Here is a 72,089-nt window from a genome sequence, read left to right on the forward strand (position 1 = left end):
TCTGGGCCCACCCGAATGACAGTTACGACAACTCTCAATTATCTTACGTAGAAGAAACTTTAACCATTTTTGCATTAGATACAAAAGTATTTTTTAGGGTGAGCACATATATGTTAATAACATAAATTTTTTTAAATGTGATGGTTATAAAAAAAATTTCAGAGTGGACATTGTCTATAAAACAAATAATTAATCGATGAAAAGTCAGATTTTAAGGAGGATACAAAAAATTTTAGAGTAATCATCGTCAATAAAATAAATAATTAATTAAAAAAATTTCAGATTTAGAAGGAGCAAAATCCACCCTGACAAAATCTGTGGCTCCGGCACTGTTCTGCGCTATTTTTAACGAGGCATTCACTCCGGTTTTCGTCCAACTATATTCTTCACATTCTTTTACACCGACAATGGCTCCAAATTTGGACGATGCCAAATCTATTTTTGAATTCGTTGTGAAAGAAGGGAATGGTATAAAAGGATTGGTGGATTCAGGCATTGCGAAGGTGCCAGAGGTTTACGTCCACCCGCCAAACGAACGTATAGACAAGCAAAACGCCATCAAACTCCAGCTGCCGCCCATCGATTTGTCGAAGCTGGACGGCCATGGCCCTCACCTCGATGAAGTGACCAACCAAATCATTAGAGCCGCAGAGACTCTGGGATTCTTCCAAGTTGTTAATCATGGAGTCCCTCTTCATCTACTCGAATCCATTAAAGACACCGCACATAAATTCTTCAGCTTGCCCCTCGAAAGGAAAACCGTTTATCTTGCACCTGTGAGTCCAACTCCACTAGTGAAGTACGGCACCAGCTTTAGACCAGATAAAGAGAAAGCATTAGGATGGAAAGATTATCTCCTCATGCAATACACTGATGATAACGAAGCTCTTCAATATTGGCCTGAAGAGATGAAGTGAGATTTTGATAAATTAATTGCTAGTTTTTATGTTTTTTTCTTTTAAAAAAATATATTTGACCCTTTTTTATATATGTTTTTTTTCTAGGGACGTGCTACTTGAGTACTTGAGGTCTTCAATGAACTTGGTGAAAAAATTGCTTCATGTTTTGTTGCGAAATTTAGGGATGGAACCGGATGACTCGATGATTCATGTACTTACCGGCAACACGATGATCAATATGATCTTCTATCCACCATGTCCTAATCCAGATCTCACTGTCGGGATTGGTCGTCACTCTGATATAGGTATTCTTACTGTCTTGTCACAATACGAAACTGGTGGTTTATATGTAAAAATCGAAGAAGATTCGGATTACGGAAAGGAAGGACAGTGGATAGAGATCCCTCCTACTCCCGATGTACTGGTCATCAATGTTGGCGATATGTTACAAGTAATTTCGGGACCTTTTTAAGTTGAAAATTCGAACAACTTTGAACCTAGATAATAACAAGTTTATGATTTGTGTTGTATTAGCAGGTGCTAAGCAATGGAGAGTACAGAAGTGCAGAGCATGTAGTTCGTCCCTCAAGCACAAATTCAAGGGTGTCGGTACCCATTTTCGCTATGCCGATAGAAACAGCGAAGATTGCACCATTGCCTCAAGTGGTGGAGAAAGATGGAATTGCTCTTTATAGAGAGGTGGTGTTTGGTGATTATATGAACAACATTTTTGAAAATGCACTCGCCGGAAAGAAGCCACTTGAGTTTGCTAAGATCAACTCTACTCACACCGGTTCTTAATTTTGATTATATCAACATGCTTCATCCAACCTTTACATATCGGTCATGTATTTGTGGTTATTTAATAGAATCTATCTATTCTTACCGTCTCCAGCCCTCATCTATACTCTACAACTTTATGTCTACTCTAAAGATGAAACAGTAATTCATCTCCAGCACGATCTGTACATTACCACTAACTCTGCTTTTCTATGTTTGAGTTTTATTAGTATTTTTTATGTTTTTATGTTTGTTGTAGTTTTTATATTTCAAAAAATTAGTATGTTTATTTATCTAATTTCAATGTATTTTTATCTATCTTGCAATTTAATCTACTTGAATTTATTATATTATGTTTAATTTTTATTTTATTGTGTAGAAATTATAATAAAAAAACATAAAAGATAGAATAAGAGAAAATAATGTAACAAAGAAAAGGAAAAGAGAAAAAGAAAATAACAAAAGAAAGTAAAAAAAATAACAAAAATAAAAAATCAGAAAAATAACAAAACATATATATAATAATATGTAGTGCAGCTACAGTGCAACGCCAGTTGTAGCGTGCAACTGTAGCTGTCGCTATAATCCAGCATTAAAGTGACGATGAGCTGGAGTTGAAATTCTCTAAAGTGGAGATTACAGCCACTCCAGCAATACGTTAGAGTTGGTCTATAGGAGTTGGGAGTTTTGCAACTCATCCTCAAGTTGAGAATTTCACAATGGCAAGAAGCCACTTTTGATTTTGCAAGACAACAACAATATCATTTTTAAGGTATTTCCTTTGATATATTACATCCAATTACTTTTATTTAGGATAGATAAGTATTCATCCCAAAATTTAAATTTTCTTCAATTAATTATCTATTTTACTGATTATATTCACTTGAATTTTATTTGTGGTCACATCGTATAAAAAATTATAAGGATAGATACTTTTCTTAATCTTCTTTTAATTAATTTATGCCAAATTGAATTTAAGTTAAATTCTAGTAGTTAATATATATAAACTTACTCTTAAAAATATTTAATTACTTCCTTCATAGGTTGTCACTTGTCAAGCACGTGTTTAATTAGATATATAGCAGAGCTTAAGATAAGCCCTCTATAATATTTTAAATAATAATAAACAAATTGAATTTGTTTCTTTCTCTTATGGAGTAGTGGATGACACATTAATAGTATATTATTTCTTAACATCTAATCCCAATCATGCTTCACCAAGTGGGGATTTGTTTTTGTTTTATCTATTAATCATTTAATTTACATCAACTACGAGCTAATTTAGCAAGATAAAACAATAGCAGACGATCAATGAGTCAAATACTAATAATTATAAAATTATTAGTTATTTATTATTAATTATAAAATTATTAGTTATTTATTATTAATTTAGGCAAGTATAAGATAATACTTGTTCAAAGATGACTCTCAATAACTTGACATTAAATACTCACATTCTTAATATTTTTGGTGCTCGAACTCGAAACCTAAAAAAATAATAACAATTCATTCGTCACCAAAATCATTTGGCTAATAAAATTTATTAGTTAGGAATTTGTTTTGAAAGGCCCAATTAAGGTAAAAGAAGCAAACATTCCAAAATCCAATAAAATTATAATTGGGCCTGAAAACATTAATTTGCTATTTGAATGCCCATACCCTGCCAAAAGCCTACTGAAAAGTCCAAGGAAGTCAGCTTCAGCCATCGACTTTCATTTCTCAATTTCTTTGTTTTATCATTATAATCTAACTTTGCAATCTTACCAGGCTGCCCAATTGTATTCTCCAACCAAAAGGTAAAACAATTTGCTATATTTTCATTCATATTCTTCACTCACTCACTACTTTCTTCTTCTTTTTTTCTTCATGTTCTTCAAATACTTTTTCCTTTTTCTTTGGAACCGAAATTTCCCAGATTTCAAACTTGCCCATCAAAAGGTTTATAAGCTCCATTTGCTTGGTTTCTGATATTTTTCATTTCGCTAATCGTACTTTATCAATCAGATGATGATATATCGTTATTCTATAGCTTTGTTTCTGGTTTTCTCGTTTCTTGTTGGTGCTTTGGATGCCAGTGCTGGTGATGCTGATCCGCTTTACAGGTTTTTCGGGGTTTTTATTTTAATTTTTCCTTCATTACCCATATTTCTTTTTATCCCTTTTTATTCTGTTTATCGTGTTAATGTTCTAATTTTAGCTTATGCTTCATACAAGTTTGTTTATAGTAGGAAAAGGAATTAATTTTCCAATTATCTTGGAGAAGTTGCTATTACTTGGTGTTCGTTTCAATTAAAAAGTATGCTTAGTTATTGATTTTAGATAAGAATGCTGAAGGATCTTGAGAGTTTATCAAGTGTTGTAAAGTTTGGACCTTACGGTGTCTACTGCAAAGACATGCATATTACTTTAGATCTTAGTTTGGAAGTTGTTTCATTAGAAATAATTGTTATACCATTTATTTGGTTAACTAGTAAGGGCATGTCCTTCAATAAGAAATGCAATGGATGCTTTATTGTGATGGGTTTTTGTTTCTATCTAAATAGATAAACTAGGGATTCTCCACTGGCTGTTATACCATTCATTTGGTTAACTAGCAGGGGCATGTCCTTTATATTGATCATGTGTAAAATGAGGAATTTCGATGTTTCTTGTTAAAATTTGGGATGTAACTAGGAGCGGCTTTGAAAACACGTGGAAAATGTGCACTTGCAAATATAGTATGAAGTTTGACTGTAAGTTAAAGGCACTTCATGTTAATGAAGGAGCTCATTAAGGTTGATAATTGATTGCTTGGCATGACCCTTGGTTAGATCAAGAGTAATTTCCTCTCATGTCTCGGACAAACTTATGTTGGTCACAACAATTAAAGTTCTTTTTGATTGCAAATGTTTGTGTCAGCGAGTTAAGTCTCTAGTATTTCTTCTATTAGTCCTAATGATCTTAATGAGAGAAGAATTTGAAGTTATTTTACTCATCTTTGTGGTCAAAAAGCAAGCTTTCAGGTGATTGAAAGCTTATTTAGATTAGATTAGATATTATATTGAACGCCCTAAAGTCCTTAACACAAGCCAACTCAACAACACTCAAATCTTAGTTCACTATCTGAGGTGATAAGTTATCAAGATTAGCACCTCACTGAAACTAACAACTTTGTTATAGGGTATTTGTTTTTCTGGATAATTTCTTACAATTTAGTTGATTGATTCCTGGAATAATGAACGATTATAATGCCATTTTCTTGAAAAGGAGATTATAACAAGAAAAAAAATACTTGAGTTTGCTGCTGATACAGGAGTGACGTGGTATTTTTGGTCATTAACTTGTAGTGTGCTAAGATAAATGTGTTAGGTGATATAACCTCTTAGAATTGTAAGTATTGCTTGTCTAGGATTATTTATAAGCCTCCCTAGGTTTTAAGTCTTGATTTTACTGATTTTCTGGGCATTTGTGGAAGCCATCAGCAGTTTGTAGATTCTACCTAAAGTCAGCTGAAAGGTGTATATCATTGGGAAAGTTATATTTTGGAGAAGAAATACTCATATATTACTGATTTGGGTGTTACTCTACCGGCATTAAGCTTTTACAAAGCTGTCTAAAGAAAGAGAGAGAGAGGGAGAATGAAAGAAAGAAAGGAAATAAATGATGAATGAATAAAGTAGATTGATTCACACCTTAATTCTCAGTGTAATTTGAAATGAGGCTAGCATTTTACTTGTTATAAATTTCAATATGCCGCATTCTTTCACTGACTTGAAACTAATTTAATCCTGATTCCTATACCCCTTTTTTATGAATTGATTTAGACATTTAAGTAGTCTAAACATGGATTGCTTTTTACTTTAGGGCTTGTGTGGCAGAATGTGAGAAAACTGGATGTGTTGGGGGAAGATGCTTTCCACAGTGCAAGTTTCCTTCTGATGATGTTGCCAATGATAGTCCATGGTATATGCAAGAACCACTTTACTTGAAGTGGAAACAATGGGATTGCCAAAGTGATTGCCGTTACAATTGCATGGTTGACAGAGAGAAAGAACGGGAAGCAGTTGGTAATGGACCTGTCAAGTATCATGGTAAATGGCCCTTCAAGCGAGTTGTTGGAATTCAGGTTTGCTTCTTTACTGTTACCCTATTAACATATTTTTGGTTTTCATGGAATTTTATGGTTTTCTTTTTGCAGTATCCGTCTTGACCTCACTGTTAATTTGCTCAGGAACCAGCTTCCGTAGCTTTCTCTGCACTCAACCTAGCAATGCATTTTCATGGTTGGCTATCGTTCTCCATACTTATTTATTATAACTTGCCTTTAAGACAAGGTAAGAAGGCATACTATGAATTTGCAAGTTTGTGGAACATATATGGACTCTTGGCAATGAACTCATGGCTCTGGAGTGCTGTTTTCCATAGTCGGTAATCATTTTTCCATTCTTCACTTCTCCCACTATTTCCCATGAGGATAAGTTTGATTGGAACTTTGCATCAATATTGTGGGTGATTCTTTTGAGATAGAAATATTGGTCTGCTACATTAGAGTAGACGTTATTTGTTGCTTTGTTGATTAAAATCATAAACCGATGTTACAAGGGGAACTGCAAAAAATTAATCTAGCGAATAAATGCTTCTTGCTCCAGTACTGCCTTATCAAAATCAGATCCTGAAACTGGCATTCTAAATAGAACCTATTTTTGCTTCCCTCTCCTTACTCAAGTCTGTATTCTGTGTTGCAAGTGCTTGGATTCAATTGTCACGGTCAGATGTATTAGACATGGTATGTTTTTAACTTTTAGCGAGGTTTAGAAGATCGTATCCTCATTATGATGTCTAGCTTAAGGCATCCATTAATTAATGTAATTTGTCATTGTGCCTTGCAGCTGGATTTTTTTTTTTTTTTTTGATGAATGCATTCTCTCTGTTAATTGGCACACATTTGGTTATGTTGCATTTTCATTGATGTTTTATCTAGATTGCAAAATATTTGGCTTAGTTGTCCTAATCACAAATCACGCACATGCTTAGAAACTCTAAGCTCACCCTAATGATTGTTTCAATTATGACAGTGGCATGTTTTTTTGAACCACAGTGATGTGGAATTGACAGAAAAACTAGACTACTCATCCGCTGTGTCACTTCTTGGGTACTCTCTTATTCTAGCCATACTTAGATGTTTCAATGTGAGAGTTGAGGCGGCTAGAGTAATGGTTGCTGCTCCATTTCTTGCCTTTGTGACTACCCATATATTGTACCTCAACTTTTACGCGTTCGACTACGGTAAGATCTCTGTTCTTTGATAGTTTGTTTCTACTTCTAACATTTGGTTGGTTCAAGGTTTAAATGCTCGGTACATGATTTCCGTGCATTACCGGGCATAATTACATGGTACGAAACATTGTACAGGGTGGAACATGAAAGTTTGTGTAGTGATGGGGATTGCTCAACTTCTGATTTGGGCAATTTGGGCTGGTGTCACTCGCCATCCTAGTCGTTGGAAGTGTTGGGTAGTGGTCATTGGAGGAGGTCTCGCGATGCTTCTGGAGATCTACGATTTTCCTCCATATCAAGGATTCTTTGATGCCCATGCTATATGGCATGCCACAACTATCCCACTTACCTACCTGTGGTGGAGCTTCATCAGGGATGACGCCAGGTTTCAGACTTCCATCCTCCTTCGGAAGGCTGATTAGCCGCTCGCATAAAACTAACATCATTCGGTAGCATCTTTGCCTTTCACAAAGCCTTTTGTCGTCGTGCTTTTTACATATCATATTTCCCTGTTATTTATGATGCTGAAATGGAGGAGTTCTACTCACTACTGGGTTGCAATTTGAAAAAAAAAACATTTTTATTGGAATTGCTAAACAGAACATGGGTTCATTTGTAGATTCCAAACATTATATTTTGTTATGTCTGAACTTAACCGTGTTAGTTTTTACAGTTGTGTGTTTCGTTCCGTGATCTTCAAAATATGTTCTAATTTACGAGCATTCATGCCCTTGTGTGGTCCAACAAATGGTACTCTTATAGGAAAGTCTAAGAAGAAATTAGGCAAATTAAGGACTCGAAACCCAATTTTATCAAATTCACTTTATAACATTAAATTAAGGCTATATACAACTAAATAACCATTTATGGTTTATGCAGACCTATGGCAATACACAACTATATCAACATCTACATCTATAATAAATAATATACATCTATATTTTTAAAAAACAATAAATTAAACCTTCATTAAACAAAAGATAAAATACAATAAATATAATATAATTCTGATATAAAAATTCAAATAGCGAGAATAAAAATAAAATCAAAATATTTTTTAAATACATTTTATCCTTTAAAAAAATCTAGCAACTATTAATAACATCCACGTCTCTATTTAAAACTAAAAGTAATATTAACCTAGACGTGAAGATTAAAGACCAATATAACATATTGTTCCATAAACAATTTTAAAGCACCGATAAATTCTACAAAATAATTTAACCATACGTGACCGTTAATTTTTCTTAATCAAAAGATGTCATGTGACGATTGCAACATCAACTACCAAACTAAAACGCGTTGGCTAAAAATTCTTATTGAAAGTAGCATTTAATAATTGTTTAAATTTTAAATAAAACGTTAATTTGCACGTTAGAGTTTTAATTTAGTTTATAGAGTTGGATAGTGTTGAATTTTATATTAGGAATGCGGATTTTTAGAAAGTTATACTAATAATTTAGGAGTAAGAAATTATAAAAGTATTATAATTATCATAAGTAGAAAATATAAAAATATATATATCAAATGAAATTTTATTATTAATAACCTATTGTAAAATAATAATTATTATGATAAATAATTGTGGTGATAAAAAATTGTTTAAAGTAACAATTATTGTTAAAATTAATCATTTAAATATACGAATTAAATGACTTCAGTGGTTAAGTATAATTGTTATTCTTAGAGATAATGAATTTGAGCACGACGTTTGTAGAGATATTTAAAGGTTCATTATCAAATAGTTAGAGGTCTTTCGAATAGATATTATCATATAATCATTATAGACTAATAAAAAAATAGACACATTTAAACTAAATTTTAGTCCACAGTGTTTGGTTCCTCGTTATACAGGATTTTTTTAACAACGATATTTAAATTAAATGGATTTTTTGGACCAATTACATAATTTACCCTAATTACTAGTAGTTCCTCGAGATGACCACCCCGCCACCCTCCTTCCCATAAAACCCTCTGTCCATGCAACCCAATTGCTCTCTCACACCACACCTTATACAACAACCAATCCAAGAAAACTTCTCGAAAAAATGGGTTCCAAGGTTTCAGCATCAACTCTCTTCCTTGTTTCCCTCAACCTTGTTTTTTTAAGTTTGGTTAGCTCTCTAACTACTGATCCAAACTGCCCTCAGGATCTGGGTGTTTTCCAGTCAGCTCTGACATCGGCGTTCTTTGGGGCGGGACCAAACCCTAACAGCGAATGCCGTAAACGATTTCAGGGCCTGAGTGATGCCACTGGCGGATGCATGTTGAACCCAGGGTGGGCACCCTGGATACCGAATTTATTTACGTTAGTTGTTTATTTTATTAAAGGTGTCCATCCTGAAATTTTATTTGTGTTCACTCTAAAAATTTAATTTTTTTATATTAGTCGTTCATTTTACTAAAGGTAACTATCTTAAAATTAGTCGTTCATTTTACTAAAGGTAACTATCTTAAAATTTTATTTTTGTCCATTCCATACGATTTTTTATTATTATTAACATATATGTCTCGTAACAAATATTTTTGGATCTATCATATGCAGCCGCTTGCATGTGCCGAATCTTGGTAGCCAATAGGGACAGAATTCCTGTCGGTGTCGGCCTTAACACTGAAGAATATGTTCATGAAGTATTGCGGCAGGAACCCCAACGCCCACAATTGCCCTTGAAAACTGTTGGACTTAAAATAGTGAAGGCCCATCTACTGCTACTCTTACGCTTACATGACATGAATTATCTATAATGATTCCTGGAGTTTACGATACTTATACGTTTCTTTTGCATGAATGATAATAAAATGATGGGTTTGTTAAGATATTACTTCGTTCCATGTCTTCATGTTAATTCTCGAAATCTTTTAGGTTAAAATGATATAATATATATAATGTTAAACTATCCTTTTGTGTTTTTGTATTTGTATCTAAATCTAACTCCAATAATTATTATACGCAGCATCTAATTCTATAAAAAAATAAATCAAATATCTGCTCTAAAGTCAAAACTTGGCGGGCGAGAAATAAAAATTGTATATGTAGTTGTTATTTTTTTACTTTCTTTGGAATTTCTTTTTTTTCATTTTACTGTTTTTTATAAGACTATTTTAAGTTTGAGAAACAATACCAAGTAACGTGGAGGGCAAGCAACCAAGGGAGCAGAAACAAGCACAGATATGTCTTCTCATTCTTTCAGGTTCGCTCTTCCTTTTCCCTTTTCTCGGCATTTTTGAATTGTATTACTTATATACAGGGGAAGGTGGTGTTGATTACTACAATGGCCAAGCACCATCCTGATTTGATCATGTGCCGGAAACAACCTGGTATTGCCATTGGACGGCTTTGCGAGAAATGTGACAGTAAGTGTGTAATCTGCGACTCTTTGGTGCGACCTTGCACGCTTGTGCGGGTATGTGACGAATGTAACTATGGATCGTTGCAGGGTGGATGTGTCAGCTGTGGAGGACCAGGAATATCTGATGCATACTACTGCAAAGAGTGTGTTCAGCTTGAGAAGGACCGAGATGGCTGCCCCAAAATCATCAACCTTGGCAATGCCAGAACCGACTTGTTCTATGAACGTAATAAATATGGTTTTAAGAAGAGATGATTACCAAAAAAGCAATAACCATCTGAGGCTAAGGGGAAGGAGCTGTCGTTTTCTATGTATTTGGGACTTTGGTTTCTGAATTGTTCTCGTACTCTAGTATAACCTTTTAGGGTAATATGGTTCACGGAATGTAAGATTATCATTGGGAAAAATATTACTAGAATGTTACATTATTTAGCACATTACTCGGAATATTGTATTATCTTGTTTGATTTGTTTGATAAGAATATAAGATTATAATGTTTGAACGAATGAATATAAGATAAGAAAATTTTATATTTTACCAAATTGTCCTTGAGATAGATTTTCTTTTTAACAAATGAAAGTTCATACAAAACATATTTTTTATTATTTCTAATTTATATATTTTTAATAAAATTTTTACACAAATAACTTAATAGATTTTTTAATTATATTTATTTTTTTAAATATTAAAACATATTTACACCAATATAATTATGTGTTTAATTTTAGTTTCTAAAATATTGAGAGATATACATACTTATACTAGTGTAAGTATGTAACACCCTCAACCCGTACCCGACCCGGATACGAGTCTGAGGTGTCACATTGACTTTTCAAACTTTGACACTTGATGAAAATCAAGGAAATTTAAAACTTTCATTAAAATAACATTGTTACTTTACACAAGTTAACCAAAACAAGACAAAAAATGATCGGAGCATTTGTAACTAACACTTTTCTTACATGGCAACACACTATACACCATCAAAATACATACTTTATCAGTTACTTCTGATTTGATCTTCTAGCAGTGCTGCTGTTCTTGCCATTCCTATTTTTATTCTTCCCGATTCTTGGTACCTACGTGTAAATCACTTACACGCTAAGTCACAGACTTAGTGAGGCATCATAAAATATATAATACACTTATAACATGTAACAATATAGACATACTATATTATTATATCATATTATCTATACTCATTTCATTATCTCAAACAAAATCATCTCAAATTACATATAAATAAATAAATAAATATGCATAGATCATTATTAATCTCCTTCTTAATCCCTGTGCATACGTGATTCAATACAAGCAATGGTAACATGATAAAATACAATCATACAAACTCTTTTCATATCTTTTATAGGCTCATGTACATTACTGAGAACTTAAGGTATTTGAGTACATTGAGGTTGTGCACCACTATGTTGTCGTATAAATGTCTCGAATGACCTATCCAGAGGTCATAAAGAACCTCGACAACTGTCCATAGGTCCTGAAGAACCTAGGTAAACTATCCATATGTCTCATAGAATATAGGTAAAATGTCCATATGTCTCGAAAGACATAGGTAAACCCTCGACTCTTGGCATACCAACTATACCCTAGCTCTCAAATCACATAACATGTGCATTATCATTTATAACAGTTCACATATTAACATCACTTATTCATATCATTTCTCTTATAAACACATATCTCTTCTTTTCTGTCACGTATCCCATGTACGTGTAACCATTGATCTTATAATCACATATTTCTTTTCTTCTGTCACATACCACATGTATGTGTAAAACTCTATCTCATATCATATAACATGTAATACAAGTGCATGTAATCACGTATTAAATGTGATAACGTAGATCATATCACTCAGTCTTCTCTATATGCACATATCACATTCATATTTCATAGTCATATAAGTTCATAAATTTATATACACATCTATATCATGTAACATTCACTATAACATATAAACATATGTTGAAAACATTTTTGTATTTCGATATAACAAATTAAGTTAAATGAATTTTAAGATTTTACAAATGATTTTCTAAAAGTATATTCGATTTAATTACTCGAATATCAAATTATTACTCCAAGTCTTTTAAGATCAATTTCAAACCTTATTAAATGGGTAAAATTGTGTTTTATACTTAATATATTTTTTGAAACAATTTTCACAAAGTATTTTGAACCAAAAGCAAGCCTAAAATCAATTTTTCAGAGTGATGCACCGATGTACCAATCCATGCATCGATGCACCATGAATTAAATTGAACATCGAATGCATTTCATGCATCGATGCACATACTATGCACCGATGCACTGAGAATTTTATGAAAACATCGAATGCATTTGATGCATCGATGCACCAGCCATGCATCGATGCACTCTGGCTATTTTGAAACATCGAATGCACTTGATGCATCGATGCACTAAGGGTCCAACGGTCAAAATATTTGAATTTTACACGGATGCACCGATGCACCATGGGTATGCATCGATGCACTGATGCTCCCAACTATTTTTAATTAATTGTTTTCACACTTAAACGGCTATATTAACTCCACTAATCATCCCCAACGTTCAGAAGTGATTCAAGGTGTATTTAAGCAAGCTTAGAAGCCATTGATCAATAACAAGAAACATCAAGCAACTAGAATCAAGAGAGAATCAAAGAGAAAGCATCAAACCTCAAGTTTGAGCATTTCAAGCCTATTTTTCATTCAATATTTATTTTGCTTTCAAGAGCACTTATTGTGCTCAATTGTATTCATTCTTGAGTGTTCTTTTCTTTGTTCTAGAATTGTGCAAACAATCTACCTTGTGAGGATTTCCTTGTAAGTTTGCAAATTTGTATTGTTCTCTTTGGGAGAGAGTGTTCTCAAGAATTTGGGGTATAATTCTTGAGGGTTTGTAAGGTTACTCTTTGTCCTCAAAAGAAAGACAAATTAGTGAATTTGTGGAAAATCCTTAGTGTGGATAACTAAGGTAGTGGACGTAGACTTTGGTTGAGAAAGTCGAACCACTCTAAATCGCTGTGCAATTTCTTTCAATTTTCTGCAAAAGCTTCCACCAAAATTTTTATTGCCAATTCACCCCCCTCTTGGCCAATTCCGTCAATCGATTAACTCAACAACATATATGCATATAATCATCCATCTCATACTCTACCACACAAGCATTTGAGTACATTCATATGAGTCATATAAAATGTGGTGAATAATGTGGTGAATCATATGTAAACATATATAACTTACACACATTTAATCCAAACTATAATATATGCATGTTCATACTATTATACTATGACATTTATCTCGGAAATAGACTTATTGCAAATCTTATTTCCATTACCTTATACCTATATTATGCACTCACCTTAGCCTTGCTTGCTTTGATTTGATCCTAATCCCTCGATTATTCTGGAATAATATTACGCTCTAAATCTATATAGCAATACATTGATACATATCAGTATACTAATTGATATGTTTTAAACTATCACTTTTTACACTAAAAGAAAGGCTATTTCATCTCTTAATGAAAGGTATGTATCGATGCATCCCTTAACGAGTGCATCGATGCACTATCTATGCATCAGTACACAATTCACATTCAATGTTATCTTAAGAGGGTACATCGATGCACTAATTGCGTTTGATGTTTATTTGTTTGTGAGTGCATCAGTACTCGGTACACATTGAATGTGCATCGATGCACATCACACAACCCAGAAATTCCAGTTAGAGCACGAAATTCACTTTCTTTTTAGCTCAACTCTTCATATTTCATTCCCTTTTAATATTCTTAACTCACATACACATATTCAAACTCATTTCTATTCATTAATCACCTCTTTAACCTCAAAATCCTATCCTCCATATGTAATTCAAAAATTACACTAAATTTTCAACATGTTCCAAATTCAATTCTATTGCTTCTAACTTCTTAATTAGACCCTTGACAAGTTAAATTTGGTCTGGAAATCTAATAAATATCTTTCAACCAAGATTTCATTTATTCACTTCATTCATTTAATCCTTTATATACATTTCCTCTTACTGTTTTATGACAATTTAAGCTTTCCATAAGCTTAAGAGTCACTTGATAATCAAAACCAAACTTAAAATTCAACTAAAAAATCAACTAATAAGAACTTTCACCTTTGCCTTGAGCTCCCACGTATGAAAAAGAAAGGAGAAAAAGAGGACTCTGGAAGATGGGATATTTCTTCCTTTCATCCACGTGGGTTACTCCCTTAAAAAGGAAAAAAATAAAAATCTTTCCTTGCCAAATTACCATTTGTTAGGATTTTCGGAAGCTCGAAACGACAACCGGAACGATTTACAAAGAGGGGTCGGAACGGTTTTGTGTTTAGGGAGTAAGGAGATTGAAAGATAGAGAATTGCACAGCGATTTATAGTGGTTCGACTTTCTCAAACAAAGTCTACGTCCACTACCTTAGCTCCTCACCAAGGATTTTCCAACAAATTCACTAATTTGTTCTTTCTTTTGAGGATAAAGAGTAACCTTACAAACTCCCTAGTTTTTCCGGGCTAAACTAGAACCTTTCCCTAGCTTTTACACGGGATAAGCTAGAACCTTTCCCCTTTACAAAAGGATAAAATAAGTAAACAAGAAAACCTCTCTAAGGTAGGTGTTTACAAGATTGAGCTCACAAGAACAAAATATTTACAAGAGAAAGATGAAATAAGATTGAAAAACTCTTCTCTTGTGTTTGATTGCTTGGATAGTTGTTCTCTACCTTCTTCAAGTGTCCTCAGCTTGTATTTATAGCTTGGAATGAGTTTGAAGTCGTATATAGCCGTTGGGGATGTTTTGGAGCCGTTTGGGAATGATTTTTCTACTCAAAAAGGCTGCCCAGAATGGGGGGAATCGGTACCCCTTCATAGGGAATCGATACCCCTTCATAATATTCAAATATTATGACCGTTGGGCTGATGAACAGTGAGGGAATCGGTACCCCCTTGGGGGGAATCGGTTCCCCTTTTACAAACTGGAATTTTTGAGCCTCGGGTTACTGTTCAAACAGTGATTTACTGTTCAAATAGTAATTTACTGTTCAAATAGTAAATTACTATTCATAAAAACATTTTTGTGCTCAATTTTAAATTAAAAGAACTTTGAATTATTTTTGTAAATTTTGAATAAATTCAATTAAGTCCAAAAACATTTTGTAAATTCAATTCAAGTCCAAAAACCATTTTGTAAATTCAATTCAAGTCCAAAAACCATTTTGCCTTAAATTGTTATATCGAAACATAGTTCAACAATCTCCCCCTTTTTGATATAACAAAACATTTGAAAAATTGTTTTTGGCAAAACTCCCCCTTAATAAAATGTTTAATGAAAAAGATACTAATTGTTGGAAAACATATGAAAATGTTAAGCTCCCCCTTTTTCATTAAGAAATTGAATTTTTCAAACCAAACTTCTCCCCCTTTTTGTTATATCAAAAATAATTCAATCTTTGAAGTTCTAAAATAACATTGGAGAATAAGTGATAAAATTGACATTTAAAAAATAATTTGAAAAATTAAAGCTCCCCCTTAATAATAGCATTCCAAAAAAAAATTAAGCTTTTAAGTACTTGACACTTAAACAAAATTGAATTTCAACAAAGAATAACAAACATGTTAGTAGCACATGAAATTCAATATATCCAAGACTAAAACACTTTATGCAATACCAATTGTTGAAATTTGATATTAATACCAATTGTTAAAATTAAGTGCATTTGCATAAAGTTTTCCAAAAATGCTATGCATTTTTAAAAATTTGATATCAATTGCTAGAGAGATATCATTTTCATTTAGACCACATGCATAAACATTCAAATTTAGGTCAAAAATTAAAATTTATAAAATCAAAGCATTTTAAAATCTGATATCAATTGTTAGAGAGATATCACTTGCATTAAAACCAATTTTGACCAAAATTCATTATGATGAACTAAAAATTATGAAAAATCATTAAAACTTTAAAATGTTCATCATAAAACCTTTTTAACATACATGAGATTAAAACAATGATGCATAATCATTTAAAACCAAAACTCATGCATGCTTAAAATCAAATGAGCAACCAAATAATCAAATTCAAAAACATTAAGCTTAGAGGTTACCCATTCCTTTTTCATGTGTGGCTAGAGCATCTTGAATATCATCATCTTCATCACCATTGCTCACACACACCTACAAGAGACATTCATTTCGATTTTGGTATCCAAATTACTTTGGATCCTTGGACGTTAGTTTCAATGCCCCTTGTTCCTTTCTGAACCCATACTTGTCTAATTTTAAAATGTTTTCCTTTCTTCAAAGGACAAGTATGTTCCAAATGACCATGAAAATGGCAATGTGAGCATTTTGCCATTTTTACACATAATAGGTTATTTTTAGAAATTAATTCTTTTTCTTTTGTTAAGCCTTCAAGCTTAACTTCTAACTCAAAATTTTTCTTTTCTAAATCTTTTATTTTGATTTTTGAAAGCTCTAAATCATTTTTCAAAATTTGATTTTGATTTTCAAAATCAACTTTTGCTTTCAAAATCAAATTATCTTTAATTTTGAGTTTTGAAATTAATTTCGTATATTTGGAATTCATGGTCTCAAATCCCAAATACAATCTATTATAAGCATCTTGTAACTCATCAAAAGTAAATGAATTAAATTCATTTGAGTTAGAAGATACCTCAACTTCTTCATGAGTGGCTATGAGGCATAGGTTGACTACTTCATCTTCATCATTGGAATCATCTTCATCACTCCAAGATGCAACAAATGTCTTCTTCCCCTTTTTCTTTAGAAGAGGACATTCATACATGACATGCCCCTTTCTTTGACAATCGAAACATACCGGGGGACTCTTCTTCTTGGTTGATTCATGTTTCACTTCCTTGGAAATCATGAATCTCTTGAGTTCCTTCAAGAGCTTGACCATTTCTTCTTTTTGTTCATCATCGTCTTCATCAACCTCATCACTTGAATCTTGATAGCTTTCATTGATGCCTACGTCCTCATTCTTCTTCTTCTTGTTTTTCTTCTCTTCCCTTTCTTCATCTTCCTTCACCATCATCTCATGAGTGAGAAGGGAACCAATCAGCTCGTCGAGAGTGAGAGACTTTAGGTTTCTTGCTTCGATAATGGCCGTCTTCTTTGATTGCCACTCCTTTGGAAGAGAGTAAATCATCTTCCTCACAAGCTTCTCATTTGGGATTACTTCTCCATATCCATTGAGACCGTTGACAATCATAGAGAATCTATCCGTCATAGCTTTGATGTCTTCATCGGGTTTCATCTTGAAGTTCTCGTAGCTATGGTTGAGAAGACTTTTCTTTGATTCCCTCACTTCGTCGGTTCCTTCATGAGTGACTTGGAGCTTATCCCAAATCTCTTTGGCATTGGAACAAGATGAGACTCTTCCATATTCATTTGGGCCTAAAGCACAAAATAGAATATGTATAGCCTTAGAATTAAGCTGAAAATTTTTCTGCTCTTCTCTACTCCAATCGTTGTACTTGCCGGGTGGAAAGGAGTAACCGTCCATGATTGAGTACCAAGCTCCTAGATTGTATGATTGAATGAAGTACATCATCTTATTCTTCCAATGTGCATAATTTGCTCCATTGAAGAAGGGTGGCTTGTTGACCGGTTGTGAATCCATAATAGGATATTCTTCAAGATAATAAGCACCGGAGGAAAAAGTCATTTCTTTGTCGGTTGCGTCGGGAATTGATAGAGCTTCTTCTAGGATCGTCTCAAGGTGGTTAAACCTTCTTAACGAGTTAGGCTCTGATGCCAATTGTTAGGATTTTCGGAAGCTCGAAACGACAACCGGAACGATTTACAAAGAGGGGTCGGAACGGTTTTGTGTTTAGGGAGTAAGGAGATTGAAAGATAGAGAATTGCACAGCGATTTATAGTGGTTCGACTTTCTCAAACAAAGTCTACGTCCACTACCTTAGCTCCTCACCAAGGATTTTCCAACAAATTCACTAATTTGTTCTTTCTTTTGAGGATAAAGAGTAACCTTACAAACTCCCTAGTTTTTCCGGGCTAAACTAGAACCTTTCCCTAGCTTTTACACGGGATAAGCTAGAACCTTTCCCCTTTACAAAAGGATAAAATAAGTAAACAAGAAAACATTTTGTAAATTCAATTCAAGTCCAAAAACCATTTTGTAAATTCAATTCAAGTCCAAAAACCATTTTGCCTTAAATTGTTATATCGAAACATAGTTCAACACCATTTTACCCTTTACTTAATTTAATAATTACCAACAATCATCCTCTAAATGTTCTAATTTAGTTCTTGAACTTTTAAATATTTCAAAATCAAACCCCAAAGTTTCAAAATTTATATTTTAGTCATTAGCCCAGATTTTGGGATATTACAAAGTATGTATTAATTACTACATTTTTTTATTTTTACTACACGTATGAGTTGAAAAATAAAACATCATATCAAATTATATGACAAACTTAATAGAAAATATTAAAAAATATAATATGAAAACATTTTAAAAATTAATCCTAAACAATACATGTAATAAAATTTATACAACAAAATAAAAAATAAAATTTGAATTGAAGACATACTTAAAAATAATCAAAATAAAATAAATAAAATAAAATGATATATTTTTATTTTATATGCATCATATTATTTTATAATAAGTATTAAAAAATTTATAAATCATTAAAAAATAAATAAAATATATTTATACTCGTGTAATTATATACAAAAAGGAAAGATTGTTTTGAAATAATTATATTATTTAGGGATATTATTGTTCAAATGGGAGGGAATTGTCTAATATCTAAAAAAAGGGGATGAGATTCCCATGAATTCAAGGTGAAAAAAGCATCGTTGGTGATATTTCATTACCTCCTAATGGGAATGCTTTTGAGCCAAACGTAGGTATACGATTCTGGAAAAAAATTATTCCTTTGGAAATAATCTTTTCCTTGATTCAAACGCTCTGTTGTGTTTAAGGATTAGTTAGATTAATATTGTTACTGATGTAATATTAAAAAAACGTAATTTGAAGTAATATAAACATAATTTTCTCTTATTTTTAAGATTGAAGTAATGGGAAGTTTAGCCTTTATACTTAAAATTTATCAAAAAAATGAGAGTAAGGGGCTGTTTGTTTACTACTGAATGGAACCATTCAACGCTGAACCGTTCAACATTCAGCGTGTTTGATTCTCACCTCTGAATGAAGACTATGCTGAATGAAACAATAAAACACTGCTGAATGATTCAGCATTAAAGTACATTTTGAATCATTAAGCACCTGGTATTTTACCATAATACCTATTTTTTCACATGTTGTCTTATTAAACAATCATATCTTATAATATAATAAATCATTATGAAGGTAAAAAAGAAAATATTCATAATTTAGATTGTACATTCAGAACCATTATTAAACAACATGTCACATTCAGAGCCAATTCATACAGAGCCTTTGAATCATTCAGGCCATTGAATCATTCAGCGCTTAATCATTTTATTTTATCAAACAACCCCTAAATAAATTTTTACAACATGATGTCTATACTCTTTTTATCCACATTAATCTTTAAATTTGAATAATGTTTTGATGACATGGCATTTGATTGTATCACATGACATAATTTTCAAGTAAAAATCCTTAAAAAAATAAAAGAGAGGAATTATCAAACTTAAGATTAATGCAGACAAAAAAAAGTAAAGATTAAATTGAGAATAACGGTAAGTTTAAGGACTAAACGTTATTTTATCCCCTTTCAAAAGTCAAAGATATGTTTTAGATGCTGTGTACCACTAACGTATACCAGCATTAAAAAGCCCACGAAACCAAAGCCCAAAACCGAAAAAGAGATAAACCCTAGCCGAGCCGAGCATATATCTTTCGCTTACACTCATTCCCCTCATTTTGAGAGAGTCTGTGTATCAATAACTTCCTCTTTCTATCTATTGCCGCCTCTCTCTGAGGTTCTCTCTTTTCTTCTTTCACATGTAATTAAGATCTATTTACGTTTAGGTCCATGTGTTATCATTTCTTTTTGTTCTGATCTTAGATCCTGATTTTGATTTTGATTTCTTCGATGTTAGATGGAATATGATTCTGTTTACTAAGTAAATCATGTAGTTACGTAGCTCTAAAATATGTAGCTGAGAATTTTTTTTATCATCTATAGATAGGCATTATGATTTCAGATCTCAGAATATTCTACTTTTTTTATGGATGGAGTTGTGTATTGAGATTAAGCTTCTTTTGTTTGCACTTTGAATGTATTTGGATTAGGAGAACTTATGTGCTTTGTTCGCTGCGCAGGTTTTGATTCTTTATTTTCTAAAAACAAGCCAAGATGGTAAGTTGACTGAGGAGTTTTTTTGGTGATTTTTATGTTTGGTTTCCTTTCTATTTTTTTGTGTGAGTTCCATTTGATTTGAGATGATGTTGGATTTGTTACAGGTGAAGTTTACAGCTGAGGAGCTTCGGGTCATTATGGACCGAAAGCACAACATCCGTAACATGTCTGTTATTGCCCATGTGGACCACGGTAAGCTATTTCCATTCCTGTTTGCACGACTTCAAAATTATTATAGCTCGTTTGACTATTTTGTACTTCAATTTATTGGTGTTTATGGGTTTGTTTTATAATGTTTAATCCGTGTTGGATTTAATTGGTAATCTATTTGTAATATGAAAATGAAACCTGTATGAAACTTATGCTAGCTAGGTTAGTCTCAGATTGAAAATCATTTCACTGCAATAACTCTTCAGGTGTTGATGATCGTTCAGTTTCACAAATTATTTGGCCCTCTTTAAAGTGTTGGCATTGGTTCTCATCTAGTTTTTGATGTACAGGGAAATCAACTCTTACTGATTCTCTTGTTGCTGCTGCTGGAATTATTGCACAAGAAGTTGCTGGTGATGTTCGTATGACAGATACCCGTGCTGATGAGGCTGAGCGTGGTATTACAATCAAATCTACTGGTATCTCTCTGTATTATGAAATGACCGAGGACTCTTTGAAGAGCTACAAAGGAGAGAGACAAGGGAATGAGTATCTCATCAATCTTATAGATTCCCCCGGTCACGTTGACTTTTCATCTGAGGTCACAGCTGCTCTTCGTATCACCGATGGTGCCCTTGTTGTTGTTGACTGTATTGAAGGTGTCTGTGTGCAAACAGAGACTGTCCTCAGACAGGCTCTTGGTGAAAGAATCAGGCCTGTCTTGACTGTTAACAAGATGGACAGGTGCTTCCTTGAGCTCCAGGTTGATGGTGAGGAAGCTTACCAAACATTCCAAAGGGTGATTGAAAATGCTAATGTCATCATGGCTACCTATGAAGATCCTCTTCTTGGTGATGTTCAAGTCTACCCTGAGAAGGGAACTGTTGCTTTCTCTGCTGGTTTGCATGGTTGGGCTTTTACCTTGACCAATTTTGCCAAAATGTATGCCTCAAAGTTTGGAGTTGATGAGTCAAAAATGATGGAAAGACTTTGGGGCGAGAACTTTTTTGACCCAGCTACCAAGAAGTGGACCACCAAAAACACTGGCACTGCTACCTGCAAACGGGGGTTTGTTCAATTCTGTTATGAGCCCATCAAGCAGATAATCAACACCTGTATGAATGACCAGAAGGATAAGCTCTGGCCCATGTTGCAAAAACTTAATGTTACCATGAAGTCTGATGAGAAGGACTTGATGGGGAAGGCCCTAATGAAGCGTGTAATGCAGACTTGGCTTCCGGCAAGCAGTGCTCTACTGGAAATGATGATCTTTCACCTTCCCTCTCCAAGCAAGGCTCAGAGATATCGCGTTGAGAACTTATATGAGGGTCCACTTGATGATGTCTATGCCAATGCTATCAGGAACTGTGATCCTGAGGGTCCTCTTATGCTCTATGTTTCTAAGATGATTCCTGCTTCTGATAAAGGTAGGTTCTTTGCCTTTGGCCGTGTCTTCTCTGGCAAAGTTTCAACTGGTTTGAAGGTCAGGATTATGGGTCCAAACTATGTACCTGGTGAGAAGAAAGATTTGTATGTCAAGAGTGTACAGAGGACTGTTATTTGGATGGGAAAGAAACAGGAAACTGTTGAGGATGTGCCTTGTGGTAACACAGTGGCTTTGGTCGGGTTGGATCAGTTTATCACGAAGAATGCTACTTTGACTAATGAGAAGGAAGTTGATGCTCACCCAATTCGTGCCATGAAGTTCTCAGTCTCCCCTGTTGTCCGTGTTGCCGTTCAGTGCAAGGTTGCATCTGATCTTCCCAAACTTGTTGAAGGGCTGAAGCGTTTGGCAAAGTCCGATCCTATGGTTCTGTGTTCCATTGAAGAGTCAGGAGAGCACATTGTTGCTGGTGCTGGAGAACTCCACCTTGAAATCTGTCTTAAAGATTTGCAAGAAGATTTTATGGGTGGTGCTGAGATCATTAAGTCGGACCCTGTTGTGTCATTTCGTGAGACTGTCCTAGAGAGGTCTTGCAGGACAGTGATGAGCAAGTCTCCTAACAAGCACAACCGTTTGTACATGGAAGCTCGTCCTCTGGAGGAAGGATTGGCTGAAGCCATTGACGATGGGCGTATTGGCCCAAGAGATGATCCCAAGAATCGTTCTAAAATTTTGGCTGAGGAGTATGGTTGGGACAAAGATCTTGCCAAGAAGATATGGTGTTTTGGCCCTGAAACCACTGGTCCTAACATGGTAGTTGATATGTGTAAGGGAGTTCAGTACCTGAATGAAATTAAGGATTCAGTAGTTGCTGGGTTCCAGTGGGCATCAAAGGAAGGTGCATTGGCTGAAGAGAACATGAGGGGTATATGCTTTGAAGTTTGTGATGTGGTTCTCCACACTGATGCTATCCATAGAGGTGGTGGTCAGATCATTCCAACAGCCAGGAGGGTTTTCTATGCATCTCAGCTGACTGCCAAGCCAAGGTTGCTTGAGCCGGTTTACTTAGTGGAAATCCAAGCCCCGGAGCAGGCACTTGGTGGTATTTACAGTGTTCTTAACCAGAAGCGAGGACACGTCTTTGAGGAGATGCAGAGGCCTGGTACTCCGCTATACAACATCAAAGCTTACCTCCCTGTTATCGAGTCTTTCGGGTTCTCTAGCACTCTGAGGGCTGCAACATCAGGACAGGCTTTCCCACAGTGTGTGTTTGATCACTGGGATATGATGTCATCGGATCCATTGGAGCCTGGTTCACAGGCAGCAGCCCATGTTGCTGATATCCGTAAGAGGAAGGGTTTGAAGGAGCAGATGACCCCACTTTCCGATTACGAGGACAAGCTATAAGCAGCTACCATAATAAATTGTTGAGGAGAGGTTAGATTATCCATTTTCTGCTGCTGCTATAAGTTAATTTCTAGTGTTATTTTTGCTGTTGGTCTGTTGGGTGGGTGCCGTCACCTCAACCCATCTATTATTGTGTCTACAATGGACACAAGAATTGTTCTGTTTTGTTCCGTGGTGTTTTAAGCCTTTGTGATGTTTGTATTCCCAATAGACGTGTTTTGTTCATGTTTTTGACCTCCATATGCTTCTACTTTTTCTTTCGACTTATTATAATTGTTATGGATGTTTTTGTTAGTTAATTGTCAAAGGATTTTTGTGTGGAAAATTAATGTGGAAAAACAAAGGTGAAGTGGATCTTAGATGGCAATGCCACACGATATAGATCTGGTTTTCCTCCTCTTTCAACAAGAAATAATTTACCTAATTTTGTTTTGGAAAAATTGTTTTATTCTCTATTTAAGAGGCGTAAAGACTTGATTAATATTGTTGTGTACAATGTCCTATTACTTTAAAATCTTGATATTGGGAAATCACCGATAAATCATATTTTAGAAGGATGCATTATAATGTTGCTATTGTCTTTGACCAAAATAATGAAAATTTGTTATTTTAAACGCTAATTGACTCGCTTTTTTGGTTTAACAGTTTAGTCGTTCAAGAGTCTTTAGAGAAGTTTTTGTCTGCCAGCAAACTAGTAAATAACTTGGACGAAAGGTTCACACTGTAGTGTGTTATAATCTATTGGATTTGAGATTCAAAATACCTTTAATTTAACTGTACATTTTCAATGCTCATTAATGCAAAGTACATTTTCAATACTCATTAATGCAAACAAGTAACACCTTTTAGGACAACCTGAACTTGGATCATTTTCGATCCTTTATAATTTTACATTTGTTAAACTTCAAACCTGAACTCGAAATTAAAGAGAGAGAAAAAAGGTCTCCTCTTAAGAGAAATAGAGAGAATATCTTTGCAAGCAAATGGTTATGAGTAGATTCTCCAAATTGGTTATGGGGACAAATATCGAAATCTCACGACATCAACCACTTTTCAATCATATAATTTTAAAGAATATTGTAAGTATATCCCTCCATTTAAGTTGTCAATTATGTTGACTAGTAAGGGCATATGAAGATATTTTGACAAAGCAAATCTCATAATAGTTTATTTACGGATTCTACTTTTGACCATCTTTCAATCCACTGAAAATAATCTCTCTCATCCCTCTTTCAAATGAGACCAAAGAAAACTTGAGCCTTTGTTGTTTTCTCCTGAACTCATGTCCTCGAGCCTGGTCTCAAATCTTAATGTCATTAACAACCATGAACATCGATTCTACGTCCGAATCAAAAAGTTCACCGTAATACACTATTACAATTATCACTCTTGCACTATTAATAATATTAAATAATAAAAAATTATTTGAATTACTCAATTAAATTTAGGATAAACTTTTTGAATAGTCCGTACGTAAGTTATTAATTAGGGTATTTGAGTTTAAAATATTATAAATTAGCCATTCAAATTTTCTGATATTATAAAATGGTTATTAAATATTTAGAGGTTGGTGAAAATGCCCTTGAACCAGATTTACTGTTGGTTTGAGACCTTATTCGCATAAGATACACTAGAAGTGTCGATGTTTCATCAAATCACCCCTCATTTTTTAGTGCATATCATTCTGGTTTCTTAAGATACACTAGAAATGTTTTACCAGATCCATCCGAACTCTTCAGACAGTGTTACAATATGATCGATCCTCCAAACTTTTATTGTAATTCTGTCAAGTAAGGACACTAGTATTAATCTACTTTCAGAATGAACCTTAACATCCCTTGGTATTGGCTTAATTTTTGTATAATTAATTAGAAAAGATAATCGCCTTTTAAATTACATATTCTTGCTTGCTAGTGCCTGTATCAAATCTTTGCCCTACAAGAGAGCCATGAAGGACAAAATACGTATTTTTTCCTTAACATTTCTTAAAATGAAGATTCACCAGTGGCATTTACTGGCGAATATGTTTCTTGGTGGTTACTTCTGGCTAACCATTGGAGGTGTAGTATTTGCTGATGGCAGCTTGTGGTTTTGTTGCAGTTAAACACCTCTGTTAGTAGACCAAGAGACTCAGGGATAATTGGTGGTAGAGGATCCCGAGAAAGTGAGTTTTTTATCTTACTAGTTCTATCAGGCAGTGATGATTGATGTTTTTGAGGTCCATATTTTGTGGATTTGTTTATTGTAGAAACTTATGATGTGTTTTATATAGTGTCAATTTATCAATGCTGATTGTTGAACTTTGACATGAGCATCTTTTAGCCTGTTTGAAATGCGTAGTGTACACTCATGCTTCTAGTGTATTAATGGAGAAGTTCAACATTAGGAAAACTATCTTGTGCTTTGAGAAGAAATTATGTTATGGAATATATGTCAATTGATTAGATTGAGTTAACAGTTTTCGTAGAGTTTTTGGTTGCTAATGATTTCGTCGCTACAGAAAAAAAATTATAGAACATGCCTTAATTTTATCAGGATTATGATTGAATTATTTGGTGGAAGTTCATTGTTTGTAACATTTGATAAAATTCCTATACGACTGTTAAGAGTATAAATGCTTAGGTGCTGTGGACATGCCTTTACTGTGACACTGTTGCGAGTAGTGCATTACACTTGCTTTGTTTTTCCCTTGCGTCTTTTTTATTTTGTTTTTTTTCTTGTGATAACTAAATCAGGCAATTTTGCATAAATTTAACCTTACGCATCTAGATGTGAGTTTTATTGATATCTTTGAAGTTCTGAATATCCTTTGTGCCATGGCATGAAGTTGTTCTTGTTGTATGAGACATAATAATTGGTCACTGATTCAATGAAGCAAAACATTTTCTTCTTTTAATAACATATCATTTTACATGTGGAAATCCATTTTGATGATGCTTACCTTAGTCCAGCTGTCAAAATTCCATTTGCTATTGTTTTGGATTTTATTATATGCTGTTCTTAAGCTATGTTACTCCGACTCAGGTGCGGTGTGGGACATGGGTATGGCTAGATTTTTCTAAGTTTTTCTGTGTATTTGGAGGATCCTTAGAGGTCATATCCCCACATCCAAGTGTCAGACACGGCTACTTAGAGAAAAATGTAGAGTCCGAGAAACATAGATCTTAAGCACAAGGACCTTACATCATCAAAGTAGTACTTAGTGAAAAATGTAGAGTCCGAGCAACATAGATCTTAAGCACAAGGACCCTACATCATCAAAGTGAATTCAGAAACTTAATGGACAAAACATTGACGCATTTACATATGATCCTATATTTGTATCGACATATTTTTCATTGTTCTGACCGTGTTCCCCTTTAAGGTTCGTCTGTCGCTGAGTGGGCACATGGGGAGGAACTTCCTTACTGGCTTGACCAGCAGGCTCTTGAAACTGAAAGTATTCCTGCAGGCAAACACTGGTCATCCCAACCATTGCCCAATTTGGACCCAAAGCATCTCCTCAGGACATCCTCTTACCCCGAGCCACAGCAGAAGCAGCCACAACAACAACATCTACATTTCTCTAGTGAACCAATTCTAGTTCCAAAATCTGTTAACACTTCATACCCACCCCCTTGTGGAAGATCTCCTCAAGCTTCACCAAATCAACATTCTGGCCAACTGAATATACCATATATGGTTCGTGGATCGCAGATGATGTCTTCACCAAATCTCTCCACCTTCTCTAATTCTCAGCCTCAAATTCCAGGTTTGCATCATGGGTCTGGTGGGAACATAGCTCAATTGATTCCTGGTGTGTCTGCCAATAACTGTGCCTCAGATCAATTGGGAAGCCAGCCCAAATTATATGGCGGAGATAGTTCTAGTATTTCGAACAATATTTTGCAGCAACAGTTATCTCATCAAAATGGTTTAATTCCACCTCAATTAATGCCACAGATGCAGGAGCACCAGCAGAGACTGCAGCACCCTGTTCAGCCATCATTTAACCGTTTGTCAGGGATTCAGTCGCAACTATTTAATCCTCATCATTCTCTGTCCCACCTCTAATGAACCGATTTGAAGCTGTACTGGTGATTTGAGAGATCACAGACCTAAATCATCTCAGAAAGGTAGGCAAAACCCTCGATTTTCTCAGCAGGGCTTTGATATTGGATGGCCTCACTTTAGATCCAAATACATGTCACCTGATGAGATTGAAGGCATTCTCAGAATGCAACTTGCTGCAACTCACAGTAACGACCCCTATGTGGATGATTATTACCACCAGGCTTGCCTTGCAAGAAAGTCTGCTGGGGCAAAGTTGAGACATAATTTCTGCCCAAATCATCTAATAAGGGATCTTCTGACCAGAGCACGTGCAAATGCTGAGCCATATGCTTTTCTTCAGGTTGATACTCTTGGGAGGGTTCCTTTCTCTTCAATTCAGAGGCCTCGTCCTCTTTCGGAAGTTGACCCTCCAAATTAATCTGCTGTCAACAACAATGCCCAGTTAGCTTCTGATATGCCCCTAGAACAAGAACGAATGCTTGCTGCCAGAGTTACAATTGAGGATGGTCTATGCCTTCTTGATGTAGATGATATTGATCGGTTTTTACAGTTCAACCAGTTACAGGATGGTGGAGCACAGCTGAGACAAAGACGACAGGTTTTGTTGGAAGGGTTGGCTGCATCATTTCAATTGGTTGACCCTCTTGGCAAGAATGGCCACACAGATGAGCTTGCTCAGAAGGATGATCTTGTCTTTTTGCGGATAGCGTCCCTTCCCAAAGGCCTGAAGCTGCTTGCAATGTGCCTTCAGCTTCTCTTTCAGATGGCGAGCTCATGTGGGTTGTCTGCATGGCCATTTTCCGTCATTTAAGGTTCTTTTTTGGAGTCCTTCTGATCCAGGAGCAGCAGAAACTACTACTAACTTTGCAAAGGTTGTGTCCTTGTGTATTCATGAGATGGATCTTTCTGCACTTTCTGTCTTGCAGCTGTGGTTTGTTCCTCAGAGCAGCCTCCTCTTCGTCCTCTTGGAAGTCCTGCGGGAGATGGGGCATCTTTTATTTTGAAGTGTGTTCTTGATAGAGCAACAAAACTCGTGACCGATTTTAGAGCTGGTGTTTATTACAATATAAGCAATCAGTCACCTTGGAAGGCCTCTTTTGATGAATTCTTTAACCTTCTTACCAAGTATTTGATAAACAAATTCGATACAGTGATGCAGTCCTTGCGTATGCAGGTCAAACCAAATATGGTAACTGATGAATCAGATGCTGCAAAAGCAATTAAGAGAGAAATGCCAATCGATCTGTTACATGCGTGTCTACCACACATTAATGAGCAGCAGAAAAAGCTGATATGGGATCTCTCTCAGCGGTCTATGCTTGTAGGGCAGTCATGATAAATTAGTGGGACAAGCTTAAATTCACACACATTTGGACAGCCATAGCGAAGTGATGCCTTGGGCTATAAGCAACGCAATTAGATTACACCTTTCCATGTGTGGCTGATGGCTATGAAGGAGCACCCAGAGTTGTTCAGGTGAAGCTCTAAGGATACATAAGTTATGGTTCTATTTTAGTTTTAGTAGTTGTGATTTAATCTTTAATAATAACATGCTTCTGCTTTTTTTCTTTTGCGGTACTTTTAAGTGGGCCTAGCAATGTGTATTTATGATAGAACCTTGCAGGAATTTTCCTTCTGAGGCTCTTTCCATAGATTGGAGACTATTTTGTTAGAACTTGTGTATGGGATTGTAGTTGGTTAGTGTGTAGGTGGTTTAGTGTCCCGACTTATATTTTTGTTTAAAGGAGGTGGGATGGATCGACTGTCGGAACAATCGCTGTGCAATGTAGCAGACACTGGATAAAGAATCAAATAATGCCAGCTAGCATGCAGGGTGTGATATTGTTGCTTTGTCAGTCCAGTTATAATGGTGGGTTAGCTTTAATATTGGTAGTTTCTTCTTATTGGAAGGAAGGCAGTCTTTTCTTGTGCATTGTTTTAGTGTTGGTGTAAATTTCTTGATAATCTTTAATGTTATCTTTCTGATGTTAGTGATCGATCAATAACATGGGCCATATCTGGTTTTTAAAAATAATGGTGGTTTAAATTCTAAAGCAGGATACAATAAGATGAAATAGTAGTTTAGCTATTAAAATCAAAGAAAAAAGTTACAATTCATAAGTCATATCGAGTTTTAAGTCTTACCGATACTAGAACAACAAAGATGTTTCTATGGAGAAAGCAACGGTACAAATTAGCAGAAACTCGGGGGGAAATGTGTATAATGTGTTACACTGCTTCAAAACATGAAGCCATCTATTATTTGAAGCAAAATGTTCAAGACAATTTACAGGCGACTCCATAAAGACAATGTATGGCAAATGCTAAAGAGCTAACTACCAAACGGATCACTTTGGACACTACAAAATGAATCACATCCTTAAAAGTTATTCGTTCATTTCATCATATCATATGTATATCAATCCTAACTAAAACTTCTTAATTCACAGTTGAACAGTTCTGTTCACTCGGGGACTGGCCAAACTTGGACACAACTAGTGTCCGGTATGTAGTATGACCAGGACGTCCTAGGTAAAATATAGATTGTCAAAATAATGCATGTAAACTCTACACGAAGAGCATGTTCTTATCTAGTCTCTCATCAAAGGATACTGGAAGTATGAGAGAGATGGTTTCAACACCGCTTACTCTAACAATAACGTTCACTAATCAGCTTCATATATTATAGATATGATATCATCGACTGCCGCTCTTGAGAGCAGCCTCACAGAAGCATCACGAACCAACTCAATTAGCAAATCATCAAGTTGTTCAAGAACACCGGAGTCTTGGAGTTTAGGATAAAGGGGGGCCATGTAATCTGCCGCTACCTCCGCTAGCTTCCACAGAGAGAAACCATATGGAAGTTTTATAACTTCAACAGCTGAATTTCTATCAGAATCCAAGCAAGATGTAATAGTTGTGAAGAAGTCTTCTTGAACATCTTCCAAAATTCAGCCAGCCGGTACAGTTCTACATAAGGTTTCAACTCATATAGCCTTTCCTCAGTTTCCATATTGTCCCACACACGTCCAAAGGGAGGATTAGGTAGCTCATGACTATAGATCAATCGAACTAACTTGATTAATGCTTCCCAACTCACAGGAACCTTTATGCTTTGTGAATGGCTGCAACCAAATTGAATCTTTGCAGTGAACATAAACCAGAGAAAAACAAAAATACCAAGAACCAAAACTAAAATGAAGGCACACAAATCATCTCCTGTTTCAGAAAAAAAAAATACATTAAAACACGGTAGAAGAATTAATGTGAATCAAAGTAGTCAATACACTACCACACAAAGCAATCAGGAATAGAATGATTGAAACATCCAAAGTTACATGACGATTCTGATGATTGAGAATTGAAAAGTTAGGATAAAGAAACTGCGAGAGTGGAAGAGTTAGGGTATAAAAGGACAGGACACGGTTCCTGGATTATTAGAAACTCCAATGAAAGAGAAATGCCATTTAGCAGGAAATTGATGTCTTTGAACTATCTAAATATGAATGTATGATAATTCAGAATCTCATCCTTAGTCAAATGGGACAACATTGTTGAAGTGGTCAAAGAATGGCTTACATTCTCTGTTAGCAAAATTCCTGAAGTTCTTCTAAATCGGGACAAACCAGATTGCTTAAGCTAAATGTTCATGGAAGCTGCACGAACAGGAGGTGCATTCGGAAGAGAATGGAAAAACTGAATGATTGGATTTGCTGGCTTATTACACGATTGTCCACTAACCTTGTTAGAACTTTGGCCAATCTATCAAGAGACAGAAGTTGCAAAGAATATGCAATTCGAAAGAATAGAGATTCAATCTGATTTGTTAAGTTCTATGCTCTTAATCAAGCAGAACACCCCACCTCAACACCCACTTCTTCCATCATCCAGGCGATGAAAGAACTCCTTGATGCCAGGACTCCAAAGCTTTCCCACATTCCAAGAAAAATTATATTGCCGACTGACTTTATAATGAAAGCATTTCAGATGCAGCAGGATAAAAAATTCATCATCAAGCTCTTTGTGGCTTGAAATCTCTTCTCCTAGCAGACAGATGTAGTGGGTGTCAGTTACCTTAGATTGCTTAGTTGTCATATTCAGGACCATTGGCCTCTTTTATACCATAATAATAATAATAAGTCCAATTCCTTGACATTTGGTTGAATGTCAACCCATTTGTCACATAATCAACATTGAAGACGCCAACATACGTTCAAACTAGTCCAAGTAAAATACTAATTGACCAATATAGAATATAGAGATTTGCCTAATTTTAGTTAAACCAACAGAAAAGGTGTCATGATATTTCGAGGTTTTCAACCTGTCTGATGTTTTCATAGCAACAATATTGGCAACCAGGCCAATGGATTATTGTTAATATATAAAAAACACCTTTCATCAATTATCATGCCAAGGAATGACAAAAAATTAGAACTTCAAAGTGTAAAAAGGAAGAGAAAAGTGGTTTCTGCGCACCTTTCCTGCATTCCAGATAGAAACAAAGCTTGTAGATATTTACACCTCGACTGCGGTATGATTTTGTGAGCATGTATGTGCGGAACCAATAGAGAGCAAAAACTGCATGCCCAGGACATTTCATCTGTCTCTTTAGCTTCCAAGATTATATCCCTGAAACAAGAATATAAAAACTTCACACTACATAAACATAAATGAACAGAAGGAGCAAATTAACAGTTGATCAGCATATCTTTTGTAAGTATACTTTCAAAATGCTATCTGCAATGAAGCTGCTACATCAGATGAAAAATTGAGATTGGAAAAGGAGACTATTCTACTGACATAATGCATCAGGGTATGACCAAGCAAAAAGAGGGGCAGGGACTACGGAGAGACTCACGTGAATTGGAACCCAAATGGACCAAGAGCATCAATTAGATCAGTGCTCGGAATAGGAGTACCCCACTTAGGTATCTTTCAGCAAAGCATTAGGAATAACGGTTGCATGTTACAAGATTTAGCCAGAGTTTTCAACTTCCTTGCAAGCTCCTCTCCTGCTTCAAGATAATCAAAGTAAACATAGTCCAAAAACTTCAGTAGTGCCTGCTGATCAACACGAGCAGACAAACGGACTTCTTTCTGCATCTTTGAGGTGAGCTTCTTTGGAATATCTCTTACTAAAACATTATCAGTTGATTTTTGCACTCTTGAGGAAATTGCTCAGGGGGTAGCAATGATGGACAACGGACTGCAAGAATAATTTTATGAACACTGACAGACTCACCATTTGTGAAAAAGTATTGCAGAGTATGCTCCTTGTCTTGAAGTGCTTTCCCAAAGCCTTTGTCATGTTTATCGGGAAAACCACAAACACCAAAATAACTAAAAATATTTGCAGCCAACAACCTTGGCCCAGCGCAGATACATTATCCAAGACTTCTTGTACTGTCTTTATTAAATGAGGTTCGATATGAGTATGATCTATCTCAGAGAAATGCTGTACCAACTCAGCTAGTCCCGACAAACTGTAAAATAAAAGAGTGTCTTTTCCTTCCCACTATTCAGCAGTCATCCAGCAACAGGCCCTCTCATAAAACACATTATTATAGAAATGAAGGGAAAAGATTCTCCTCTTATTACATTGATTGCTCAAGCAACTTCTTATAGAAGCCACTAGTGTCTTCATCCCATCACCTCTAATAACATTTTTTTTTTGATATTGTGACAATTCAAATTAACAAATCAAACCAATCAATTCAAAAACAGTTTTAGGAATGTTTGGCGACCAGAAGTTGTTTGCTGATGATGCATAATCTAGAAAACTCAGCAAGCGTCTCAGACACTCATTTCCCTTCAGCTCTAGAACACCAGAAAGGATGAGCCTTTCTTTTGACGCAATATATGTGCTGCTAGAATGCATCATCGCTAAAACTGCTCTAGATGATGCCTCGCTTCTAGAGGCATCATCATTTTCACAAATTTGGCACCCTTTGCAAATTGCTTCTACAAAAGACAAGCTATCAGAAAAATATCAGCAAAGGTAATGAGAAAATCTGGGTGGCTAAAAAACCAAAAGAAAAAGAAAAGAACACCACAGTATAACAAAGAATTAAAATACATATCAACAAAAACATGAAATGCACATGAACTGGGTAGGCAAAACAGGAGTTACTGATGAAGAGGAAAATCACCATGCACACATGATAAGCATGTCAATATAGAGCTCATTTATATCTGTTCTTGGTCTAAAATCTTTTGCACAGTGCACAGCAAGCCATCCAAAAATCTCCCAGAGGTATGGCCTTAGTGCAAGAAGAAAATTAGTATCAAGGCCTTCCTGAGAAACTGACATTAGTTCCTGAGGTGACAAAGGATGCTTCACTGTTTGTTTGTCAAAATTTTCAAGTAGACTTTGTCAATCCCTTGCTCCCAAAAGTGAGAGTGATGTTCTCCCGGCCAGCGACTAATTAGAGCCAACCTACAAGCCTCATCTAGCAAAGACATCATCTCATTTGCACCCTTTCCGGTGCCCAACCTCCATACTCTCATGCCTCCAATAATGGCTTTAATTAGAGACCCAGAACGTAAGCTTGTCATTTCACACATCTCTGTTCATCTGCCTAAGTAATGAATGTAAAAGATTACACAAACAACAATAGAACACATTTGTTGAGGATATATGTGAAAGAAAACAAATTATAACCATTACTGCCAAATGCTGGGCAAATCTAAACCCCTCTATCCTAACCACCAGGGGCTCTGAACCATCCATGCAAGAAACCATCATTGTTAGAATTGTTTCTCCGTTTTCCAGAAGCTCCTTGACTACTTTATTGCATAGCGCTGTAACAAAGAGATATGAAATTGTTCAATCCAGAAATTGAGGGATAAAAACTAGTAAGTTAACAGATGATTCATTACCTAATGCAGAATACAATTTCAACACTGCAACTTTTGTAGATAGATGAGATTTAGTAAAACAATCTTCTAAAACTTTGATCAAAATAGTATCATTCCACACGAAATAACGAGATTGAGGCCACTGCCACAATATTGTATACAATAGAGAAGCCATCTCTCGAAAATTCTCAATTGGCCGGGTGCTACCAGGAAATTCTCAGATAATCCTAATAATTTGAATAAGAATCTTTGTTTCTTTGACTATATCCCAAACTTGTTTCTCCCTCTTAACACTTAGATTGGAAAGGACCATGTTCAAAGCTGTGGCAGAGGAAGTAGCAACTTCTAAATTGTCGGAACATAATAATGTTGACAAAGGGATGATGAGATCTGTCAAGTACAATTGCATCATTGAACTGTTACTGTTGACCAATTTCACCACCAAATTTACTGTCGTGCTTATTATGGCTTCACTTTTACTCTGCAGAATCCACACCAATGCCTCAACAATATCAGCAAGAGAATCCTGGAAATGGAAGCCAAAACATGAAAACTGTTAAAAGCGCATGGATGAACACAAATAACACCGGAATTAACATTTATAAACTACTTGGACGTCCAGAGTTAAATGAGGGGGAAAGATAAAGGCAATATAACCATCTACCTCAAATATGAAACATAAACCGAAACATGAGCAAGACCAATCTCCACAAAAGTGTTCTTGTTTCATAACTAGGTAATCAATTTACTTTCTACTTTCACCACTTGCCTTTTGCAACTTTTTTAATACACAAAAGTTGCTATGAACCAAAAAAGCAAATAATTAAAAGGAAAAGTCAGATTTGAGTGAAAATAGAGAGCTTCTGGAGAATTGCGGGAAGAAAAGAGACTCGAACATAAATGGTCATATTTTGTGTTCGGGTCAAATGTTATTTTTATTAAGGGTAAACCTTTGGTTTAGTGTCCCACCTATTATTTTTATTCTATTTTGATCACTCAATTTTTTTTAAAAAAATCATACCTAACATTTAATTTTGATTTCATTTTCGTTGACATAACGCCATAAGATAACACCTATCATTATTGAAATAATGATAAAAATATCATATTATCAATTTTGTTAATTTTTAACGACACCCAATTAATTTGATTTCTTAATTTATCTTTTAATTAATTAGATTTGATGTAATTTGAGACAGACAACCGCACCAAATGGTTTTTATTGGACTAAAATCTCTAATCCTACAAGACCTAAGGCATGTCTAGGTATATTTTTGTTTCCGCCAATAGAATATAGGGTAAACTACATATTTTGAAATTATTAGTTTTAATCCGTTTTAATATCTAAATTTTTAATTTTTTTAAATCTTATCTAATATTTAATTTTTATTTTATTTTAATACCTATTGTTAAAAACTTAATGCATTCAAAACCTCAAGTATCAATTTTTATTCATTTTAGTACCGAAACTTTCATTTTTTTCTTAAAACTTCACGTTAACTTTTGAACACCATACTAAAATAAAATAAAAATTAAATTTTAGGTATGATTTAAAAAAAATAAAAGTTTAAGTATTAAATCAGACCAAAACTAATCATTTAGGTACTAAACATGTAATTTACCCTAGAATATAACAAGTCGTAACTCAATGCTTGCTGGTTACACCTATATGAATCCGGGGATTGAAATATAAGGTACATGCAAAGTCGGGAAAAGTTGTTAAGGGCTAAGCAAGCTCTGAATAATGAATATCTCACCACTAGAAACAAAGTAACAAACCACGTGCCAATTTTCTATATACAAATACAGTAAACTTGTTGAGAGTTTAATTGAGGTGCTGAGAATCATTTGGTAGACCGCTCGCCTTCCTTTGTAGTAAAAATGAATGTTCTCTCATGCCCCAGCTTAGTTATATTTATAGCTGTTTTGCCAACTGAGGAAATTGTTGTAGCACCCATGTTACGGCCCTGATGGCACCCTGTAATGAAAATTTATCCCAGTTCATTATCATAACAAGAAGCATAATTACTGTTATCTGTAACTGTAAAACTACCTCCACGTTTACATTTTATCTACAACAGACCTGTTTAGGAAGGAGATAGTGTTGTACTATTTGGTTTCATTCTTTTGGGAAAGTATTGGACATGAGTATTTTAGAAATAATTAAAAAAAAAAAGGGATAAGTAAGGCTGTTTTATCAATGAAAGCTGATTTTCATACCAAAGCTGTCTTCCCAGGTTTGATTGCAGGTTCAACAACGTCTCGTCCATATCTGTTCAAAACAAATTTAGTCTCTAATTTTCTTTCAGTTAAAACAATAGAGAAACTATATTCTTAGCCAAGAAATTTGCATTTACAGGAAGGAAAGAAAAATGGAGTTTACTAAAATAAATCAAATGAGTCATCACTTACACTATTTGCCTTGTGCCATCCACCATCTCTAGCCGATAAAAGCTGCAACCTTTGCTGAAGGGAAAAACCTTTCCTTTCCATTCTGTTTAAATTCAACATTGTATGTAATAAACTATTTAATCAAATGAGGAAATGGAAAACCGAAATATTCCCTAAGATAATATTTAAAGAAATGCAAAAGATGGTGGATTTACCTAAATGCCATGTAACTCCAACAGCAGATGAATCCTCGGCAGAGATATCTTCAATAGCAAATTGGAGGTCCTTGCTTATTGAATCCATGAAACTCTTGAAGAACTCTAAAATTTCCTATACCATCATTCAATTTCCTTTAATCTTTCATCTCCCGGAAAAATAAAAAAACTAGAAGAAATCACAGTTGACAACAATTCAATAGGTTATTTTCGATGTATTCTGTCTCTCATATTTATGCACAACTTAGATATTTATAATATTTATCTCACAGTTGAGCACGGATGGAATGGAAAATTGAGTAGTTAACTTAGCTACAATGTTAAGTTACCTTGCGACCAATGAATGGACGGGGGAAGATAAGGTCCTCGTACACGCATTTCTCCGCTATTAAGGGCTCCACCGACGCCAGATCACGGCCATTGATTCCTGCGTAGAACCTCCTAACAACCTCCGCTGCATCCTGATCATGTGGTTTAGATGCGATGTCGAAGACGGCCGCCTGATTTTCTGACGACGACGATGATGAGACCATAAGGGTGAGCTGTGGCCGAGATCCTTTCAGCGGGGCAGTTAGCGTTCTTGAGTACGGTGGTAAAGATTTGGCGAGGACAGTAGGGAGATTAGGGGCTGGAGAATGAAGACAAGGGAGTGGAGATATTTTGGAGCTGAGCAACATTTTTGTGTTGCTAAGGCTCTGCTATTCACTTTAATTTTCTTTTCTTAATAGCTTATTTCTTTTGAAACTTCTTTTCTTTTTAGTGATAAGAGTAGGGATGGGCATGGGGTTGGAGACTCAATCTCAAAATTTTACATCATTCATTCGACTTGATCTAAAAAATATCTATAACCCATACAACTTAAATCTCATCCGATTTTTTGAGAAAAAAATTTGAATTTGATCTGATCCGAAATAATAAAAATATATAGAGAAATATTATTGTAAACATTTCTAATTATATAAGGTAAAATTATATTTTTTTCGATTCGGGTTGGGTCGGATATTTTTATCCTAAACCTGAATCTGACCCGATTCAAATATCACCTTTAAAAAATCTAACTCGACCCGACCTGAATCCGATTTTTTTTTAAAATTTCGATCTAATCAGATCATGTTAAAACCCGTCGAGTTCAAGTCTCATGCCATCCATATTTAAGAGCGGTGACGTAAAAAATGGGTACACTCTCTACAATAAAATAAGATCATAATTAATGATGATTAAAATTTGATTTTTAAGAAAATTTTAAATTTGAATTGAGTCGTAAAGTAGGAGTTGAATAATTTAAAATTTTAATAATTAATTGATTCATTTTTAAGTTCAAGATGAGTTCTTTAATTTTAATTTGATGGTCGTAAATATCTATTAATATTTAATTTGATAATACCAAAAATTTTAATATTTAGATTAACAAAACAATCAAATAAACCTTCTTTAAATCTAAAGAGACAGCTCCAAATAAAATCTTAAAAGAATTACAAAATAATATAAATTATTTATTTTTTTATACGGGTAGAGAAGATTAATTAAACATAAAATAACATAATTTATTTTATATGAAAGAGGAGAAAAGGAAAGGAAAGAAATAAACTATCGACGTGGAATATATAACTTAATAGAATCGAATCAATTCAAATTAGTTAATGTATAGAATAAATAAATAATGATAAATCGGTAAATATATAATCTATATAATTAAATGCTGCAGAGATAGATAGAGGGAGGAAGTCTGGGAATCTATATGCCACGTAATATAAAAATGGCGACGGTATAGTCATTACATAATCTATAAAGTGATTTTCTTAGCTATTTTCACCAACCTCTTTTTCTTGTTTTCAGTATAGTGGGAGAAATATGGGCAATTACACCGAAAAATCACTTTTTTAACTTTAATTAACTGTTAGATACTCTTTTATTTTTATTTATTAATTTAACACTCTTTACAGAAAGATACATTATTTGAAATGTGTCTTACGTTGATTTGACACTACGTGGGGTAAGACGTGCCCTTGAAGCGCGCCTTTGCTTTAATTTCGCAATCACCCCGCCTGTTCACACCCTTATTCCCTCCCTATAAATACATCCATTTTCAATCACTTTCATCACACCAAATCTTCTCCACTTCTCTCAAATACTATTATATTTTCTCATAGCTCTTTAAGGTATATTTTATTATATTTAATATTTTTTAGTATTTTATTTAACTATTTATTTTTTTAATATTTTATTTAATTAATTTTTTTTGCAGTTATAAAATGGAAGGCGGTCTACTTCGTTTGGATGGAAATCATATATCTCGACATTTTATTGATACGGTAACATTTTTACATTTTAATTTAATTTAAATTATTAATAATAATTTATTTATTTAATGAATGATTATTAGTTTATAAATTAATTTTTGTAATTATTTATATTTTAGGAGAGCGACCATAAATTAGATCATTTTATTTGGAACCTTAAGTTAGCGATACCTATCCATGTCTGGCCGTATTTAGTCGAGGTTAAATTCGGTCACACAACTAGATATGAAGGCCATTGTAAGATAGAACCAAATTTGATTGAGGCTTTAGTGGAGCGGTGGAGGCCGGAGACCCACACATTCCATCTTCCGTGCGGAGAGTACACGATTACGCTTGAGGATGTTTCTATGCACTTGGGGCTTCCGGTGGATGGAGATGTGATTTCAGGGATGGCGCAGGGTAGTTGGACTACTTTGTGCTAGGATTATCTAGGAGGTGTCCCGCGAAATTTTAACGGTGTTCGGATAACGTTAAATGGGTTAGATGCAAATTTTCAGAATTTGAGCGAGGACGCCTCATAGGATCAAGTTAAAATGTATGCACAGGCATACATACTTCAGCTGATAGGATGGTTGCTAATGTCGGCCAGATCGCACAACCAAGTTCATTGTATGTGGTTGCGACATCTTGGTAACTTTCATCTGGCCGGATCACTGAGTTGGGGCTCGACAGTTTTGGTATTCCTGTATAGGGAGATGTGTCAAGCGACTGATTACAAGAAAAATACTATCGACGGATGTCTCCTTCTGCTGCAGTCTTGGGCATGGTATTGTTTGCCCTTTTTATGTCCTGTTGTGAAGAACCCGTTCTTATTTCCGCTACTATTAAGGTAATTACAAAACTGATTTTGTATATTAATCATTTTATCCAGTGTATAATAAATTTTGTCCTTGAATAGGTGGTCTACTGACAGGAAAAATCATCAGGATCTACCTGATGAATTAGAAATAATCAGGCTGTTAATCGATCAGAAGGTTGGCAGAGAGGTATGCATTTTAATGTTTAAAAATCGATTTTGTATTATAGTTATATGATTAGATTATTATTTTAATAAGAATTATATATATTTGTTTTAGTTTGAACGGGTTCCATATTCTAAAGATGATGTAACACCCCAATTTAGGGGCTAAATTTTAGAAATTATAAAGTGGTGAATTTAATTGGTATTTTGAAAGAAACAAATGATTAAATTCTAAAATCGCAAAGTTAGAATACCATTTTATAAAGTGTAGGAAATTCAGTGGCTAAACTCTTGATTTGCCCAGTTTTGTTTAGGAGAGAATTATAAACTCTCTCCCCATGCTGCAGAATTCATTTTTCAAGTTTTTCTCCCCCGTTGACCTTTCTTTCAACTCCGATCTACTCACCCTCCGACCTCCGATCGACGAACCGAAACCACCATCGTGTTCGTTGTCGACTGATGAATAAAATGCCTTAAACGTTTCGTTATGAATCGGCGTCATTTGTCGTTAATTTCAGTAGGAAGTATCGTCGGTGTTAACTCAATTTTCGTTGGTTTTTTATCGATTTAGTCGATCCGGCCATTCGTTTTCGACACCTCCTGCACTATCGTGTTCCTTGCATCGTTCTGAGTCGGCCAGTGTCCTCCGTTTCTCCATCGTCGTCGGCGCGTGGAGGGGTGAAAAAGTCAAAGTTTTTGATGTTTCGGAATCAAGCTCTTCGCCGTTCAAATTTGTGAACCGAGCTTGGTAAGTGTCTCAAAATGCCTTCAAATAATTTTTAGGAATTTTTTCAGGAATTTTCCGACACCGTATTACTGTTCACGAACCGCAACTGCGCGTAGGGTGTTAATTTTGTAATTATTTTCTGTTAGGGTGATATTTGTGTAAAATTCGGGTGTTAGTCTTGTAAATATTTATAGAAGGTGGCTAATTTTGTAATTAATTTCTTTTAGGGTGATATTTGTGTAAAACGATCGACTATGACCGTTGACCGGTGTTGACCACTGTTGACTAGAACTTTGACCGGCGTTGACCAGGCGTTGAATGACCTTTGACTTTTATCGGGTATACCTATTCTAATATTTTTCGACGTCCTGAATCCGTTTTTGGGGCCCATTTTACCAAATTTGAACCCGATAAGTTGGTTTTCACTGATTAATCACCTGATTCGATCCGTTTTTTGAAATTAAACCCCCGTTTTTTATGAAATATTTATTATTATGTATTTGAGGAATTATTGGAAGTTAAATTAAAGATCGAGGGCGTTTGAATGAAATTTTTATGGTCGATCAGTATGGCACATAAATCGAGGTAATACTTTACTACCTCTTTATGCTTTTTGGAACATGTTGACATTGGTAAATGCATGAATAAGATAATGTTGGTCACTTTTGTGGAGTTGATTAATTTCTACACTCGATCTGAATACGGTAAAAAGGTTTAGTAATTGATTATGGTTCAAATGACTTTTATAAGAGATTGTTAGAATTAAATTACAAATTTTGTAATTAGTGATAAAGGAATCAGCATTGGATTTGTAACTTATATTTTATATCAACAAAGGTTAAATACTAAAGATACTCGGATGAGTAATTATGAGAATACTATGGTTGGGTAAAATTATGAAAATACTCTTATGTTGTAAAATGACAAGAATTGTCCATGGAAGTTGATTAATAAATCTGAAAAGACTTATTGATCTGATAAAACTACATATGTGTATAAGAAATGCTAGTTTTGCTTAGAAAATTTGGATTACCTGTTTTTAACCCTATGAGGGTTTGTGCAAGACACTAGAACTGTTAAGGAATCATTTCAAGATAAGAAAATGTTCAGGAAAACAATTAACTATATGATCTCTAAATTATAGTTATTTTTTGTTAAGAGTTAATACCGAAACTATTTGGTTAAGAAATTACAAAAATGCCCTTAAAATGTAAAAATAGTCCGAGTTGACCATGAATGAGAAAGTACTTTGAGGGTTCGTACTTAACTCGATAAAGTACAGATTTACTTGTTGAGATCCTATTTTTGTATGGAAAATTTCTGATAATTCGTTAGTAACATATGAGAAGATATTTAACTAGAAATCTTAGAGTTATGAGTAAATATTTGAAGAATAAATTATCGATGGTGCTCTTCTGTCAGAATTTTTTGTATAAAATGCAATTGATGATAAGTCTGAATTAAATAATAAGATCGGACGGAAGGAACTGATTAAAATACGTGGGATCTGTAAAATAACCAAAATACTCTTGTAATGAAAATGACTCAAGAATATCACCTAGTTCATGAATGAATAGATATCCTCAAGCTTTGAAATGAATGGAAAAACATTGAGCACCAAAATGACCATATGGTCTATACTAAGTAAATATCTTGGATTAATTAAGAAATTCAAATAAACATGGACGTTGTACTGCTCTTTAATGTTATGAAACACAATTTAAGCCGGACAAACAATGCTAGTGCTATATCAGTACTTGAATGGCATATGTACCACTTGAATGCTAGTTCGTCTCCTCAAGTTTGGATTGATGATAATTATGGAAGTACTCATCTCAACGATAGAGCACATTTGATATTAAGAAGTGGATATTCGTGAGATAAATCAATCACGAATACCGAATTAATTTTAGTATATGACCAAAGTGAACTGAACGGAAGTACAACATGTATCCGAAACTCAGAAGAGTCTGAATTACTCTGGAAAACTCTAAAGTAACAGGAATAGCATTAATTGCTAAATGAACCAAGGAACCTTAATGACGGAGAATTTAGTAAGTAATTGCATGAGTCTGGAAATACAATAAACTTGTATGATATATGATCCCTATAGTTATGAACTAAGAATCAAATACGTCATCAATTCCTGATATTGTTGTAATGTAGAAAGAAAATAAAGATTATAAGGATGCATGTTCGATTCCTTAAGGTATATTTAGCGATGATTCTGAAGATGATTTATGGACAAGAATTGTTGGTATTATAGAGTGAATACCATGAAGGGTAATAAATTGACCAGTCGACAGGCATCAGTTCTGAGAGTTATTCAGCTCAAGTTGTTCGATAATTCGATCGATTGTCATGGATGGAAATTGCCCTGAATATTCGTTTTTTTTCTTTTTCGACTCAAATCACTACGGTTATTCTAGATGCACATGAAAACATAGTGGGATTCTAAAGTATCAACCTTAAATGTCTGATTATATTGGTTAGTAACTGATTCTCTTCAATAGGATCTCGTTCCTGGAATTTGATTAAATTACATAAGTTTTATGTTATCCATACTGATGACTAAAAAATGCCTCTGATAAATATTGGGATTTCTCTAGTGTATTCCTTATATTTTAATAACTTGTTTTATTGTTTTAACATGAGGTACACTGAAATTTATGGTTACTGTTTTATGGATGCACTAACTTATTGGTGATGGCTTATGGAATACTATCAAAGTATAAATTGTATCTTGGAGATACAGATTTGTAAAGTACAGCTCTGATCAAGCTGGAAAATTTTTATGGACCAAATGTGACTCTTAGGTAGGCTCTGCGACCCTAAGATCATTCTCGGGTAGGCCCTGCAGTCCTAAGATGTGTTCTTAGGTAGGCCTCATGGCCCCGAACTTTCTTGGGTAGGCTTTCAGGCCCTAAGATGTTCCCTTAGGTTAACTCTTTATACGATGGTTTTAAAATATGAGTTTAAAAAGCTCCACTATAATACATTTTATGGGATTTACTGAATCATTTGATTAGTGTACCTATTATGATTTTATCGTACTGATGGAACACACTAGACATCCTATTCGATCTCCTGAAAATGTGATTCTATGAATACTTCCTATGAACTGAGATATTCATGGCTTCTATTCATTGAACTACCATTGGAACTCCAGATTATTTCGAAAACCGATATACGTTTGATTAAATAAGAAATGGTATGACTTTCCATTTATCGGCATGTCTTGGAGCATCATCTGGTAGTTCTGTATTACTGAGCTTTTCGAAGCTCACTCTATTACTCACCATTGCAGGTTAAAAGAATTGTACCAGTACAGCTATCAATATCAGTGAGTTCTTCCGGCGTTTCTTGCAGAGTATGGTACATATGATTAGGGGGCATTAGATTGTACTTTATTTTATATCTGAGTTTGAAAAATATATTTAATTTTTGAACAATAATAAATCATTTTTTGAGAAAAGTTTTAAATTTTCCGCTATTTTTACAGTGGGTCGCTCCGGTGGTCCTAATATGACACTCCAAATCGGATCGGGCTACCGCATCAGTCTGAGAGGGTTATATTTAGTGGTATCAGAGCTTTGGTTTGAGTTAAAATTTTCATGATAGATCGACCGGTCGAATATCAAAAGATGTCTTATTCGTACCCTAGACTGCAATTGTACCTCTCTGAGCCGGAACTCCAAGGTTGAGTCCCTATCTGTAATGAGCAAACCTAAGTTTTCATCTGTTAGGACTCTATCGGTTTAAAAATAAATACCAGTAACGTCTATTTGAATTCTATAAAGTACCTCATGAGCCATGTGAGTGTTACTCATCTGATAAATTCTTACACGACTCCGGAAATGAAATTGAGATATGCTACTGCTCTATGAGTCTATTCTCGTAACCAAGACTGAATTGATTCCTCAAGAAAATTTTCGTTTGAATTCTTTTATTGGAATGAGGGAGAGTTCTGATAAGAATGTATACTCAACTGGTTAAGGATTAGTGGATGATTCATATTTCTATAAGAGCTACAAAAAATATATGAAATAACTTAAGGAAGTTTCATTTCTGGAATTATGTGACATGACTGAATTTCGAGGACGAAATTCTTTTAAAGAGGGGAGAATTGTAACACCCCAATTTATGGGCTAAATTTTAGAAATTATAAAGTGGTGAATTTAATTGGTATTTTGAAAGAAACAGAGGATTAAATTATAAAATCGCAAAGTTAAAATACCATTTTATAAAGTGTAGGAAATTCAGTGGCTAAACTCTTGATTTACCCATTTTTGTTTAGGAGAGAATTATAAACTCTCTCCCCGTGCTGCAGAATTCATTTTTCCAGTTTTTTTCCCCGTTGACACTTCTTTCAACTCCGATCTACTCGTCGTCCGACCTCCGATCGATGAAATGAAACCACCATCGTGTTCGTTTTCGACTGATGAATAAAACCCCTCAAACATTTCGTTATGAATCGACATCGTTTGTCGTTAATTTCAGTAGGAAGTATCGTCAGTGTTAACTCAATTTTCATTGGTTTTTCATCGATTCACGTCGATCCAGCCATCAGTTTTTGACATCTTTCGCACCATCGTGTTCCTTGCATCGTTCTGAGTCCGCCTGTGTCCTCCATTTCTCCGTCGCCGGTGGCGCGTGGAAGGGTGAGAAAGTCAAAGTTTTTGATGTTTCAGAATCGAGCTCTTCGCTGTTCAAATTTTTGAACCGAGCTTGGTAAGTGTCTCAAAATGCCTTAAAATAATTTTTAGGAATATTTCCATAAATTTTCTGACATCGTATTACTGTTCACGCACTGCCACTGCGCGTAGGGTGTTAATTTTATAATTAATTTCTTTTAGGGTGATATTTGTGTAAAATTCGGGTGTTAGTTTTGTAAATATTTGTAGAATGTGGCTAATTTTGTAATTAATTTTTGTTAGGGTGATATTTGTGTAAAACGGTCGACTGTTGACCGTTGACATGCATTGACCACTGTTGACCAGAACTTTGACCGACGTTGATCGGGCGTTGAATGAAATTTGATTTTGATCGGGTATACCTATTATGATATTTTTCGAGGTCTTGAATTCGTTTTTGGGGACGATTTCACCAAATTCGAACCCGGTAAGTTGGTTTTCACTGATTAATCACCCGATTCGATCCGTTTTTCAGAATTAAGCCCCGTTTTTTATGAACTATTTATTGTTATGTATTTGAGGAATTAATGGAAGTTAAATTAAAGATCGAGGCCGTTCGAATGGATTTTTTATGGTCGATCAGTATGACATGGAAATCGAGATAATACTTTACTACATCTTTATTCTTTATGGAACATGTTGATATTGTTAAATGCATGAATAAGATAATGTTGGTCACTTTTGTGGAGTTGATTAATTTTTACACTCGATCTGAATACAGTAAAAAGGTTTAGTAATTGATTATGGTTCAGATGACTTTTATAAGAGATTGTTAGAATTAAATTACAAGTTTTGTTATTAGTGATAAAGGAATCAGCCCTGGATTTGTAACTTATATTTTATATCAACAAAGGTTAAATACAAAAGATACTCGGATGAGAAATTATGAGAATACTCTGGTTGGGTAAAATTACAAAAATACCCTTATGTTGTAAAATGACAAGAATTGTCCCTAGAAGTTGATTAATAACTCTGAAAAGACTTATTGATATGATAAAACTACAGATGTGTATAAGAAAATGCTACTTTTGCTTGGAAAATTTGAATAACCGGTTTTTAGCCCCATGAGGGTTTGTGCAAGATACTAGAACTGTTAAGGAATCATTTCAAGATAAGAGAATGTTCAGGAAAACAATTAACTATATGATCTCTAAATTATAGTTTCAAGAAAGCAATTAACTATATGATCTCTAAATTATAGTTATTTTTTGTTAAGAGTTAATACCGAAACTATTTGGTTAAGAAATTACAAAAATGCCCTTAAAATGTAAAAATAGTCCGAGTTGACCCTGAATGAGAAAGTACTTTGAGGGTTCGTACTTAACTCGATAAAGTACATATTTACTTGTTGAGATCCTATTTTTGTATGGAAAATTTCTGATAATTCGTTAGTAACATATGAGAAGATATTTAACTCGAAATCTTAGAGTTATCTCGAGTTATGAGTAAATATTTGAAGAAAAAATTATCGATGGTGTTTTTCTGTTAGAATTGTTCGTATAAAATGCAATTGATGATAAGTCTGAATTAAATAATAAGATCAGACGGAAGGAACTGATTAAAATATGTGGGATCTGTAAAATAACCAAAATACCCTTGTAATGAAAATGACTCAAGAATATCACCAAGTTCATGAATGAATAGATATCCTCAAGCTTTGAAATGAATGGAAAAACATTGAGCACCAAAATGACCATATGGTCTATACTAAGTAAATATCTTGGATTAATTAAGAAATTCAAATAAACATAGACGTTGTACTGCTTTTTAATGTTATGAAACATAATTTAAGCCTGACAAACAATGTTAGTGCTATATCAGTACTTGAATGGCATAGGTACCACTTGAATGCTAGTTCGTCTCCTCAAGTTTGGATTGATGATAATTATGGAAGTACTCATCTCAACGATAGAGCACATTCGATATTAAGAAGTGGATATTCGTGAGATAAATCAATCACGAATACCGAATTGATTTTAGTATATGACCAAAGTAAACTGAACGGAAGTACAACATGTATCTTAAACTCAGAAGAGTCTGAATTACTCTGGAAAACTCTAAAGTAACAGGAATAGCATTAATTGCTAAATGAACCAAGGAACCTTAATGACGGAGAATTTAGTAAGTAATTGCATGAGTCTGGAAATATAATAAACTTGTATGATATATGATCCCTATAGTTATGAACTAAGAATCAAATACGTCATCAATTCCTGATATTGTTGTAATGTAGAAAGAAAATAAAGATTATAAGGATGCATGTTCGATTCCATAAGGTATATTTACCGATGATTCTGAAGATGATTTATGGACAAGAATTGTTGGTATTATAGAGTGAATACCATGAAGGGTAATAAATTGACCAGTCGACAGGCATCAATTCTAAGAGTTATTCAGCTCAAGTTGTTCGATAATTCGATCGATTGTCATGGATGGAAATTGCCCTGAATATTCATTTTTTTTCCGACTCAAATCACTACGGTTATTCTGGATGCACATGAAAACATAGTGGGATTCTAAAGTATCAACCTTAAATGTCTGATTAGATCGGTTAGTAATCGATTCTCTTCAATAGGATCTCGTTCCTGGAATTTGATTAAATTGCATAAGTTTTATGTTATCCATACTGATGACTACAAAATGCCTCTGATAAATATTGGGATTTCTCTAGTGTATTCCTTATATTTTAATAACTTGTTTTATTTTTTTAACATGAGGTACACTGAAATTTATGGTTACTGTTTTATGGATGCACTAACTTATTGGTGATGGCTTATGGAATACTATCAAAGTATAAATTGTATCTTGGAGATACAGATTTGTAAAGTACAGCTCTGATCAAGCTGGAAAATTTTTATGGACCAAATGTGACTCTTAGGTAGGCTCTGCGACCCTAAGATCATTCTCGGGTAGGCCCTGCAGTCCTAAGATGTGTTCTTAGGTAGGCCTCATGGCCCCGAACTTTCTTGGGTAGGCTTTCAGGCCCTAAGATGTTCCCTTAGGTTAACTCTTTATACGATGGTTTTAAAATACGAGTTTAAAAAGCTCCACTATAATACATTTTATGGGATTTACTGAATCATTTGATTAGTGTACCTATTATGATTTTATCGTACTGATGGAACACACTAGACATCCTATTCGATCTCCTGAAAATGTGATTCTATGAATACTTCCTATGAACTGAGATATTCATGGCTTCTATTCATTGAACTACCATTGGAACTCCAGATTATTCCGAAAACCGATATACGTTTGATTAAATAAGAAATGGTATGACTTTCCATTTATCGGCATGTCTTGGAGCATCATCTAGTAGTTCTGTATTACTGAGCTTTTCGAAGCTCACTCTATTACTCACCATTGCAGGTTAAAAGAATTGTACCAGTACAACTATCAACATCAGTAAGGGAGTTCTTCGGGCGTTGCTTGCAGAGTGTGGTACATGTGATTAGGGGGCAAATAGATTGTACTTTGTTTTATATCTGAGTTTGAAAAATCTGTTTAATTTCTGAACAATAATAAATCATTTTTTGATTTTACATGTTTTAAGAAAAGTTTTAAATTTTTTGCTATTTTTACAGTGGGTCGCTCCGGTGGCCCTAATGTGACACTCCAGATCGGATCGGGCTACCGCATCGGTCTGAGGGGGTTACATTTAGTTGTATCAGAGCTTTGGTTTGAGTTAAAATTTTCATGATAGACCAGCCGGTCGAATTTGAAAAGATGTCTGATCAGTACATGCCCCTAGTATGCAATCGTACCTCTCTTAGCTGGAACTCCAAAGTTGAGTCCCTATCTGTAATGAGCAAACCTAAGTTTTCATCCGTTAGGACTCTATAGTTTTATAAATGAATACCAGTACTTCTATTTGAATTCTGTAAAGTACCTCACGAACCATGTGAAAGTTACTAATCTGAGAAATTCTGACCCGACTCCGGAAATGAAATTGGGATATGCTACTGCTCTATGAGCCTATTCTCGTAATCAAGACTGAATTGATCCCTCAAGAAAATTTTCGTTAGAATTCTTTTATTGAAATGAGGGAGAGTTCTGATAAGAATGTATACTCAACTGCTTAAGGATTAGTGGAGGATCTGTATTTCTATAAGAGCTATAGGAAAGATATGAAATAACTGATGGAAGTTTAATTTATGCAATTATGTGACATGAATGAATTTCGAAGACGAAATTCTTTTAAGGAGGGGAGAATTGTAACACCCCAATTTAGGGGCTAAATTTTAGAAATTATAAAGTGGTGAATTTAATTGGTATTTTGAAAGAAACGGAAGATTAAATTGTAAAATTGAAAAGTTAGAATACCATTTTATAAAGTGCGGGAAATTCAGTGGCAAAACTCTTGATTTGCCCATTTTTGATTAGGAGAGAAATATAAACTCTCTCCCCATACTGCAGAATTCATTTTTCCTGTTTTTCTCCCCGTTGACCCTTCTTTCAACTCCGATCTACTCGTCTTCTAACCTCCAATCGACGAACCAAAACCACCATCGTGTTTGTTGTCGATTGATGAATAAACCCCTCAAATGTTTCTTTATGAATCGACATCGTTTGTCACTAATTTCAGTAGGAAGTATCGTCGGGGTTAACTCAATTTTCGTTGGTTTTTCGTCGATTCATGTCGATCCGGCCATCCATTTTTTACACCTCCCGCACCATCGTGTTCCTTGCATCATTCCGAGTTCGTCGGTGTCCTCCCTTTCTCCATCGTCGTCAGCGCGTGGAGGGGTGAAAAGTCAAAGTTTTTGATATTTCAGAATCGAGCTCTTCGCCGTTCAAAATTGTGAACCGAGCTTGGTAAGTGTATCGAAATGCCTTAAATTTTTTTTTAGGAATTTTCCATGAATATTCCGACACCGTATTATTGTTCACGCGCCGCCACTGTGCGTAGGGTGTTAATTTTGTAATTAATTTCTGTTAGGGTGATATTTGTGTAAAATTTGGGTGTTAGTTTTGTAAATATTTATAGAAGGTGGCTAATTTTGTAATTAATTTTTGTTAGGGTGATATTTGTGTAAAACGGTCGACTGTTGACCGTTGACATGTGTTGACCGGCGTTGACCACTGTTGATCAGAACTTTGACCGGCGTTGAATGACCTTTGACCGGGTATACCTATTATGATGTTTTTTGATGTCTTGAATTTGTTTTTAGGGTCCGTTTCACCAAATTTGAACCCGGTAAGTTGATTTTCACTGATTAATCACCCGATTCGATCTGCTTTTTGGAATTAAGCCCGTTTTTTATGAAATATTTATTGTTATATATTTAAGGAATTATTATAAGTTAAATTAAAGATCGAGGTCGTTCGAATGAAATTTTTATAGTCGATCAATATGGCACGTAAATCGAGGTAATACTTTACTACCTCTTTATGCTTTATGAAATATGTTGATATTGGTAAATGCATGAATAAGATAATGTTGGTCACTTTTTTGGAGTTGATTAATTTCTACACTTGATCTGAATACGGTAAAAAGGTTTAGTAATTGATTATGGTTCAGATGACTTTTATAAGAGATTGTTAGAATTAAATTACAAGTTTTGTGATTAGTGATAAAGGAATCAACCCTGGATTTGTAACTTATATTTTATATCAACAAAGGTTAAATACTAAAGATACTCGGATGAGAATACTCTAGTTGGGTAAAATTATAAAAATACCCTTATGTTGTAAAATGATAAGAATTGTCCCTAGAAGTTGATTAATAACTCTGAAAAGACTTATTGATCTGATAAAATTACAGATGTATATAAGAAATGTTAGTTTTGCTTGGAAAATTTGGATAACCGGTTTTTAACCCCATGAGGGTTTGTGTAAGATACTACAACTGTTAAGGAATCATTTCAAGATAAGAGAATGTTCAGAAAAGTAATTAACTATATGATCTCTAAATTATAGTTATTTTTCGTTAAGAGTTAATACCGAAACTATTTAGTTAAGAAATTACAAAAATGCCCTTGAAATGTAAAAATAGTCTAAGTTAACCCTGAATGAGAAAGTACTTTAAGGGTTCATACTTAACTCGATAAAGTACAGATTTTACTTGTTGAGATCTTATTTTTGTATGGAAAATTTCTGATAATTCGCTAGTAACATATGAGAAGATATTTAACTCGAAATCTTCGAGTTATGAGTAAATATCTGAAGAATAAATTATCGAGGGTGCTCTTCTGTCAGAATTGTTAGTATAGAATGGAATTGATGATAAGTCTGAATTAAATAATAAGATCGGACGGAATGAACTAATTAAAATAGGTAGGATCTATAAAATGACCAAAATACCCTTGTAATGGAAATGACTCAAGAATATCACCAAGTTTATGAATGAATAGATATCCTCAAGCTTTGAAATGAATGGAAAAACATTGAGCACCAAAATGACCATATGATCTATACTAAGTAAATGTCTTGGATTAATTAAGAAATTCAAATAAACATGGATGTTGTACTGCTCTTTAATGTTATGAAACACAATTTAAGCCGGTCAAACAATACTAGTGCTATATCAGTACTTGAATGGCATATGTACCACTTGAATGATAGTTCGTCTCCTCAAGTTTGGATTGATGATAATTATGGAAGTACTCAGCTCACCTCAACGCTAAAGCACATTCGATATTAAGAAGTGGATATTCGTGAGATAAATCAATCACAAATACCGAAATGATTTTAGTATATGACCAAAGTGAACTGAACGGAAGTACAACATCTATCCAAAACTCAGAAGTGTCTGAATTACTATGGAAAACTCTAAAGTAACCGGGATAACATTAATTGCTAAATGAACCAAGGAACCTTAATGACAGAGAATTTAGTAAGTAATTGCATGAGTCTGGAAATACAATAAACTTGTATGATATACGATCCCTATGGTTATGGACTAAGAATCAAATACGTCATCAATTCTTGATATTGTTGTAATGTAGAAAGAAAATAAAGATTATAAGGATGTCGGTTCGATTCCTTAAGGTATATTTAGCAATGATTCTGAAGATGATTTATGGACAAGAATTGTTGGTATTATAGAGTGAATTCCGTGAAGAGTAATGAATTGACTAGTCGACAGTCATCAGTTCTGAGAGTTATTCAGCTCAAGTTGTTCGATAATCCGATCGATTGTCATGGATGGAAATTGCCCTGAATATTTTTTTTTCTTTTTCGACTCAAATCGCTACGGTTATTCCGGATGCATATGAAAACATATTGGGATTCTAAAGTATCAACCTTAAATGTCTGATTAGATCGATTAGTAACCGATTCTCTTCAATAGGACCTCGTTCCTGGAATTTGATTAAATTGCATAAGTTTTATGTTATCCATACTGATGACTACAAAGTGCCTCTGATAAAACTTGGGATTTCTCTAGTGTATTCTTTATATTTTAATAACTTGTTTTATTGTTTTAACACGAGGTACACTAAAATTTTTGGTTATTGTTTTATGGATGCACCAACTTATTGGTGATGGCTTATGGAATACTATCAAAGTATAAATTGTATCTTGGAGATACATATTTTTAAAGTACAACTCTGGTCAAGCTGGAAATATTTTTTGGACCTAATGTGACTCTTAGGTAGGCTCTGCGGCCCTAAGATCATTCTCTATAGACCTTGCGGCCCTAAGATATGTTCTTAGGTAGGCCACATGGCCCCGAGCTTTCTTAGGTAGGCTCTCAGGCCCTAAGATGTTCCCTTAGGTTAACTCTTTATTCGATGGTTTTAAAATACGAGTTTAAAAAGCTCCACTACAGTACGGTTATTGGGATTTACTGAACTATCATTTGATTAGTGTACCTATTATGATTTTATCGTACTGATGGAAACACTAGACATCCTATTCGATCTCCTGAAAATGTGATTCTATGAATACTTCCTATGAGCTAAGATATTCATGGCTTCTATTTATTGAACTACCATTGGAACTCCAGATTATTCCAAAAACTGGTATACGTTTGATTAAATAAGAAATGATATGACTTTCCATTTATCGGCATGTCTTGTAGCAGCATTTGGTAGTTCTGTATTACTGAGCTTTTCGAAGCTCACTCTATTACTCACCATTGCAGGTTAAAAGAATTGTACCAGTACAGCTATCAACATCAGTAAGGGAGTTCTTTCTGCGTTGCTTGTAGAGTATGGTACATATGATTAGGGGGCATGTAGATTGTACTTTGTTTTATATCTGAGTTTGAAAAATCTGTTTAATTTCTGAACAATAATAAATCATTTTTTGATTTTATATGTTTTAAGAAAAGTTTTAAATTTTCCGCTATTTTTACAGTGAGTCACTCTGGTGGCCCTAATGTGACACTCCAGATCAGATCAAGCTACCGCATCGGTATGAGGAGGTTATAGATGATGTGAGGACGTGCATCCCACCTGAGTTAAGGGACCCATAAGTTGTTTGGATGGCAGTGGTCCCTTTGATCTGTTATGCGATCGTCGAGTGGTACTCCACTGATCGTGTGCTCCGATAATTTGGTTTTGTATAACCAATTCCGGAAGCACCTCGCAATATGGATGAGTTGCATAACACAGATCGACGCGGCAAGGCGGATACCGATTGGCTTGTGAAGCATCATGAGTGGGTTGTGTTTTGAGAGGATCGACATCGGTACATTCCCCATAGAGAGTCTATTTATGATAACCTCTTGACGGTTGCAGATGATTATTATGAGTGGTTCAATAGTAACGAAAAATAGTTTCTGCTTTTCGAGGATGCACGAGGGTGGAGCTTTCATTGACGTCGACAGAGACGAGCACCATCACAACCCCATCGTCCCCCGACTCGTTGACGAAGAGCAGGTTCTTCCAGTTCGTACTCACCTGCACCAGCAGGACCTTCACAGCATCCACCGTCTGCAGGGACTTATATACCGCAGCTATATATGATGTCGCCACCGCCTTTCCCCTACCAGACGCCGCAGCCGCCACCGTCACAGAGTTATATGACCCCTCATGGAGGATATTATGGGTCTATGTTTGTAGATCTATCTTGGGGTCCATATACTGGTTATTTGGCGGGTGCAGCCTCATCACAGATGGCCGCCGCACAGACACCTCCTGTACAGTTTTCTCATTCATCGATGTCTGTGTTTTCTGAGTTTTCCCAGTTTTCTATGAGCGGTGGGTTAGTCAGTTATACACCTCCAAGGTCTTTATTCTATGGAGGTGCTACATCGTCATCAGTTCATCATCAACAAAATGTATCTACTCCTGATGACGACGACGACGACGATGGTGATGATGATGACAGTGAGGAGTCACAACCAGTTATATGAAGAAATCCTTCTCGAGACAGATAACCACCGTCCTACGGAACACATTTGCACCGCAGACCTCGATGGTTTTTTTATATATTTTTTTATATTTTTATTTACTTGTTTATTGGAATTTTTTTATTTATCATTTAATACTTAATTTATTTTGTTAATTTGGTTGGACTTTTTTTAAAAAAAAATTTGTTAATTTTGTTGGACTTTTTGTTAATTTATTTTGTTAATTTTGTTTATTACCATTTAATATCAGTTATTGTAATTTTTTTTACTATTTACCATTTAATACTTATTGTAAGTTTGTTGTATTTAAATTTTTATTCAAATACCAAATTGCTATTAGTTTGATAAAATTTAATAATTGTGTTCGATAACTTTCTTAAGTTTGTCACTTAGTATCTCTTTTATTATAATCACATATAACGCCAACGTCGAATCTCGTTTTCTTGTATCATTTTTTTAATATTCATCAGCGGTTATTGAATGACATTAACTTTAAGTAAATGCAAATTAAAGTATAAGAATTATTATTTTATAAACAACAACTACATCAGTTCCTCATCAATGGTTACTTGATGACAACAGAAGTGGACATGTTCTTCTAATATGTCATGAGTTTCTACAATGCCCACATTTTTTATCGTGTCTAGATTTTTCTCGAATATCCATATCACAATGAATTCGAGTGGATTTTGGACGACCGTGGTCCCTCAATAAAGTCAAGTCTAGTACAATCGGAACCCAATTCTGAACTTTATTAGGATCTTTATCATTACCTATGGGGGGAACTCAAATTCATATACCTTAAACACTTATGATAGTAGGTATACGAGATCCAAAAAATGGTTATAGTCTTGATAGGTATGCGAGCAAGCTACTATCATATGAGAGCATGTATACTTCAGAGCTTGAAAAAACCCGCAGTCGCACTATCTGTCCCGTAGATTTACTCTTAACGACACAGCTTAAATCTCTTAAAGAGGTCGCGATAACTCTGTAACACGAAACAATTCATGCGATCTAGAGAAGCTTGTTACAGATATTCCATTTGATGCAATAATTTTTTTTGTAGATTTGCAACTAATCTAGGGTGATAGACATGACCACCATGCAACCAGGTTTGAGCTTATCCCCTAGCTTCACAAAAAGTGCTCCCAAATGAAACTATGTAGTTTTTACCAAAGTCGCTACAGGTAAGTGATGTGCACCCTTTAAGGTCGAATTGATTGCCTTCGCCAAGTTGGTCGTCATGTATCCATATCGATATCCACCATCATATGCGTTTGTCCACATTTCTTTATCGATGAGGCTGATGTAATCGTATCCTTCCTCGTTCTTCGCCCGCAAATCTTGAAGAATGAATTTAAATGTTTGAGGTAGTAGTTCGTAACCAGATAAAAATATGTAGAACTTACTAACTTTGTTTCCTTAAAAAATGAAAATGATCAAAAGAAAAAAGTGGTTTCGCTTACCATGCGCATAAGTAATTGGCGTTCACCATTCTTCTTGAACTTTCCATGGCAGTTCGCAGCAATGTGTTGGATAAAATACCTATGTTGGACAAAGGGTGGCTGCCACAATGAACCCAAATACTCCATTGCTTTTTTATCCTAGCTCCGCGATCTGAAATGACATAGATTTTTTTCCTCGTGATAACATATGAACGTAAGTTTCGGAGGAAAAAAAGCCCAATAATATGTATCTTCTCCTTCAACGAGAGCAAAAGCAACTGGAAGAATGTTGCGATTACCGTCTTGGACAACTGCTAATAGTAAAACTTGCTTGTATTTTTCATACAAGAAAGTCCCATCTATCTAGACCATAGGCTTGTAGTATTTGACAACATTAATGTACTGTAGGTAAGTCCAAAAAACCCGGTAGAATTGGCATCGATCGCGAAGAACTCAATCATTATGGTATGCATGGGAGGTTTCGAAGTCCACAATTGTCCCAAGATTCAACATCCACACAAACCTAAACCAACTTGGAAGTTCGTTGTAAGATGCATCTCATTCGTCGTGAAGTTTTTTTAATGGCATTCTGCTTTGCCTTCCATGCTTTTCTGCATGAAACAGAATACCCATAGTGCGATTGTATAGCTAAAATCAACACAACAATAACTATATGTGAGCTTTCTTTTACCATGGGCATGATGGCTTGGCAGATCACTTCAGAGTCCAAGTTAGGATGATCTTGGTTGATCCTTCCAGCGAAACATGTCTGAGGACCATTGTATACCGTTAGTTCCCATTTTAATTGTTTTTCCTCTTTCTCTTCAATAAGCGAACCATCTAATTTCATTCGTCTTCACGTCAGGCACAATGTCATATATATTTTTCTATTGTAGAGCGGGCGACTCAAGATTGAACAGAATTACGTATATTGTAATTTTTTATAGTCATCATCGCTTCTTCTTTTCTTGAAAACTCCATGCCTAAAGATAACTCACCATTGTTTATTGATGAGTAAAATTCATAGTCACCGAGATTAGGCATATCCGCAAATTTTGGCCCGTACATTGCACCATAATCAGCTTCATACATGTGTGCTGGAGGGTCAGTTTTTACCACATTTGAGGGAACTTCATCTACATCATCATCATCGGAGTTGAATTGCGGTGATTCTGGGTAAATGAATAGTCTAGTCTCAGCATCATCCGTACCTGGATCACGAAGCGGTTCTTCTGGTGGAGATTATGGCTCTTCCATGCTATCCACATTTAGGTCGAAGAACCTACTACTTGCACGCCTTCCCCTTGAACTAGAAGGCATATCGACATTGAGATCGAAAAAGCTAGCAGTCGAATGCCTCCCCCTGGAGCTTGAAGCCATTGTGTCAAATGGAAACTACACAGATTGTTGCGTCGAGGGCATCTCCATATTAAGGTCAAAGAAATTTGTAGATGAATGCCTTCCCCTTGAACTGAACGCGATGTTGCCATACGGATTGTTCGTGGACTCACCTCGATACAGATCGTAAGGAGTTGTTGATGAATGTCTCCCCGTTGAAGTTGATAGGATTACAACATGATGCGGATTTCCCATTATGGCATTAAAATCATTACACATTACTGTAGTCAGGCTGTCAACTTGATCAACTTGTTTAGGCAGCCCATAGTGGGAGCTTAAAGACAGACCCCGAATAACACGCACTTGAATAAACTTTGCATACATCTCCATATCGGCGTCTGAATAATTATTTTGAGAATCAACCATCATTTCAACATCATCATTGTTCGATTGTTCAAACGCTGTATAAGTTAATGGCAACAATGATGTTGGAAATATGTACTGAAGCGACGACATTCTTCTAGTACTTCCAACATGAACCTTCCTTGAAATCTTCGTTATCAGCTCCTCAAGAGTTAAGTTTCTCTTGAAGGATATTTTAACATAATGATTTGATACGAAAACAACGCCAGTTTCATCTTCTCGAATTTCTCCATCATAATAAACAATATCTGAAATCGTGTCATTCTTAGAGTTTGAAAGTGAGACAATCTTATATATACAAAAAATAAACTTGAAACAAGCCTAATTAAATAAATAATATATCAATTAAAATATAAGGAAATAAATTTTTTACACAAAAACGTAAATAATTTAAATAATATAATTTTATATTATTACCTTATTGGCAAAAATATTTCGACGTATGCTCCTGCTTTCCAATTTTACAACCAAAAAAATTAATTGAAAATAATTAGTATAATATTTTTTTTCAAATAATCATATATAATTATAAAAAAATATTGTAACAAAATTAACTTATAACGAAAGATCGAACGAACTTCTGAATCAAATATAAGAGGATTGTCGGGTGTTATTTACTGGTTGAGAGGATCGTTGTAATAGTTTTTCAGTTGAGAGGAAGTTATGAGAGAGTTTACGGGGGAGAAGGGTATTTATAGCTGAGAAGAGATAGTGTAATTATACAAGGCGCGTCCCATGCATCGCGCCTTGCATAATTATATCAGAGTTAAAGCAAAAGAGCGGCCCCTGCACCGCGCTATACCCCTACGTGGCATAAAGCGCGTCCCAGGGGCCGCGCTTTAGCCAGCGTGTATCCATGTCAACGTAAGGCGCACTTCAGGGGCGCGTTTTACCCCACGTGACACCAGATCAGCGTAAGGCGCACTTCAGGTGCGCGTCTTTCTGTAAAGGATGTTAGATAAGCAAATAAAGATGAAAGGGTGTCTGACAGGTAATTAAAGTAAAAAAAAAGTGATTTTTAGGTGTAATTGCCAGAAATATAAGATATTTTATCTAATATTTTAATATTATTCATAAAAACAAGGTTTAATGTAAAAATAACTATTTAAATTATATTTAAAATTCATTTTTGGTATATAAAGTATTTTTCGTTAAAAATAAGTGTATATTTTTTGGTTAAAAATAAATATTTAAAATTCATTTCTTTCATTAAAAACTATTAAGTAATAATTGTTACATTTATATTTTTTGGTTTTTTAAGTAAAATATTATTTTAGAAAATTTAAAAAATAATAAATGCAACAAATGTCAATTTACAATTTTTTTTAATGATAGACATTTAAAAGTCTAACAAAGAAAACGTTAAACACTTTTTCAATGAAAAATTCTTTAGATACTGAAAATTAAATTTAAGTATAAAATGAATATATTTTTTATATTAAGTCTAAAATTAATACAATTTTACAAATATTATTTAATTGTAATTCTATAATATTTAATTGTAATTCTATAAATTAAAAATGTATCATATCAATCACATCTTTTAAAAGACAACTTTAATATGATATAATTTTATTCTATGTAGTCATATAAAAGACATAAGACATTTTGATAAATTGTATTTTTTAAAGATTTTTTTTTTCAAAATAATGTTAAAGTAAAATGGTGCTTTAGAAAACAAATTATGTTATTGTTTAAACTTTTAAATGTAGTAAAAAAAATTAAAAGATCATAAATTTATGTTAGATTGTTCAATTAAGAAAATTTTATAATTCAAATAACTTTTTAAAATTTACATGCTGAAAACCTATAATATATATTTTTTTTAAAATTACTAAATAACATAAATTAAAATTTAATGTAAATTAAAATTTAATGTAAATTAAATTTCAATTTTAATAAAAAAAATGATCAGTGTAATAGGGAAAACCCACGATGTGTTGTTTAAATTTACTCTTGTCGTTACGGAGTTTGCTTTAAATCTCTTTCCCTGTATAATGTGGGATGCGGGGTTATTCTTTTACGGATAAATCGAGAAAGGAAAAAACAAAACAGGTTGGGGTTAATAATTGAAGTATTAGTTGAAGATATCCCACATGTTTGGCCATCTTAGCATATGTTAATGGCATGTGGTCCATTTGCCACCCTAAATTTGAGCATAATAGGATAGGGCAAGTATGTTATAATTACATCTAATACTTCAACTCTGTGGGTGGTGTTTTATGGCGTAAAATTTTGACATATCTTTCAGATCAGATGGATAAAACAAAAAACCAAAAGGTCCCCTTTCATTTCAATCTCGAACCAGCCTTACTTTCCATCATCTTTTCTTTTACCGTTCAAAAAAAAAAATGTACTACTAACCTTACGCTTAGCCCTAAAAGAGCCTCAAGTCAACCATGTCCATAAACAAGGGTAAAAACAGCATTGTTTTGAAAATCAGATTGGATCGGTCGATTCAACTGGGAACCCTTACCTAATTTATAAATCCGTCAAAACCGTTAAATCGTTCGAATCGGACTGGCTGAAAACCGAGAAAAACCGCCAATTTTGTTTTTAAAAAAAAAATTAAACCAAACGACGTCGTTTGTTAAACGAGCCAAGTCGAACTCGAGTATTGTTGAGCTCGACTCAAACTTTAAAAGTAAGCTCAACTCGACTCAAACTCACGAACTAAAAATTATCAAGTTCAACTCGAACTCGAAATATAATATTGAAACTTGAACTCGAAAAGGCTTGAACTCAAAAAAAAAATTAGAAGCTCGATTAAAGCTTAAAATTCGAGCTTGATTGAAGTGAAAGAATAGTTGACTTTATGCTCACCAAAAGACTCTATGATTTTGAATGTCAAATTACTTCTATTATTTATAGAAGTTAGTTGGGATGCTTTTCTATGTTTCTTAGCCATGTGAGATTATTTAATTTTAAAAAAAATTAAATCAAACAATATCATTTTATTATGATTTTTTTAGCCCTAAATTTATTTTTTAATTATAATTATATAATTATATTTATTATTTAATATGTTTTTATCTTAAATATTATGTTATAGTTAATTTGAATCATTTTATTTCACTTGATTTTATGATTTTTAACTTATATATGTTATGACTTACTTTAAATATGACTTGTGATATATAAAATTATTTTCTATTAAATATTTTTAATATTTTTATTTAATTTTTTAAATAATTATGACGTCGCTCGATTTTTTCGACCGATCGATCCGGTTTAACCAGTTGAACCAATGAATCGATAGCATGATCGATTCATTAACCGGTCCGATTCTGAAAACCATAGAAAACAGAATTATTTACAGCTTCTGTTACTCAAAACAGAAGAGAAAGCGACAACAAAATCTGGGATTAATGGTAAATATCGGCCATGACAGATAAAATGTCAAAAATATCACATGTTTTAGCATCTGCAGCTGTTACATTGACGAGCTTTGCCGGTGCTTCCTCCATTTGCAGTCTTTTGCCGGGAAGACGAAAACAATCCAAAAACGGAGCCTGATTTTGAAGATCCTCTCAATGAACAAGCGGGGACGTTAAGTACTGGGGTGATCCTTACATTACCGGAATACGACCTTTTCATTCCCCTCTGTATAATCTTGGGACCACCATTGAAGCTACTCGGACTACTTGAACTTCTTTCTAGGCTCTGAAACACTGTTCTCCCCGACGAGATCATTCTCGGACTATCGACCGATAATCCCCTGCTTCTTGATGAATCCCTCCGGATCCGACTCCGACCTGCTCTTGTTGGGTTCGGGTTTATATTCCTACAAGGAGCAAAAGGGTTGGGGCTTGGCTTATCGGAATCAAGCGACAGCCTCGGGAGATCTTCGTGTTCGTGGCCTGAGGACGAAGAAGAAAGTGATAACCTTGATGAAGATATGGACACAGACTCGCTATCGAGTCTCTCAACAGTGGGAGATTTAATGAAGATGAAGACTTTGAGGTTCTATGGAGAAAATGCTTGAGGGATTTGGGGCCTTGAGACTCTCGTTTTGGGTGTTGTTGATTAGTGTTTTGGGATGATTTTTTAAGACCCAAAATCTCCCTCCACCTGCTGGAACACCTTGGAGCTCTGGGAGAAAACAAGTAAGGATCCATTTCCATCATTGGACAAGATTTGGCTGTTTTGATGGACCTGATATCAGATGATGGAGGTTGCGGTTGTTGTTTTAGTGTCGAGAAATAGAAAGGCAGGAGCTTACCATTAGAGAAAAAGCTCATCAGCTGGAAGCATGGTGACAGGATCTTCGAGCCTGAGCTCAAACTCACCAGCTGCTGCAGTATCTTGGATCTCTGGTTCAACAAGATCTGTAGGCTTAGACCGACCAGTCATGGTTCTAGTCTTAGACGGCTCATCTTCTCGGCTCAAGGTCACCCTACGACTCAACCAACCGTATCGTTGGAAACTATCCGGCGAGACACCCATGTTGTTAACACAAGCTGAAGCCATGCTGGTTCATAAGATCTGAGATCTAAAGCAAAGGGTATTTTTTTTACTGGTTTTGCTTCTACTTTTCGGTTTGTTCTTAGGCTTTGGGTTTGGTTCGGCTTTGTTTAGGGTTTAGGAGAAGTAAAAAACTGTTAAAAAAAAGAGGGGAGGAGAGAGTAAATGAATTTTGTAGGGAGGAATGTCTTATATATATAGAGAAGAGAGTACATGAATTTTGCAGCGAGGAATGTATTATATATAGAGCCGGGTATATGGGCTACGGCCCGCAGGTTACCTGTATAACTTGCTGTTCGTGTGGGTTTTGGGTCTTAAAAAATAAAACTCGTTTAAATTACAGGCATATTAGCCCGGACCGTTAAATTCGTGGGTTTAATGAGTATACCCGCGGGCTCTGTGGGTAGCTCGCTTAATTTCATTATTTTTTTTAATTTATTTTATGTTGATTTTATTTAGACTTATTAAGACTTATTAGTGTTATGGTGTTATTTATTTTAGACTTATTGAGACTTAATGGTGTTATGGTGTTATTTATTTACTTGTTTATCTTGAGACTTATTGAGACTTAATAGTGTAATGGACTTTTGGTGTTATGGTGTTATTGTAGATCATTTTTTGCTCCTAACTTTCGTTTCATATTAATAGTCTATTTTTTTTTAGTGTTATGGTGTTATTGGTGTTATGGTTGTTATTTAAAATTGTACGGGCCGCGGGGCTTAGAATTCAAGACTGTTTATGATTGCGGGTCGCGGGCCTTAGCATTTAAAATTGTTGTTATTTAACAAGTCGCGGGTAAGCCCGTTAGCCCGTGGGTTAAATGATATGGGCCTCAGGCCTTAGAATTCAAGACCGTTTATAATTGCGGGCTTTTTAAATCGCTCCGTTTAAGCCTGCACCGTCAAAACCTGCGGGCTAAACGGGCGGGTAGCCCGTATACCCAGCTCTAATTATATATATAGTAGTAAAGGTCTTTCTTTTGTCGGTATCCTTTTATTACCAATCTAACCTTTTACTTATCCATTGTTCCATCTACTTCCATTTTCCGTTTGAAAATTCATTTAGAATTTAGTGGTTTAATATCCAGAGGAAGATCGACTAATTCCTATATATGGTTCTACATGATGGAATCTATTTCGCTCTTAATGGATTTTTCAACCCTTGCTCGTTTACTCTTTCTTGGCTCTATCTTAGTTTCAGCCTCTTGTTAATCATCTAAACTATCCTCATTATTAGTCTCTAAAGTTCATTTTATTGAACTTTGATCAACCTCCTTATAATTATAAGGGAAAATATTTATAAAAAAAAGATGCATTCTTTGATTCCATTATCGTGTTCTTGTGAATCTCAGGATTCTTTGATTTATACATAAGAAATCGATACACATTGTTATGTTCTGCTTAGCCTATGAAAATACAATCCACGATTTTAAGACATGTTTTCATTTTCTTTGATAATAGGGTCATTACCTTGGCAAGACACCCCCACATATTCAAATGTTTGTAGGAAGGTTTCTGACATTTCCATAATTTGTATGGTGTTCTGTCTTTTTCCTTTCGGGGTACCTTATTTAAAAGGTAATTAGTTGAAATGACAGTTTCCCTCCACATGTTCTATGATAACCCAAAACTTCCTAATAAGGCATTCATCATTTTTTTAGAGTTCGGTTTTTTACTCCATTTGATTGAGGAGAATATGGTGGTGTTACTTTGGGAATAATATCATGTTGTGAACAAAATTCATCGAATGGTTCAACATATTCACCACCACGATCACTTCTTACTATCTTAATCTTTTTATTAAATTGGTTTTCAACTTTGATACATGCATCACAAGGCTCACATCAAAAAAGAAGTAATAACTCTTCCAAATGATCAACTCGTCCAAGCCTTGGAAAAGAAGACCATAACAGTGGCATACTTGCGATGACTTTCTGAATGGGATCCTGATCTTATATGGTCAACATTTCTTCTGGATATACAACCGTCTGTCTCTTATCTTTCCAACGGTTCTTGAATCGTATCAATCCGATGACGGAAACTCAAGATATGACCATTTTACTGAAGGTGGTGCATGCAGGAAATCCTATACGGGATTTTGTAAATATTACGAATTTTCAATATTTATATTGATTATTTGTGATATAATTTAATATAGGATAATGAATTATCTTTTAAGATCAGATTTATTATTTTATTAGGAATTAAGGTTGGGTTAAAACAATAGTTTTAGTTATTATTAGTTTATTAGGAATTAGAGTTAAGACATGATTAATTTATTATTAATTTATTATTTAGTTATTTAGGACCTTTAGAACTCAGCCCCTATATAAAGGAGGCTTCATTCAACTTTGTAATCAAGATTTCTTTGATTAATAATACAACGAGAGTTCGTTTTTGCAAGTGTTGATTGCCTTGTGCCTTCGAAGCTTCTTCTCCTTGAGTTCTTTCAAGTTCTTGTGAGGGAGATTAATTTTCACACTCCAATTTGCCTTTTCATCACGACTAGGAGGGTTGATTAGAGTCATATTATCGTGTTTGCCTTTTCATTGCGACTAGGAGGGCTCGATAGGACATTATCCATCGATTTTCCACATATCAATCCACGTCATCAATCATCTTTACCGTTCACCTTCATAAGGGAGATCTTTTGATTTCTTGGTTATCTTATTTTATTTGCAATTCATTTATCTTTTCTTTATATTGTTTTAATCTTGTTTCTTACCTTGTTTCCAACGCCTAAAAGAAACTCTAAGAACCCTACTTGTTGCCGCCACCTTCCCCTATTCATTCCCCATTGTTCTTCATCGAGTCTAGAACTTTCTAGGATTGATTCTTCAACAAGAGCAACGTTCATTAACCCGCCACCGCTTCCCTATCAATTGGTATCGGATTGGGGCCGATTCTTGGAAAGAAGCAAACAATCTTGCTCGTTCTTACACACAAAACCGTCAAGGTACCCCAACGAAGCTAGTTCAGAGAAGATTCATCGTTTCATGTTCTTTTTATTTAATTTTAATTAAGATTTAAATCATTCTTGTTAGTTTGCTATTTAAAAAAAATAAAAAAAAAAACAAAAAAAGGCAAAATAAAAAAAAACAAAAAAGCCAAATTTTCAAAAAAAAAATAGCAAACGAAGGAATTTAGGGCTGATTTTATCCACATCTCATATTCATCCTAAGAGTAATCTCCAGTCAAAAATTCACGCCAATCATAGTTCATTAGAGCCTTCAAATACATCATTCAAGTTTCATCGGCAGATTCGATCTAGAATCTTGTTGAATTTATTGAAAATTATACAGGAAGAATTTCGTGGTGAAAATTTCCAGATTGAAACTTCATATATTCAAGATCATTCACACAAAAAATCAGAATTTTTGGAGATCAAGAACACATTCGAACAAAGCAATCAAGAAAAACATATTGTTTGAGGACTTACCGTTCAACAGAGTCTACTGGATACTACTGAAGATATTTGGTTTTGAAATTTTACAGGCGGTTTCTTGACGCATCGAAAGACATTCAAGTTTTTTTCCAAAATATTTGGACACCGGTAACCCCCTCAAAAATGTTGCTCAAGTTGATCCAACGTTTTCTAGGTTTCTGGGTTGATTCTTTTTTTTTCTTTGACTCTTAGTGCTTTAAGTTCTTTTGTTTTTCCTTTTATTGTTATTTTGCATTATCTAACACATTATCTTTCTTGTGTTAATAGGACTAAAGAGTTTGCATACTTCTTCCTTCTTTGCATTCTCGTTCTCTTGGAGTCAAACCTTTGTTTGGCCTCTTAGAGCTTTTAAGTTTTTCTTATCGCCTTTGCTAGTAATCAAACTCCAATACGAACTGTGGAAGACTACTTGGTAAAGTGAGTTTTAAAGAGTACAAGATCGGCTTACTTGCCTCTCGTTGTGTTACTTTCTTGGAGTGACTTGATGGGCGACAATAACAACAAGACACTTACGGCTATCTTAGCCGCACTTGCCCGACTCACGACTCAAGTTGAAAGATTTGATGAAATCGTGATAGAACGACAAGAACCATAACTGGATCTACCAAACCAGAATCCAAAACCAAAAAATACTAAACTTTTGGTACCTGGGCGAGAACAACCACGTTTACAAGCACCCGAGCTCTTTACAAAACCAAAGTTCACGATCCCGTCTTTCAAAGGAGACAATGATCCAGACAGGTACATCGAATGGGAAGGAAAAGTTGATCTCATGTTCGCATACCATGACTGCCCCCAAGCTAAACAAGTTCACCTCATCACCATGCAATTTGAAGGACATGCTCGAACTTGGTGGATGCAAACAAGGAAAAAGATCCAGAACTTGCAAATTCCAATAATCACTTCTTGGACTGACCTCAAACAAACCATGAGGAAGCGATTCCTACAGACACATTATACACGAGAAGTTAAACTACGACTACACCAAATTCGACAAGGTAGAAGTTCAGTTGAAGAGTACTATAAGGAGATGCAGTCCTTACTCAATAGGGCTAACATAACAAAAAAAAAAGAGGTCACCGTGTCAAGATTCGACGTCGGCTTAAACTCAAACATCACTGATCTTCTTGATCTACAAGGGTACGAAAACCTTGAAGATACACTAAAGAAAGCAATGATAATCGAAGCATAAATCCAAAGGAGATCTCGATTCAGTGAACATTACCAAGGTACTTCATCCTCTTACCAATGTAATCCTTCAAATCCTTCCTCATCTTCTACACCATCTTCTTTAAAAAAGCCAAGAAATGAAAACCTGATAAGGAGAAGGAACGACCAGCAAAGAAGACACACTTCCAATCCCTAAAGATCAAATGATAATTTGTGATGAGGTAGGGAAAGTAAAAAAAGAAAAAGTTGAGAAAGAGGCAAAAGCAAAAGAGGTCACTAGTTACAAAAGCCAAAAGAATAATGACCCATGCGAGGTGAGTGAACCTAAATGTGAGAAGAAAAGAGTGACTCAAAATCTATGTGTGAGCACAAAAGAATTGAGAGAGAACCTTCTTTACAAACAGCCTTGCATCCTTGTTCTCTTTAGGGAATTAATTGTTTCAATTTCTAACATTAACAAGGATTTACCTAGTGTGTTTTCATCTCTTTTCCAGGATTTTCGAGAAGTGTTAGGTGATCTACCTAACGAGCTACCAATGAAAAGAGGAAAATAACACCAAACCAATCTAATTCAAGGTTCCATCATACCTCGTCAAACATACAATCTCGAAGAAACCAAAGAGTTGGATTTGTTACAAAAATGCTACATCCATGAAAGCCTTAGGCGTGACGCCATCTTAACGACGAAACATGACTTGAACAAATCCACATGCTTTATAGTTCATGCATAGGGAATCCATGTAAATGATGAGAACATAAAAGCAACACGAGACTGGCCCACACCATCTTCTATCGCCAAGAGTTATCGAATAGTGCTAGGTGACCCTCCTGATGGGTTACCACCTGAAAGCCCTAATCACTATGTCATATCAATAAAGAGTCACGATTTATGGGAGTCCAAAGGTAAGTATTTTATTATTCATTTTAATGACATTGTAACGTACTTCTTTTCCTTTTTACAAGGTAAGGCTCATGAAGTTGTCATCCATACTAAACACAACTCCTTTAAGTGCGTAACAGACCGAGGTAAATAAAACACAGTAGACAATGCACTACCATGAAGGTATACTCTTACCTATCAAACGCATACTACTATTCCGAGAATTGAACATATCAAAGATCTATATCACAATAACTCGGATATTTCTGATATTTCTACCCATACTTTTAAAAGTGCTTCTAATGAGTTTTATCTTGTATATGAGTTTCCTTGCCAACTAAACAGGTTCTATAGTCCAAAATTCTCCTCCAGAGAATTCTTAATTCATGAACCACACTTAAGAGACTTAAGGGATTACTTTAATAAACCAGTTGATATGGTTTTTAATCACTCATTCTTGCCACACACGAATATAACCATGGAAAAATTATCTGAAGCAATCATACAGAAAACCAACAGTGGTCGACGCCATATTGAATTTCAACCTAAACATCAGATTACAAGACTTGTATGCAAAAGAGGATTTCAACACTACAAGAAATCAGTTCCTACAAAGAAGAAACCTCGACTAAAACGCATAAAGACACATCACATTGATCCTGGTAAATATTTCACAAGTTTTTCTTCCAACACATCTAATTCTCTTTCTTTTGGATTTTCAGATTCGGGGATGAATCCTTTTGAGGAGTGGGGGAATGATACATGCACCAGAGTCCATAATACATGCTTCTTTGGACTAATGTTTCTACTCGAACCTATTAGAAGAACAAAGTCTCGAAGATTCAAAGCATATCTATTCAGTAAGCATAATGTGAATGAATCATTAAACGATTCTAATATTGCTTCCTTTAATGTTTCAGATTCGAGGATGAATCTTTTTGAAGAAAGGGAGGATGATACATGCATCACAAGGCTCACATCAAAGGAAGAAGCAATAACTCTTCCAAATGATCCACTCGTTCAAGCCTTGGAAAAGAAGACCAGAACAGTGGCAGACTTGCAATGACTTTTTGAATGGGATCATGATCTTATTTAGTCAACATGTCTTCTGGAGATACAACCGTCTGTCTCTTATATTTCCAACGGTTCTTGAATCTCATCAATCCGATATCGGAAACTCAAGATATGGTCATTTTACTGAAGGCAGTGCATGCAGGAAATCCTATACGAGATTAATACGAGATTTTATAAATATTACGAATTTTCAATATTTATATTGATTATTTGTGATATAATTTAATATAGGATGATGAATTATCTTTTAGGATCAGATTTATTATTTTATTAGGAATTAAGGTTGGGTTAAAACAATAATTTTAGTTATTATTAGTTTATTAGGAATTAGAGTTAAGACATGAGTAGTTTATTATTATTTTATTCTTTAGTTATTTAGGACCTTTAGAACTCAGCCCCTATATAAATAAGGCTTTATTCAACTTTTTAATCAAGATTTCTTTGATTAATAATACAACGAGAGTTCGTTTTTGCAAGTGTTGATTGCCTTGTGCCTTCGAAGCTTCTTCTCCATGAGTTCTTTCAAATTCTTGTGAGGGACATTAATCTTCACACTCCAATTTGCCTTTTCATCGCGACTAGAAGGGTTGGTTAGAGTCATATTATCGTGTTTTCCTTTTCATTGCGACTAGGAGGGCTCGATAGGACAATATCCATCGATTTTCCACATATTCATCCACGTCATCAATCATCTTTACCGTTTACCTTCATAAGGGAGATCTTTTGATTTCTTGGTTATCTTATTTTATTTGCAGTTCCTTTATATTTTATTTATCTTGTTTTAATCTTGTTTCTTACCTTGTTTCCAGAACCTAAAAAAAACTTTAAGAACCCTACTTGCTGCCGCCACCTTCCCCTATTCATTCCCCATTGTTCTTCATCAAGTCTAGAGCTTTCTAGGTTTGATTATTCAACAAGAGCAATGTTACCTAAAAAAAACTTTAAGAACCCTACTTGTTGCCGCCACCTTCCCCTATTCATTCCCCATTATTCTTCATCAAGTCTAGAGCTTTCTAGGTTTGATTATTCAACAAGAGCAATGTTCATTAACCCGCCACCGCTTCCCTATCAAACTTCCTACTTATAGAGTATAAATTTCTCTATCACTTCATCTCTGCTCTTAAGCAAATATACATAGCTATACTTTGTGCTATCATCAATGAATGTATTAAAATATTTATTCATTTCTCTTGTTTGAACAAATTTCAAGTCACATGCATCACCGTGAATTAAATCAAGTGGTTAAATATTTCTTTTAACAATTTGAAAAGATGACCTTGTTAATTTTTCCTCAACACATGTTTCACATTTATGATTATAATTAATATGAAATAAATGGATATATTCTAAGTTAATTAATCTTCGTAGAGCATCCTAATTAACATGTCCAAGCATATCGTGCCATAAATTAAAACTTAAGCATATAAACGGAAAAAGAAACATTTTTCTTATTCATGTTTTTGGCTTTTACAGAGATATCATTGAGTTTTTGGCTTTTACAGAGATATCATTGAGTTTCCACACATCATTCAATACATATCCTCTACCCACAAACATTCCCCTTTTAGAAAAAAAAAATCAACTTTTGGAATTTAAAAACCAATCTAAAGCCGTGAACACTTAGAAGTGTTCCAGAAACAAGGTTTTTCCGTATGTCAGGTACATACAACACATTATGCAACTTAAGTTCTTTGCTAGAAGTTATCGTCAAGACTACAATATCTTCCCATTGATTTTGGAAGTCGCAACATTGCTCATGTAGAGCTTCCTACTATTGTTGCAAGGTGTCAATTCAGAAAATGAATCCTTGTCGCAACAGATATGACGTGTAGCTCCAGTATCGAGCCCAATTCTCTTGGATTAGAGTCAACCAGATTGACTTCATATATCACAACACATAGATCTATATCCTTCACATCCTTAGATATTATTTCCACATCATTAGCCTCGTGAGCTTTCGCTTTCTTTATATATCCACACTCAGAGGATTTGTGCCCCATCTTTCCACAGTTAAAACACTTCCCTTTGAATTTCACATTCTTGGAAATTTCACCTTTATGTCACAGCTTTGACCTATTTTTGGGTTGTTTTCCCTTCTTGAAGTCATTTACTTCCACCACATTTGTCTTAGCCTCTTCTTTATTGAGCTTATTTGCAATAATCTTGTTGTCTTATTCTATTTGAAGTTTAACAACCAATTTTTCCATGGTCATTTTATTCCTCTTGGGCTTCAGATAATTCTTGAAGCCAGTCCATCTATGAAGTAATTTCTCAATCACGGTGGCTACATGAAGGATTTGCCTATGACCATTCTTTCGGCAAGAATTCAATTGATCAATAGTTGGAATTCTTCCACTTGTTTTACTATTGGTTTAGTGTCAACCATAGTTAAATTCAAGAACTTGGCAACTAAAAACTTTTTAACTACAGCATATTCAGCATTATACTTGTGGTCAAATGCTTTTCACAAATTTTTTGATGTTTCATAACTAGCATATACCAAATATAATGAATCTTGAAGACAATTCAATATTATATTATGACATATATAATATGAATTCTTCCAAGCTTTAACAATGTTGAAAGCAGTAACATTGTCTTCTCCATCTTTAAGAACATGAGGATCATTATTTAAGAACCTTGAAAGGTTCCCTGTGATCAAATAGAAAGTCATCTTCTATTTTCACATCTTGAAATTCTCTCTATAGATCTTTTCGGCTTTTCGTTA

The 72,089-nt window shown here is 34.6% G+C and overlaps 5 protein-coding genes and 3 pseudogenes across 6 annotated transcripts; 5 read left to right on the forward strand and 3 right to left on the reverse strand.

Moving 5' to 3' along the window:
• The first annotated feature begins 363 nt into the window (after positions 1 to 363).
• LOC120129162 (scopoletin 8-hydroxylase-like) lies at positions 364 to 1,863 on the forward strand. Its single transcript, XM_039146737.1, has 3 exons — positions 364 to 913; positions 1,005 to 1,350; positions 1,437 to 1,863. The coding sequence occupies exons 1-3, from the start codon at positions 408 to 410 to the stop codon at positions 1,698 to 1,700; spliced, it is 1,116 nt and encodes a 371-aa protein (XP_039002668.1). The 5' UTR covers positions 364 to 407; the 3' UTR covers positions 1,701 to 1,863.
• A 1,503-nt stretch (positions 1,864 to 3,366) lies between these two features.
• LOC120129089 (post-GPI attachment to proteins factor 3-like) lies at positions 3,367 to 7,498 on the forward strand. The gene is made up of 6 exons (XM_039146686.1): positions 3,367 to 3,475; positions 3,684 to 3,781; positions 5,523 to 5,784; positions 5,890 to 6,086; positions 6,757 to 6,944; positions 7,071 to 7,498. Exons 2-6 carry the CDS (start codon positions 3,684 to 3,686, stop codon positions 7,355 to 7,357), a joined length of 1,032 nt encoding a protein of 343 aa, XP_039002617.1. The 5' UTR covers positions 3,367 to 3,475; the 3' UTR covers positions 7,358 to 7,498.
• Positions 7,499 to 10,194: 2,696 nt separating this feature from the next.
• LOC120129159 (PHD finger-like domain-containing protein 5A) lies at positions 10,195 to 10,540 on the forward strand. Its single transcript, XM_039146736.1, has one exon. The coding sequence runs from the start codon at positions 10,208 to 10,210 to the stop codon at positions 10,538 to 10,540; it is 333 nt and encodes a 110-aa protein (XP_039002667.1). The 5' UTR covers positions 10,195 to 10,207.
• A 9,712-nt stretch (positions 10,541 to 20,252) lies between these two features.
• LOC120129172 (elongation factor 2-like) lies at positions 20,253 to 23,843 on the forward strand. 2 transcript variants are annotated; one of them, XM_039146745.1, is made up of 4 exons: positions 20,253 to 20,299; positions 20,643 to 20,679; positions 20,784 to 20,871; positions 21,180 to 23,843. In XM_039146745.1, the coding sequence occupies exons 2-4, from the start codon at positions 20,677 to 20,679 to the stop codon at positions 23,618 to 23,620; spliced, it is 2,532 nt and encodes an 843-aa protein (XP_039002676.1). In that variant the 5' UTR covers positions 20,253 to 20,299; positions 20,643 to 20,676; the 3' UTR covers positions 23,621 to 23,843. The 2 variants fall into 2 exon arrangements, with proteins under 2 accessions (XP_039002676.1, XP_039002677.1); XM_039146746.1 differs by lacking the exon at positions 20,253 to 20,299 and adding an exon at positions 20,342 to 20,509.
• LOC120129226 lies at positions 23,684 to 35,264 on the reverse strand (annotated as a pseudogene).
• LOC120129173 lies at positions 27,002 to 29,537 on the forward strand (annotated as a pseudogene).
• Positions 35,265 to 36,223: 959 nt separating the features above from the next.
• LOC120129084 lies at positions 36,224 to 37,867 on the reverse strand. Its single transcript, XM_039146680.1, has 5 exons — positions 37,470 to 37,867; positions 37,141 to 37,255; positions 36,947 to 37,028; positions 36,755 to 36,806; positions 36,224 to 36,512 (listed from the first exon to the last, which is right to left on the reverse strand). Exons 1-5 carry the CDS (start codon positions 37,815 to 37,817, stop codon positions 36,450 to 36,452), a joined length of 660 nt encoding a protein of 219 aa, XP_039002611.1. The 5' UTR covers positions 37,818 to 37,867; the 3' UTR covers positions 36,224 to 36,449.
• A 23,822-nt stretch (positions 37,868 to 61,689) lies between these two features.
• LOC120129102 lies at positions 61,690 to 62,935 on the reverse strand (annotated as a pseudogene).
• Between the last annotated feature and the right edge of the window lie 9,154 nt (positions 62,936 to 72,089).

The sequence above is a fragment of the Hibiscus syriacus genome, unplaced genomic scaffold, assembly GCF_006381635.1.
Source record: "Hibiscus syriacus cultivar Baekdansim isolate YM2019G1 unplaced genomic scaffold, ASM638163v2 tig00110483_pilon, whole genome shotgun sequence".
Classification (NCBI taxonomy): Eukaryota; Viridiplantae; Streptophyta; class Magnoliopsida; order Malvales; family Malvaceae; genus Hibiscus; species Hibiscus syriacus.

What these genes read in the sequence shown, in the direction of transcription:
- LOC120129162 (XM_039146737.1), top strand. Translation starts at nt 408, where the DNA reads ATGGCTCCAAATTTGGACGATGCCAAATCTATTTTTGAATTCGTTGTG. An exon ending in TATTGGCCTGAAGAGATGAA is followed by an intron (nt 914 to 1,004) that starts GTGAGATTTTGA and finishes TTTTTTTTCTAG; the next exon opens with GGACGTGCTACTTGAGTACT. An exon ending in ATGTTGGCGATATGTTACAA is followed by an intron (nt 1,351 to 1,436) that starts GTAATTTCGGGA and finishes TTGTATTAGCAG; the next exon opens with GTGCTAAGCAATGGAGAGTA.
- LOC120129089 (XM_039146686.1), top strand. Translation starts at nt 3,684, where the DNA reads ATGATGATATATCGTTATTCTATAGCTTTGTTTCTGGTTTTCTCGTTT. An exon ending in GATGCTGATCCGCTTTACAG is followed by an intron (nt 3,782 to 5,522) that starts GTTTTTCGGGGT and finishes TTTTTACTTTAG; the next exon opens with GGCTTGTGTGGCAGAATGTG. An exon ending in CTTTTACGCGTTCGACTACG is followed by an intron (nt 6,945 to 7,070) that starts GTAAGATCTCTG and finishes AACATTGTACAG; the next exon opens with GGTGGAACATGAAAGTTTGT.
- LOC120129159 (XM_039146736.1), top strand. Translation starts at nt 10,208, where the DNA reads ATGGCCAAGCACCATCCTGATTTGATCATGTGCCGGAAACAACCTGGT.
- LOC120129172 (XM_039146745.1), top strand. An exon ending in TATTGCCCATGTGGACCACG is followed by an intron (nt 20,872 to 21,179) that starts GTAAGCTATTTC and finishes TTTGATGTACAG; the next exon opens with GGAAATCAACTCTTACTGAT.
- LOC120129084 (XM_039146680.1), bottom strand. Translation starts at nt 37,817, where the DNA reads ATGTTGCTCAGCTCCAAAATATCTCCACTCCCTTGTCTTCATTCTCCA. An exon ending in GATGGCACAAGGCAAATAGT is followed by an intron (nt 36,807 to 36,946) that starts GTAAGTGATGAC and finishes TGTTTTGAACAG; the next exon opens with ATATGGACGAGACGTTGTTG. An exon ending in AACCTGGGAAGACAGCTTTG is followed by an intron (nt 36,513 to 36,754) that starts GTATGAAAATCA and finishes TTTTCATTACAG; the next exon opens with GGTGCCATCAGGGCCGTAAC.